This window comes from Capra hircus, chromosome 7 (genome assembly GCF_001704415.2).
Source record: "Capra hircus breed San Clemente chromosome 7, ASM170441v1, whole genome shotgun sequence".
Lineage (NCBI taxonomy): Eukaryota > Metazoa > Chordata > Mammalia > Artiodactyla > Bovidae > Capra > Capra hircus.
Window position 1 is genome coordinate 92993846 of NC_030814.1, and position 66193 is coordinate 93060038.

Here is a 66193-nt window from a genome sequence, read left to right on the forward strand (position 1 = left end):
AGTATATTAAAAAGCAGAGACATTACTTTGCCAACAAAGGTCCATCTAGTCAAAGCTATGGTTTTTCCAGTAGTCATGTATGGATGTGAGAGTTGGACCATAAAGAAAGCCGAGCACTAAAGAACTGATGCTTCTGACCTGTGGTGTAGAAGAAGACTCTTGAGAGCTCCTTGAACAGCAAGGAGATCAAAGCAGTCAATCCTAAAGTAAACCAACCCTGACTATTCATTGGAAAGACATGCTGAAGCTGAAGCTCCAATCCTTTGGCCACCTGATGTGAAGAGTCAACACATTGGAAAAGACCCTGATGCTGGGAAAGATTGAAGGCAGGAGGAGGAGGGGGTGACAGAGGATGAGATGGTTAGATGGCATCACCAACTCGATGGACATGAGTTTGAGTAAACTCCAGGAGATAGTGAAGGATAGGGAAGCTTGGTGTGCTATAGTCCATGGGGTCGCAAAGAGTCAGACATGACTGAGTGACTGAACAACAACAATAATATTCACCTCTATGGCTGTAATGTGGTTTCAGGAATCAAAGACAAGATATGGTAATAAAAGTTCCCATTGCCCTCATCACTCAAGAAGTTCCAAGGTTTTCAGAAGCTCTGTCCCAGAAATAGGATGAAGACCAAATACATATTTCTTATTTAAAAACACAATATCAGACTTCCCTGGTGATCCAGTGGTTAAGAATCCTCCTGCCAGTTCAGGGGACACGGGTTTTATCCCTGGTCTGGGAAGATTTCACGTGCCAGGGGGCAATTAACCCCAGGCACTGCAGCTACTGAGCCTGTGCTCTAGGGCCTGTGCTCTGCAATAAGAGAAGCCACCTCAATGAGAAGCCTGCACACTGCAACCAGAGAAAGCTTGTGCATAGCAACAAGGATCAAGTGCAGCCAAAAAGAGAAAAGAAATAACTTAATTAAATGATTTTTAAAAACCCACAATACTACAACAGGTTTAAAAGAAACAAAGGAGAGTGGGGCACCCTGGAAGTATAATAGCAGTGGGGGAGGTGGGGTTCTTATAACTTCTTGGCTTAAGCGAGCATCTGGATGGGGCAAGTGTAGCAAGCTGGAAAGGGCTTTAGCCTGTGACAGAAGAATCCAACCACTGTCCAGATATGCAGTCCCTGCCAGGAAGAAGGAGTTGGGAAAATAAATATCCCCATCTCTCTTTTTTAAATCCTTCTTCCCTCCTTCAAGTGGCTTTGTTGTTGTTCAGTTGCTCAGTTGTGTCTGACTCTTTGCAACCCCATGGACTGTAGCACACCAAGCTTCCTTATCCTTTACTATCTCCTGGAGTTTGCTCAAACTCATGTCCATCGAGTCGGTGATGCCATCTAACCATCTCATCCTCTGTCACCCCTCCTCCTCCTGCCTTCAATCTTTCACAGCATCAGGGTCTTTTCCAATGTGTTGACTCTTCACATCAGGTGGCCAAAGGATTGGAGCTCCAGCTTCAGCATCAGTCCTTCCAATGAATATTCAGAGTTGATTTCCTTTAGGACTGACTGGTTTGATCTTGCTGTCCCAGGGACTTCAAGAGTCTTTTCCAGCACTGCAATTAGAAAGCATCAATTCTTTGGCACCCAGCCTTCTTTACGGTCCGACTCTCATATTTGTGCACGACTACTGGAAAAAACATAGCTTTGACTATATGACCATTTGTCAGAATTTTTCAAGTGGTTACCACTGATATTTATCTTGTTCTTTCTCTTACAAACCCAACTGGAAGAGAGAGCACAAGAAGGGCCTGATTATATGATCCATACAGGGCAACTCCAAGTACAGAGAGCAGTATCTAAAAGGATGGTAGGATGGAGAGCAGATTCTTTCACAGTCATTCAAATTGAGCGGTCTCATGTTTATTAAAGCTTGAGGGGTTGGCCATACCATATTGAACTGTTCCTTAGATGGAACATTTGCTCCCTTGGTTGGTGAAGGAAAGAACTGGAATCCTGTGATGTGTGACAGGCTACTGCTTGACCAAGGAAGGATGAGATATCTGAAGGAGAGATTAAAGAAGGAGGTCATCAGCAGATTCTCCTGTCTGATGATCTCTGCTTTTGTTGTTTTTCAATTTGTTCATTGGTTTATGGGACACTGCATTGTCTGCCTGGATCTCTCTCTAGGGGGCTTTGGATTCAAACTCTCCAAGAGAGACACAACTTGGATAGATTGATCAATCAACATCCAATAGAGAGAACTGCTTTAAGATAGACTTCTCTGCTTGGGATACATCACAGGTTATTGATGCCCATGGACCAAACCATGGTCCAATTCTAAAGGATGGGAGGTGAAGTCACATGGTATGATGCCTGGCAACATGTGTGGAAAGAACTCCTTCCAGTCCGCTTTGTGAAGTGCATCAGTTAGACTTCAGTGTGCAGCAAACGGTCCCCAAATTTCATTTCCTTAAAATAACAACTGTATTATTCTGTTCGTGATTTTGTGGGTTGGCAAGTGATTTCTTCTGGTCTAGTCTACCTGGCAAAATGGCTGTCTGGGGAGGCCTTACAAATAGCTGTGAAAAGAAGAGAAGTGAAAAGCAAAGGAGGAAAGCAAAGATATAAGCATCTGAATGCAGAGTTCCAAAGAATAGCAAGAAGAGATTAAAAAAAAAAAGCCTTCTTCAGCGATCAATGCAAAGAAATAGAGGAAATCAACAGAATGGGAAAGACTAGAGATCTCTTCAAGAAAGTTAGAGATACCAAGGGAACATTTCATGCAAAGATGGGCTCGATAAAGGACAGAAATGGTATGGACCTAACACAAGCAGAAGATATTAAGAAGAAGTGGCAAGAATACATGGAAGAATGGCACAAAAAAGATCTTCATGACCCAGATAATCATGATGATGTGATCACTAATCTAGAGCCAGACATCTTGGAATGTGAAGTCAAGTGGGCCTTAGAAAGCATCACATCAACAAAGCTAGTGGAGGTGAAGAAATTCCAGTTGAGCTGTTTCAAATCCTGAAAGATGATGCTGTGAAAGTGCTACACTCAATATGCCAGCAAATTTGGAAAACTCAGCAGTGGCCACAGGATTGGAAAAGGTCAGTTTTCATTCCAATTCCAAAGAAAGGCAATGCAAAAGAATGCTCAAACTAGCGCACAATTGCACTCATCTCACATGCTAGTAAAGTAATGCTCAAAATTCTCCAAGCCAGACTTTCAGCAATACGTGAACCGTGAACTCCCTGATGTTCAAGCTGGTTTTAGAAAAGGCAGAGGAACCAGAGATCAAATTGCCAACATCCGCTGGATCATGGAAAAAGCAAGAGAGTTGCAGAAAAACATCTATTTCTGCTTTATTGACTATGCCAAAGCCTTTGACTGTGTGGATCACAATCAACTGTGGAAAATTCTGAAAGAGATGGGAATACCAGACCACCTAACCTGCCTCTTGAGAAATCTGTATGCAGGTCAGGAAGCAACAGTTAGAACTGGACATGGAACAACAGACTGGTTCCAAATAGGAAAAGGAGTCTGTCAAGGCTGTATATTGTCACCCTGCTTATTTAACTTCTATGCAGAGTCCATCATGAGAAACGCTGGACTGGAAGAAACACAAGCTGGAATCAAGATTGCCGGGAGAAATATCAATAACCTCAGATATGCAGATGACAACACCCTTATGGCAGTAAGTGAAGAGGAACTAAAAAGCCTCTTGATGAAAGTGAAAGAGGAGAGTGAAAAAGTTGGCTTAAAGCTCAACATTCAGAAAACGAAGATCATGGCATCCAGTCCCATCACTTCATGGCAAATAGATGGGGAAACAGTAGAAACAGTGTCAGACTTTATTTTGGGGGGCTCCAAAATCACTGCAGATGGTGATTGCAGCCATGAAATTAAAAGACGCTTACTCCTTGGAAGAAAAGTTATGACCAACTTAGATAGTATATTCAAAAGCAGAGACATTACTTTGCAGACTGAGGTCTGTGTAGTCAAGGCTGTGGTTTTTCCTGTGGTCATGTATGGATGTGAGAGTTGGACTGTGAAGAAGGCTGAGCGCCGAAGAATTGATGCGTTTGAACTGTGCTGTTGGAGAAGACTCTTGAGGGTCCCTTGGACTGCAAGGAGATCCAACCAGTCCATTCTTAAGGAGATCAGCCCTGGGATTTCTTTGAAAGGGATGATGCTAAAGCTGAAGCTCCAGTACTTTGGCTACCTCATGCGAAGAGTTGACTCATTGGAAAAGACTCTGATGCTGGGAGGGATTGGGGGTGGGAGGAGAAGGGGTTGAGATGGCTGGTTGGCCTCACAGACTCGATGGACGTGAGTCTGAGTGAACTCTGGGAGTTGGTGATGGACAGGGAGGCTTGGCATGCTGTGATTCATGGGGTCGCAAAGAGTCAGACACAAGTGAGCGACTGAACTGAACTGAGTCTACCTGGCTGGTCTTGGCTGGTTCTGTCGTGCATTTTTGGTCAGTTGGTGGGTCAGCTGTTTGCTGGATGATCAAACAGCCCACTGCTACATCTGGCAGGTTGGCAATCAGGGTGAGGAATTATTGACTAGACAGCCTTGGTTCTCTTCCATATGGCTTCTCATTCTCTAGCAGGTTAACTTGAGCTCATTTACATGGTGATCTTAGAGTTTCAAGTGCATCAGGAGAGGGAAAGCCCCAATATGTGAGCATTTTTCAAATCTCTGCTTGTATCCTGTTAAATTGCTATTTATTCCACTGGCCAAAGTCAGTTACATGGCCAAGTGTAGAGACTGCATGTTTGGACTACACACAAAGATGGATAATTCTTGCATCTATTCATGCAAATAATCTCTCACTTGCAAACTGAACTTTGAGCACACAGAATGCTCAGATTTTCATGGACTTCTCTTGGATTCAGGCATTTCACTTTAATATTAGGTGCTTTCCACTTCACCTCAGCTGACAAAGATAGATCTAAACCTTCTTTAAGTTGCCATGCAAAATACACTTTTTTCCAAGTTTTAATAACTGTAATTAAAAAAATTTTATTGAAGTATGGTTGATTTACAAGGCTGTATTATTTCAAAAGAAACATTTTTTGAGTATCACATGAAGCAAATATTTTGAACACTACCAGGAGGGTTGACTGCCAGCCTACCTATGCAGCCATAGCTAGGTATTATTTGAATATTTTACTGCATTGACTCTAAATGATTTATAACAAGAAACGGGAAACTGAAAGATACTCACTACAAGGATGTGAAGCTGAATAAAGCAAACCTTATTTAAGATGGAGTTGGGAAAGCCAGAAAGGGGCGCTGTCATGCCTTATCATTCACTGCCATTTGCAGACCTCAAACAGAAAGAGAGCTACTTTGCATTTTCAACACGAAGACTACTGCTTTATTAGCCAATGGGAGAAAGAAAGGTTTTCTTCTTGCTTGGTGACAGCCCAGCCAATGAGAGATTGTCACAGGTCAGCCAATGAAAAGCCATTACACTTTCAACTCCCAGATTCCTCCAATGGACACTTTGTTTACAATAACCCTTCCCAACTGCTTTTCCCCTCTAAAACAGCAGGTCCTCTCCTTTGTTTCTCTGGACTTACATAGAGTTTTTGCAATAGCATTCTTGTCCCATATTGCAATTCTCTGCTATTTCCAAATAAACTAATTTTTCTGGTAAAATAACCGGCTGTTTCATTTTTTTCTTTATTTAAGAAATTTTTTTATTGACGCATTTACAATGTGACATTAATTGGGTTGTTTTATTTTCAAGGTCAACAGGGATATGTTTCAAAACTATAATAAAACCAAGGCAAGACATCAATCACTAAATGTATATTTGAACTTGTCAAACTAGGAGATATTTGCAATGTTTGTGGTGGATCATAGCAAGACTCTTTAAATATGCATGAGAAGACAATTTCAGGACACCATATTAATGGGACCGGTCATGAATTTTACTAGTCAAGTGGCTGAACTTAATTACACTGGGTGAAGGGGCTTCCCCAGTGGCTCAACAGTAAAAGAATCCACCTGCAATGCAGGACATGCAGCAGGAGCCATAGGTTTGATTCCTGGGTCAGGAAGATGCCTTGGAGGAGAAAATGGCAACTCACCCCAGTATTCATGCCTGGGGAATCCTATGGACAGAGGAGCCAGGTGTCTACAGTCCATGGTGTCACAACCTAGTGACTAAACAACAACAATAACATGTTGGGTGACCCTATCTCTAAGACCAGAGTTATGGGTAGTCACTTTGCACAAGTGGTAAGCTGAGAAATGAAAGGATAATAGGGAACTGGGTAACATAAAGTTTATCACACTCTTCCACACTCTGGACTTCAACCGTCTCATTAAAGGCGACTTCTCAAAGTTGCACCCAGATGGAGATTGGGACCACTTGCCATTACCTGGTTTTCCCCCTTGGCCACCATCATTGTTTCTAAATTCATTTTCTGAAGTATGGTCCATCCTGGTAATGTACTATTTAAATTACTTGGATGAAAAGAGAACTAATGGACCTATTAGCCAAGTGCTCCTACTGAAATGTTGTTATGGAGCTGTGAAAAATGCTGGGATTCTTAGCCTCCGGAGGAAAGAAATTCAATCCAGGGCCAGTGACGAGGCTTGATCACTTGGAGCTTTTGTGTAATAAAGTTTTATTAAAGTATAAAAGAGATAGAGAAAGCTTCTGACATAGACATCAGAATGGGGCAGAATGAGTGCCCCCATGCTAGTCTTTAGCAGGAAGCTATATACCTACAAGCAGGCTGCTAATTAGAGAAAGGAAATGTCTCATAACTCAGAGAGGGGCACCAGACCCCTCACACACAACATGCATTTTGAGATAAAATTGGCACAAGGCGAGTCATCTCGGGTGATAAAACGATTGACATGAATCTTGAAGAAAGGCAGATTTTCAAGCAAATACATAGTCTCATTAATATAGTGTAAGAGAACATTTACATGAGTAAAACATACTGGTTTGTTGAATAAAACATACTGATTTGTGAAGTCAGTTCTGAGTCTTAGGCAGAACCAACTTGAAGAAAGACAGAGTCTAAGGTAAATACGTAGTTCATCAACATAGCTTAAGAAAAATATTTCCATAAGAAAAATGCATTGGTTAGCTCAAGGTTTGAGAAAAGTTAAGTTTAGGTGTAACCAGGTGTTGTCATGGCAACACAGAATTTTAAAAGAAACCTCCTTTCAATTTTGTATAGAGAAGGGAAAAAAATCTGATACTTGTCCTCCTGCTGCTTAGTTCAATTCAGTTCTGTCACTCAGTCGTGTCTGACTCTTTGAGACCCAATAGCCTGCAGCATGCCAGGCCTCCTTGTCCATCATCAACTCCTGGAGCTTGCTCAAACTCATGTCCATCAAGTCGGTGATGCCATCCAACTATCTTATCCTCTGTTGTCCCCTTCTCTGCCTTCAATCTTTCCCAGCATCAGGGTCTTTTCCAAGGAGTCAGTTCTTCACATCAGCTGGCCAAAGTATTGGAGTTTCAGCCTTAGCACCAGTCCTTCCAGTGAATATTCAGGACTGATTTCCTTTAGGATGGACTGGTTTGATCTCCTTGCAATCCAAGGGACTCTCAAGAATTTTGTCCAACACCACAGTTCAAAAGCATCAATTCTTTAGCACTCAGCTTACTTTATAGTCCAACTCTCACATCCATACATGACTACTGGAAAAACCATAGCTTTGGCTAGATGGACCTTTGTCAGCAAAGTAATATCTCTGCTTTTTAATATGCTGTCTAGGTCTGTCATAGATTTTCTTCCAAGGAGCAAGTGTCTTTTAATTTTGTGGCTGTAGTCACCATCTGCAGTGATTTTGGAGATCAAGAAAATAAAGTCTGTCACTGTTTCCATTGTTTCCCCATCATCATGTTGCCATGAAATGATGGGACCAGATGCCATGATCTTCATTTCTTGAATGTTAATTTTTAAACCAGCTTTTTCACTCTCCTCTTTCACTTTGATCAAGAGGCTCTCTAGTTCTTCACTTACTGCCATCAGGATAGTGTCATCTGTGTATCCGAGGTTATTGATATTTCTCCTGGCAATCTTGATTCCAGCTTGTGCTTCATCCAGTCTATTATTTTGCTTAATGTACTCTGCATATAAGTTAAATAAGCAGGGTGACAATATATAGCCTTGACATACTCCTTTCCCAATTTGGAACCAGTCTGTTGTTCCATGTCCAGTATTTCTCAAGAGGCAGGTTAGGTGGTCTGGTATTCCTATCTCTTGAAGAATTTTCCACAGTTTGTTGTGATCTACACAGTCAAAGGCTTTGAAGTAATCAATAAAGCAGAAGTAGATGTTTTTCTGGTATTCTCTTGCTTTTTTGATGATCCAATAGATGTTGGCAATTTGATCTCTGGTTCCTCTGCCTTTTCTAAATCCAGCTTGAACATCTGGAAATTCACAGTTCATGTACTGTTGAAGCCTGGCTTGAAGAATTTTGAGCATTAGTTTGCTAGTGTGTGAGATGAGCACAATTGTGTGGTAGTTGACCATTCTTTGGCATTGCCTTTCTTTGGGATTGGAGTGAAAACTGACCTTTTCCAGTCCTGTGGCTACTGCTGAGTTTTCCAGATTTGCTGGCATACTGAGTGCAGCACTTTCACAGCATCATCTTTTAGGATTTGAAATAGCTCAATTGGAATTCCATAACCTCCACTAGCTTTGTCTATAGTGATGCTTCCTAAGGTCCACTTGACTTTGCATTATAGGATGTCTGGCTCTAGGTGAGTGACCACACCATTGTGGTTATCTAGGTCATGAGGATCTTTTTTGTATTGTTCTTCTGTGTATTATTGCCACCTCCTCTTAATATCTTCTGCTTCTGTTAGGTCCATACCATTTTGGTCCTTTATTGTGCCCATCTTTGCATGAAATGTTCCCTTGATATCTCTGATTTTCTTGAAGAGATCTCTAGTCTTTTCCATTATATTATTTTCCTCTATTTCTTTTTTTTTTTCCCCCTCTATTTCTTTGCACTGATCACTGAGGAAGGTTTTCTTATCTCTCCTTGCTATTCTTTGGAACTCTGCATTTAAATGGGTATATCTTTCCTTTCTCCTTTGCCTTTAGCTTCTTTTCTTTTCTCAGCTATTTGTAAGGCCTCCTCAGACAACCATTTTGCCTTTTCGCATTTCAGCTGCTTAAGAGAAATAAAAAATGTCTGACTTTTGCAGCCTATTTCCTCCATTTGGGGAGGCTCTACCCTTCTTGCATGTTACCATCTCACTACCAACGCCTGCAGCCATCTCATCCAGCCACAAGACTCCTTGAGAAACTAAAGCTCAAGATAAGAAGAGATGTACTTCCTGTTTTGGTTGTTGTTAGCTCAGAGAAGCTGCCAGACTGGGAGACCAGCGAGGATTTTCATCTTGTGGGTAAGGAGGAACTGGTTTTGTGTTTTTCCATGGAAAATACAAAGTGCTTTTTTTTGTGATCTTGGGTCTTAAAAAAATACACTGGCTCTGGAAAGATTTTAAAGGGTAGCTCGTTATATATCCTGTTGTTTAATTTTTAAATTTAAATTTATTTTAAAATTTATTTATTTTTAATTGGAGAATAATTGCTTTACAATATTGTATTGGTTTCTGCCATGCTTTATCTCTTGAAAGATGCTCTAGAGACATTGTTTCATATTTATTTTTCCATTTCAGTTTAGTATGTATAGAACATACTAAAATATTTTCAAATAGTCAAAAGAAATCATGAATTGTGTGTTGAGGCGCTTAAGGAGAACTAAAATAAAAAAGTTTCAATGAACAGAGTCTGAAGCAAATACTCTTTGTGAAACTTGGTTCATTTTTCTATCTCTGTGAAGTAAAATGTATTTTTTATAATGGGTCTTGTTTAAAAACAAACAAAAAAAATGCTTTCTAAATCAATGTTGCTAGATATGCGAAATATATCAGACCCAAAGAACAAATACAATATGATTTCACTTAGATGTAGGAACTACGGTAGTCAAATGCTTAGAAACAGAGACTAGAATGATGTTTTCTAGGGGCTGGGGAGGGAGGAAGATGGGAGGGGAAGTTCATAGGGTATAAAGTTTTAGTTACACAAGATGAAAAACTCCAGTGATGTGTTATACAGCTTAGTGTCTATAGCTAATGATACTATGTTTTATACTTAAAATTTTCTTAGAGGGTAGATCTTATGTTAAGTGTTATTCACACACACACTCAAATCATAAAGAGGGCAGGAGGATATTTTCAGATATGATGGATATGTTAATGTCCTTGATGGTAGTGATAGTTTCATATGTATATGTTTATTTTTAAACTTATCAAGTTATATACATAAAATATGCATTTTTGCATGCTTTTTACATGATGACATCCCTCAGTAAAGTGGTTGAAAAAAAAAAGGAATCAACATCGCTAGACGTCTCAGCTTTTCTGAAAAACATTATCACCCTTTTCACACAAGATATTCACTTCAGTTAAACTGGTTTCAAAAGAGTCTTTAAAAAAAAAAAGAATAACCACTAACTAGACTGGATTTTGGATGGCATCATTGACTCGATGGATGCGAGTCTGAGTGAGCTCCAGGAGTTGGTGATAGACAGGGAGGCCTGGCGTGCTGCAATTCATGGGGTCACAAAGAGTTGGACACGACTGAGCGACTGAACTGAACTGAGACTGGATTTCTCTACGTTGAGAGTTTCTATATTATCTTACAGTAGGCTTTTGGAAGGGAAGAGAAATATAAATCAAAAAGGGAAATGAATGTTGAGAGAAGGGAAAGGATCAGGAAGTAACAAAGTATAACTCCTGGCAGATGCCAACATACAGCATGTCTTGAGGTAAAGTCCATGGTCTCCAGATCTCCAGAGTTCTAATTATTCCCTCCAGATCCCCAAGTGGCCTTATTCATTTATATTCCAAGTTTAGACCTAGGCGACAAGGGGGTTTGGGCTTCGCAAGTGGCATTAGTGGTAAAGAACCTCCCTGCTAGTTCAAGAGACTTAAGAAATGCAGGTTTGACCCCTGGGTTGGGAAGATCTTCTGAAGGAAGGCATGGCAACCCACTCCAGTGTTCTTGCTTGGAGAATCCCATGGACAGCGGAGCCTGGAGGGCTACAGTCCATAGGGTGGCAAAGAGTCAAACAGTACTGAGTGATGACTACAGCTACTACTAACCTTGCTCCTAGGAGCCATTATGCTATAATCATCCTTGCAGAACCTTGCTTATTTCCCAGAATTGGAGTTGTTGAGTCAAAAGACAGGTAGAAATGAAAGGGTTTTGATAAACATCGACCACCTACCTTCTAAATTTTGTGACCATCCAAAATAAATCCTCATGGGGCTTATTTATCCCAGGAATCCTTGTCAGATCCTGCTTGGGAGTGCTCCTAAGGTTGTCATTCCTGGAACCTCAACTGCTATGGGAAGCAGGTCCCTGTTGCTACTCTCTGGTGAGTAGAACAAAGAATTCTCCCCACCCTCCAGTACCCTGGATACCCCAGCTTTGGTTGCTTTCCCGAATTTGGCACTTTCTCCAGAAATTCCTGTGTGTGTGTCCTACTCCAAACTCTGATACCAAGTCTCTTAATTGCTCTCCTCCAAAGCAGAACTGGGACAAAAACTTGGGTTCAATTAATTTAGGCTTCCCAGATGGGGCTAGTGGTAAAGAACATGCCTGCCAATGCAGGAGACATAAGAGATGTGGGTTTGATCCCTCAGTGGGGAAGATCCCCTGGAGAAGGGCATGGCAACCCACTCCAGTATTCTTGCCTGAAGAATCTCATGGACAGAGGATCCTGGTGGGCTATGGTCCATAGGGTCCCAAAGAGTCGGACACAACTGAAGTGACTGAGCACAAACACACGTTTGGGAAGGAATCCCAGGAAGGCTTTAGGATCCTTTGGGAAGGGAAGCCAAAGAGGGAAGAGAGAAGAGTGGCGGTGAGGGGTTAGCGCTGTGGGTAACTGGCACTCCAGTCCTGCTGGGTATCCTTTCAGTATGTAATGTGCCTTAGAAGGGCAAGGAAGCGGGATTATGTGTCCTCCAGTCCTCCTCCCGTGCTTCTTGATGCCCTTCATGGGCTGCAGAAAAACATCCTTTTACAGAAGGATACAGTAAGTTATCTGCTTACTGTGCAACCCCTTCCTGGGTAGGCTTAGGGGGCATGGCAAACATCTAACATGCCGACTGACCACTATGTGGGTCCAAACTTGGAGGATCATTGCTTAGCATATTATAGTAACTGTAACCTACCCACCTGTCTGCTCTGAGATTTAGGGACTTCAAGATAATAAAAAATACCATTGGAGGAATCAAACGCAGTTTAAGGCTAAGCAGTTTGTAAGCAGTTCTTAGAGGCAAGCACATGATGGCCATTACTTTATGACAGAAGTGAACATATTTTTTCTTTCTATAAAGATCCAGGTAATCACTATTCCCAGCTTTGGGGGCCATTTTGATCTCTGTCTTAATGCCTCAACTCCTTGCTGCTTTATAAAAGCAGCCACAGAGTGGGACAGATCTTTTGGAATTTGTCTAGTGGGGTTTTCATAAAACTGCACTGGAAATCCCCCTACAAAAAAAAAGTAAATAAATAAATAAAAGCAGCCACCGACCCTTCGTGAACTGATGGGCACTGTCGTGTTCCAATAACGTGTTCCAATAAAGCTTGATTTATAGACATAGGAATGTGAATTTCAGGTAATGTTAGCATTCCATGCATGCAATATATTCTCCTTGATTAAAAAAAAATTTAAAAACAACTAAAAACTTGGCAACCCACTCCAATACTCTTGCCTGGAAAATCCCATGGATGGAGGAGCCTAGTAGGCGGCAGTCCATGGGGTCACTAGGAGTCGGACACAACTGAGCGACTTCACATTCAATTTTCACTTTCATGCATTGGAGAAGAAAATGGCAACCCACTTCAGTATTCTTGCCTGGGGAATCCCAGGGACGGGAGAGCCTGGTGGGCTGCCATCTATGGGGTCGCACAGAGTCGGACACAACTGAAGTGACTTAGCAGTAGCAGCAAAAACAATTCTTAGCTCATGGGCTGCACAAAACCAGGCAGAGGTCTGCATTTGGCCCAAGGCCATAGTTGGCTGACCCCTGCCCTATGGTCATATTTCTTCTTTATGTGTCAAAAATGCATTCACAAGGAAAATGCAGAGGCTTGAGGGGTTTTGTTTTCTGTTTTTTGGTTTTTTTCGGCTGTGCTGGATCTTCATTACTGCTTGCAGACTACTTTCTAGTATGGTGCACAGGCTTCTCATTGCAGGGGCTTCTCTTGTTGTAGAGTACTGGCTCTAGGGTGCACGGGCTTCAGTAGTTGTGGCACACTGGCTTAGTTGCCCCATGGCATGTGGGATCTTCCCGGACCAAGATCGACCCTATGTCCCGTGCATTGGCAGGTAGATTCTTGACCACTGAGCCACCTGGGATGCTCAATGAAGTATCTACAAAAGCCCCAAAATGATGGGATTCCGAGAGCTTCTGGGTTGGTGAACACATGGAGATTTGAGGAAAGTGGTGCCGAGAGGGCACGGAATCCCCACTCACTTCTTCATACCTTGCCCAGTGTATATCTTCCATTTGGCTCTTTCTGAGATATATTCTTCTATGTGTGCATGCCAAGTCATTTCAGTCGTGTCCAACTGTGACCCCATGGACCACAACCTGCCAGACACTTCTGTCCACGGGATTCTCCAGGCAAGAATACTGGAGTGGGTTTCCTTGCCCTTCCAGGAATCTTTCCACCCCAGGGAAACCCGTGTCTCTTATGTCTCCTGCATTGGCAAGCAGGTTCTTTACCACTAGTGCCACCTGGGATGCCTAATACCCTTCTACAATAAACTGGTAATCCAGTAAGCAAATGATTTCTCTGAGTTCTGCGAGCTGCTCTAGCAAATTAATCGAATCCAAAGAGGGAGTCATTGGAATATCCAATCCATAGCCAGTTGGTCAGAAGCCCAGGGGACAACTTGGAATTGTGATGGGCATCTGAAGTCTTTGGGACTGAGCCCTTAACCTGGGATACCTGGTACTCTTTCTGGGGAGTTAGTGCCAGAACTGAGTTGAGAGGGACAAATTCAGAGGTTGGGATTGACATATACACACTACTCTATATAAAATAGATAGAGGAATTCCCTATTCCAGTGGTTAGGGCTCTGCATTTCCACTGCAGGGAGCACAGGTCTGATCTTTGGGATCCCAGGTGCCATGCTGCATTACAAAAATAAAAAGTAGGTAACTAATAAGGACCTATTTTAGGCTTCCCAGGTAGCATTAGAGGTAAAGAATCCACCTGGCAATGCAGGAGACATAAGCGATGTGGGTTTGATCCCTGGGTGGGGAAAATCCTTGGAGAAGGGCATGGCAACCCACTCCAGTATTCTTGCCTGGGGAATCCCATGGACAGAGAAGCAGGGTGGGTCCATAGGGTCACAAAGAGTTGGACACAACTGAAGCAACTTAGCATAGCACAAGGACCTATTTTATAGCACAGGAAACTCTTCTCAATACTCTGTAATGATCTATATGAGGAAAAAAATCTAAAAAAGAGGTGGGGGAAAAGAAAAAGAAAGAACTGAGTTTAATTATAGGATACCCAGCTGGTTTCAGAGGATTGCTTATAGTGGGAACTCCCGTCGTCCCCCACACACACTGGACTTGGGTGTAGAGTCTCTGATAGCTGTAATCAGTACTGTATGATGCCCTTCTGTGACATTAGTGTTTATAGCCAGTCTAGAAGAATCTACAGTGAAGCTAGCACAAGTATGACTTGACAAGAGGAGACAAAGATGCCGACTCACTCAGGCTTCAGCCAAGCAGAGCCTCAGGGCATCTCCCATCTGCTTTATCTCTGCCCTCCTTCTTCTAGGTCTCAGCGTCCTCCTGGCTCCGTCAGGATTGGAAGCAAAGGAGGCTGGAGGTGAGTGCATTGCTATTGTTCAGTTGCTCAGTCATATCCTACTCTTGGCGATCCTATGGACCGCAGAGCACCAGGCTTCTTTGTCCTTCACTATCATTGCAAATGCTTCATACTTCAACGAGAAAAGAGACACCTTGATTTGTTTTTGTAGTTGCATACATGAACCTCACTTTTCTACACTATTTGCTTGTTGGTTATCCTCCTTGTGTTTCCTTTTTCCAGCCCTCAGTTGTTGTTTTTCAGTCACTAAATTATGTTTGACTCTGCAACCCCATGGACTGCAGCACACCAGGCCTCCCTGTCCTTCACCATCTCCCGGAAGTTGCTCAAACTCATGTGCATTGAGTCAGTGATGCCATACAACCATCTCATCCTCTCTCAACACCTTCTCCTCCTGCCCTCAATCTTTCCCAGCATCAAGATCATTTCTAATGACTCAACTCTTCACATCAGGTGGCCACCGGATTGGAGCTTCAGCTTCAGCATCAGCTCTTCCACTCAATATTCAGGGTGGATTTCCTTAAGGATCAACTGGTTTGATCTCCTCGAGAGAATCTCAAGAGTCTTCTCCAGCACACCAGCCCCCAATAGTGAAGTTGCTCAGTCGTGTCTGACTCTTTGTGACCCCGTGGACTGTAGCCTATCAGGCTCCTCCGACTAGCCCCCAGAACATGTAGCCAAAAACGGCTTAATTGTTGCAGTTTTTTTGTTGTTGGTGTTAACTATTCTGGTTAGCTGATTCATATCTAGAATGAGAAGCTGGTTTATTTTTAATCCACTGACTCAGTCAGTCCATCACTGTTTGAGGAAACTAGTCCTTGGGGAAGAAGACCTTGAAAACCAGCATGTGCTGTGCAAAAAGGATGCTAGTGGTCAGAGAGAGCCCTCAGTAAGGAAACACAGGTGCTGAAACATGGAAGTTCTACTGACGAGCAAAAGTGGTATTGGTGGCAGAGGTGGGGAGTGGGTGGGGCGTGCTGAGCATCTATGCTCAGCAATAGGATGGCTTCCAAAAGGAAGCCAGTAAGCTATTCCCAAGAGGAGGTTCTTGAGACTGCAGCATGTGGTACTTCATAGGTGCTCAATGAATATTTCTTGAATGAAATGAATGAGCAAGCAAATGAATGGATTCTATGTTCCTTGCAGTTTCCTGTCCTCCGTGCCCAGAAAATGCTAACTGCCTCAGTGGCACCTGTGTTTGCAAAGATGGATTTCAGTTTGTGTCTCAGAAGTGGTTCTTGAAGTCCGTTCAGAAATGTGAAGGTAAAGAAGTCCGCATTCATCTTGGCATTTGAAAGGAACAGGGGCAACCCTCTTGGTCTCAAATACTGTGTCACCTAGTGGTGCTGGTACTGCAATGGTACAATGATATTACAAAATAGAAAATATCAGCACTGCCTCAATATCCCTATAGAAGTCCCCAGACCTTGCCTTCTTTTCACGTGCATCCTAATGCTGGCTTCAGTTCAGTTCAGTTCAGTTCAGTCGCTCAGGTATGTCCGACTCTTTGCGACCCCATGAATCGCAGCATGCCAGGCCTCCTTGTTCATCACCATCTCCCAGAGTTCACTCAGACTCACGTCCATCAAGTCCATGATGCCATCCAGCCATCTCATCCTCAGTCGTCCCCTTCTCCTCCTGCCCCCAATCCCTCCCAGCATCAGGGTCTTTTCAATGAGTCAACCCTTCTCATGAGATGGCCAAAGTACTGGAGTTTCAGCTTTAGCATCATTCCTTCCAAAGAAATCCCAGGGCTGATCTCCTTCAGAATGGACTGGTTGGATCTCCTTGCAATCCAAGGGACTCTCAAGAGTCTTCTCCAACACCACAGTTCAAAAGCATCAAATCTTCGGTGCTCAGCCTTCTTCACAGTCTAACTCTCGCATCCATGCATGACCACAGGAAAAACCATAGCCTTGACTAGATGGACCTTAGTCGGCAAAGTAATGTCTCTGCTTTTGAATATACTATCTAGGTTGGTCATAACTTTTCTTCCAAGGAGTAAGCGTCCTTTAATTTCATGGCTGCAGTCACCATCTGCAGTGATTTTGGAGCCCCCAAAAATAAAGTCTGACACTGTTTCCACTGTTTCCCCATCTATTTCCCATGAAGTGATAGGACCGGACGCCATGATCTTCATTTTCTGAATGTTGAGCTTTAAGCCAACTTTTTCGCTCTCCTCTTTCGCTTTCATCAAGAGGCTTTTTAGCTCCTCTTCACTTTCTGCCATAAGGGTGGTGTCATCTGCATATCTGAGGTTATTGATATTTCTCCCGGCAATCTTGATTCCAGCTTGTGTTTCTTCCAGTCCAGCGTTTCTCATGATGGACTCTGCATAGAAGTTAAATAAGCAGGGTGACAATATACAGCCTTGACATACTCCTTTTCCTATTTGGAACCAGTCTGTTGTTCCATGTCCACTTCTAACTGTTGCTTCCTGACATGCATACAGATTTCTCAAGAGGCAGGTTAGGTGGTCTGGTATTCCCATCTCTTTCAGAATTTTCCACAGTTGAATGTGATCCACACAGTCAAAGGCTTTGGCATAGTCAATAAAGCAGAAATAGATGTTTTTCTGGAACTCTCTTGCTTTTTCCATGATCCAGTGGATGCTGGCAATTTGATCTCTGGTTCCTCTGCCTTTTCTAAAACCAGCTTGAACATCAGGGAGTTCACGGTTCATGTATTGCTGAAAGTCTGGCTTGGAGAATTTTGAGCATTACTTTACTAGCATGTGAGATGAGTGCAATTGTGCGGTAGTTCAAACCCCTTATGATTATACAGTGGAAGTGAGAAATAGATTTAAGGGCCTAGATCTGATAGATAGAGTGCCTGATGAACTATGGAATGAGGTTCGTGACATTGTACAGGAGACAGGGATCAAGACCGTCCCCATGAAAAGAAATGCAAAAAAGCAAAATGGCTGTCTGGGGAGGCCTTACAAATAGCTGTGAAAAGAAGAGAGGCAAAAAGCAAAGGAGGAAAGCAAAGATATAAGCATCTGAATGCAGAGTTCCAAAGAATAGCAAGAAGAGATAAGAAAGCCTTCTTCAGCAATCAATGCAAAGAAATAGAGGAAATCAACAGAATGGGAAAGACCAGAGATCTCTTCAAGAAAATTAGAGACACCAAGGGAACATTTCATGCAAAGATGGGCTCCATAAAGGACAGAACTGATCTGGACCTAACAGAAGCAGAACATATTAAGAAGAGGTGGCAAGAATACACAGAAGAACTGTACAAAAAAGATCTTCATGACCCAGATAATCATGATGATGTGATCACTAATCTAGAGCCAGACATCTTGGAATGTGAAGTCAGGTGGGCCTTGGAAAGCATCACTATGAACAAAGCTAGTGGAGGTGATGGGACTCCAGTTGAGCTGTTTCAGATCCTGAAAGATGATGCTGTGAAAGTGCTGCACTCAATATGCCAGCAAATTTGGAAAACTCAGCAGTGGCCACAGGATTGGAAAAGGTCAGTTTTCATTTCAATTCCAAAGAAAGGCAATGCCAAAGAATGCTCAAACTCCCACACAATTGCACTCATCTCACATGCTAGTAAAGTAATGCTCAAAATTCTCCGATGCTGGCTTAGTGAGCCCTGATATTGGCTTGGTTTTTCTTCAGAGAAAAGTGGAGTTCTCAGGTCCCTGGACTCTTAAAGTCTCAAGCACTGGTGATTTTTCTTTTTTTGGGCGGGGGGCAGTTTCTGAGGATTCCACAAGGGCAGGGAGAATTTCTTTTGTTTATAACTCAATACATAGGAAAAAGAACAATATCACATGGCAGATGCCCAACAAATAAGTGTTCCCCAAAGGAACAAATGAATAAACTCTCTCATCACTCAGCATCTTTTGTGATGTGGTTCCATCTTAGCTTTTCAGTTTCACTTTTCACTGCTCTCATCAGCTCTGGCCAAATCTCTTTTTCATTTCTACAAATTCTAAAGGTCAATCTAAATGCCAAGGGAAATACCACTCCTGAATCCTAATTGCTGGAACTGGTTAACTGTTTGATGGCACTGTCATGTCGATTCATGAGGTGAAACAGAAAATAGTAGACTATTTAAGATGTATTTATTCCTTTTTAACCTCATTTTACTGTGGCAAATGTATAAATTACAGTTTACCGTGTTGCTCAGTTGTGTCCAACTCTTTGGGACCCCATGGACTGTAGCCCACCAGGCTCTTCTGTTCATGGGATTTCCCAGGCAAGAGTATTATTGTGTGTTGCCATTTCTTCCTCCAGGGGATCCTCCTGACCCAGGGATCAAACCCACGTCTCCTGTCTCCTGCATAGGCAGGCAGATTCTTTACCACTGAGGCACTTGGGAAGCTCTACCAGCTCTACCATATCTACCATCCAACCACAGAACTTTTTCATCATCTCAAATGGAAACTTTGTACCCATTAAACGCTAAATTCCCATTCCTACTCCTCCCCCAGCCCTTGGCAACCACCATCCTACCTTCTATCTCTGTTAATTTGACTCCTTTCAGTTCAGTTCAGTTCAGTTCAGTCGCTCAGTCGTGTCCGACTCTTTGCGACCCCATGAATTGCAGCACACCAGACCTCCTTGTTCATCACCATCTCCTGGAGTTCACTCAAACTCACGTCCATCGAGTCCGTGATGCCATCCAGCCATCTCATCCTCTGTCGTCCCCTTCTCCTCCTGCCCCCAATCCCTCCCAGCATCAGAGTCTTTTCCAATGAGTCAACTCTTCTCATGAGGTGGCCAAAGTACTGGAGTTTCAGCTTTAGCATCATTCCTTCCAAAGAACACCCAGGACCAATCTCCTTTAGAATGGACTGGTTGGATCTCCTTGCAGTCCAAGGGACTCTCAGGAGTCTTCTCCAACACCACAGTTCAAAAGCATCAATTCTTCAGCGCTCAGCTTTCTTCACCCAGTCCAACTCGCACATCCATACATGACTACTGGAAAAACCATAGCCTTACTAGACCGACCTTTATTGACTCCTTTAGGGCCCTCCTATAAGTGGAATCATATGATAATGTATTTATTTATTTGTTTAAATTGTTTTTCAATTATAGTAAAATATGTATAACGCAATTTACCATTTTAATCAGTTACTGTTATTCACTGTTATTCATTGACTATTTTGTTATTGTACTTCACTGTTACTTAGTAAATTCACACTGTTGTGCAACCATTGCTGACTTTCATCTCCAGAACGTTTTTCATCTTGCAGAACTGAAACTCTTTCCCAGTTAAACATTAACTTCCCTCTTCTCTTCCCCTAGCCCCTGGTACCCACCATTCTACATTCTATCTTGGAATCATATAATATTGGATGTGTTTTTTTTAGATGTTTTATTTTGAAACAGTTTGAGACTTAAAGAAAAACTGCAAAACAGTTCAATGAATTCTGTAGAGCTTTTACTCAGTTCGCTAAGGTCAGCTAATGATATGACGACCATCATACAGTGAGCAAAATCAGAGGATGAATAATAGTACAATAATATCAACTAGACAAGAGACTTTATACAAGTTTTACCAGTTCTCCCCCTAAAATCCACCCCCTTTTTTTTCTGTTCTAAGAGCCATTTCAGGGTCTCACATTGCATTTAGTCATCTCAGTCCTGCCTCATCTAATCTGTGACAGATTCTTAATCCTTCCTTGTCTTCTGTGATCTTGATCCTTTTGATAGGACATCAGAGAAGGCCTTCTGAACTTTATTTCACTCAACAGTGCATCCTAGAAATTACTTTGGCTTTATAAAGTAACTTCAGGAGAATTGTCATCTCTATACTGAATCATCTTAACCAAGGACAGATGTTCTGGGTATATTTATAAGTGATGTTGGGTGGTAGAGATCTCATGGGCAAGGGAAAACAATATGGTTTTATGAGAATAAAAAAGTGATATTGTCTAATGATATTTTCTCTTGATTCACAGATATTGATGAGTGTGCAACAGGGCTGGCAAAGTGCAAGCAGAAAGCATATTGCAGAAATGGAATTGGAAATTACTACTGCAGCTGTGTCCCACATTATCCTCTCTTCAACTGGGTGGCTAGTATATTTACAATTAATCATGCAGAATGTTATGGTGAGAATCTCCAAGTACTCCAGTAATCAAATACTCCACCATGAAAAAGAAGACAGGAGAAGATCCCTTGAGAGTTTCACCAATTTCAGGCTAGGGTAACAGGGTAGAGATCTGTCCTGGTCCTCACCCTTCAATCCGTTGTTGTCCTTGGTAACCATTTCCTGGAAGATTTCACTCAAGCCCATGGCAACAGTCACCATCTCCAAGTAGATACCTTTGTTGTTGTTCAGTCATGTCCGACTCTTTGCGACCCCATGGACTGCAGCACACCAGACTTCCCTGTCCTTCACTATATCCCTGAGTTTGCTCAAACTTAGGTCCATTGAGTCAGTGATGCCATCCAACCATCTCCTCCTCTGTCATCCCCTTCTCCTCCCGCCTTCAATCTTTCCCGGCATAAGGGTCTTTTCCAATGAGTCAGCATTTCACATCAGGTGGTCAGTGTCCCTTAAAATACAATGCTAGGTAGACAACAACTGATTGTTATTATCTCAGTTAACACCTGTTTCTTTGGGAAGGGTTTCCCACACCCCAAACGTGGTCTTTTCCTGTATACTGCCAAAGTGTCTCATCCTATGTATTAATATGTTGGACTCATAATCACTCAATTATTTGCTTGGCAACTTTGCCATAGGCTTCAGACTCCACAAGGGAGCATATTTTGTCTCTCTTTTTAAAAAACTGAAGTATAGTTGCTTTACAATGGTGTGTTAGTATCTGCTGTACAATGAAGTGACTCAGCTCTGTCTATACACATTCCTCACACCCCCCTCCATTCCACCAATCCAGGTTATCGCGGAGCACTGAGCTGAGCTCCCTACACTGTACTGCATGTTCCCACCGGCTATCAGTTTTACACACGATAGTGTATTTAGGTCAGTCCCAGTCTCCCAGTTCATCTCAGTCCCTCTACCCCTTCAGTGTTCACATGTCTGTTCTCTATTTCTGCCCTGCAAACAGACTCATCCATAAATTTTTCTAGATTCCGCCTAAATGCGTTAATATACAGTATTTGTTTTTCTCTTTTTGACTTACCTTACTCTGTATGACAGACTCTAGGTCCACCAATGTCTCTACCAATGACCCAATTTCATTCTTTTTGTTGGTTTGTTTTGTTTCTTCTACTTATTTATTATTATTTAATATTTAAATTTTATATTTAATCTGAAAATGGATTTTATCTTAATTCTTATTTTTGTTCACTTTAAAGAAATTATTGTTTTCTAGATTCCACTGTTTCTGATGAGATGTTAGCTATCAGTCTAATTGGTTTTCACTTGAATATAATCTTTTTTTCTCTTTGTCTTTGATTTTCAGCAGATTTTTTTGAGGTTTTTAAAAAATTTATTTTGTTTTAATTGAAGGATAATTGCTTTACAGAATTGTGTTGTTTTCTGTCAAATCTCAACATAAATCAGCCATAGGTATATATATATATATCCCCTCCATTTTGAACCTCCCTCCCATCTTCCTCCCCATCCTACCCCTAACCCCTCTAGGTTGATACAAAGCCCCTGTTTGACTTTCCTGAGCCATACATTAAATTCCTGTTGGCTATCTATTTTACATATGGTAATGTAAGTTCCCATGTTACCCTTCCCATCCATCTCACCCTCTCCTCCCCGTTCCCCATGTCTGTTCTCTATGTCTGTTTCTCCATCATTGTCTTGTAAATAAATTCTTCAGTACCATTTTTCTAGATTCCATATATATGCATTAGAATACAATATTATCTTTCTCTTTCTGACTCACTTCACTCTGTATAATAGGTTCTAGGTTCATCCACCTCATCAGAACTGACTCAAAGGCATTCCTTTTTACGGCTGAGTAATATTCCATTGTGTATATGTACCACAACTTTTTTTATCCATTCATCTGTCGATGGACATCTAGGTTGCTTCTATGTTCTAGCTATTATAAATACAGCTGCAGTGAACATTGGGGTACTTGTGTCTTTTTGAATTATGGTTTTCTTAGGATCTGTGCTCAAGGGTGGGATTGCTGGGTCATATGGTAGTTCTATTTTTAGCTTTTTAAAGAACCTCCCATACTGTTCTCCATAGTGGCTATATCAATTCACGTTCCCATTAGCAGTGAAAGATCTTGGCATCTGTCTCTTTATTCACCTAAGTTTATAAGATTTAGGCTCCTTCTTTTTCTTTTAATTTAAATTCATTTATTTTAATTGGAGGCTAATTACTTTTAGTAGATGCTCCATAAACACCACTGCCTGAATTTTTTAATGAGAAACCCCACCCTAATTCCCTTTGAAAATTCTACCTTGGAAGAGATTTGGGAATTCTTAGAATGAAATTAGGATGCTATTTGAGTGCAGAAGGAAACACTCAACTTGAATGTGATTGGAAGAAAGATCTATGTTAGAGTGTGTTATTCCCCATATTTCATTTGACTGTTACTTTTCTTTCTCAGAGGATGCCAATAATGAGACACAAGTACCAGGGGACATTTGGGTAAGTAAGGTGCAGCCTAGGTTTGAAAAACAATCAGTCTTACCATACCTTTCTCCTGCTCAAATACTACCATGGCTCTCTATGACTTTAGTTATTATTCAGTTTCCAGGTCGTGTCTGACTCTTTGCAGCTCCGTGGACTGCAGCATGCCAGGCTCTCCTGTCCTTCACTAACTCCTGGAGTTCTCTCAAATTCATGTTTGTTGAGTCAGTGATGTTATCTAACCATCTCATCCTCTATTGCCTCTTCTTCTTTTGCCTTCAATCTTTCCCAGTATCAGAGTCTTTTCCATTGAGTTGGCTCTTTGCATCAGGTGGTCTTCCAATGAATATTCAGGGTTGACTTCCTTTAAGATTGACTGGTTTGATCTCCTTGCTGTCCAAAGGACTCTCAAGAATTTTCTCCAGTAACACGGTTCGAAGGTATCAACTCTTTGGTGCTATGCCTTCTTTATGGTCCAGCTTTCACATCCGTGCATGACTACTGGAAAGACCATACGTAGTCTTGACTACATGGATATTTGTCAGCAAAGTGATGTCTTTGCTTTTTAACATACTGCCTAGGTTTGTCATAGCTTTCCTGCCAAGATGCAATCGTCTTCTAATTTCATGGCTGCAGTGACCATCAGCAGTGATTGTACAGCCCAAGAAGAGGAAATCTGTTACTTGCCCTTCTGTTTACCATGAAGTGATGGGACTGGAGGACATGATCTTAGTTTGTTTTAATGATGAGTTTTAAGCCAGCTTTTTCACTCTTCTCCTTCACTCTCATCAAGAGGCTGGCTCACTCAACCACACTTTTTTTTAAAAATTTAAATTTATTTATTTTAATTGGAGGCTAATTACTTTACAATATTGTCTTGGGTTTAAGATACATTGACATGAATCTGCCACAGGTGTAAACATGTTCCCAATCCTGAACCCCCCTCCCACCTCCCTCCCCATACCATCCCTCTGGGTCATCCCAGTGCACCAGCCCCAAGCATCTTGTAGCCTGCATCCAACCTAGACTGGCAATTCATTTCTTATATGATATTATACATGTTTCAATGCCATTCTCCCAAATCATCCCACCCTCTCCCTCTCCCACAGAGTCCAAAAGACTGTTCTATACATCTGTGTCTCTTTTGCTGTCTTGTATACAGGGTTATCATTACCATCTTTCTAAATTCCATATATATGTGTTAGTATACTGTATTGGTGTTTTTCTTTCTGGCTTACTTCACTCTGTATAATCAGCTCCAGATTCATCTACCTCATTAGAACTGATTCAAATGTATTCTTTTTAATGGCTGAGTAATACTCCATTGTGTATATGTACCACAGCTTTCTTATCCATTCATCTGCTGATGGACATCTAGGTTGCTTCCATGTCCTGGCTATTATAAACAGTGCTGCGATGAACATTGGGGTACACGTGTCTCTTTCAGTTCTGGTTTCCTTGGTGTGTATGCCCAGCAGTGGGATTGCTGGGTCGTGAGAGTTGGACTGTGAAGAAGGCTGAGCACCGAAGAATTGATGCTTTTGAACTGTGGTGTTGGAGAAGACTCTTGAGAGTCCCTTGGACTGCAAGGAGATCCAACCAGTCCATTCTGAAGGAGATCAGTCCTGGGATTTCTTTGGAAGGAATGATGCTAAAGCTGAAGCTCCAGTACTTTGGCCACCTCATGCAAAGAGTTGACTCACTGGAAAAGACTCTGATGCTGGGAGGGATTGGGGGCAGGAGGAGAAGGGGACGACTGAAGATGAGATGGCTGGATGGCATCACAGACTCAATGGACGTGAGTCTGAGTGAACTCCGGGAGATGGTGATGGACAGGGAGGCCTGGCATGCTGCGATTCATGGGGTCACAAAGAGTCGGACACGACTGAGTGACTGAAATGAACTGAACTGAACTGAAGGCAGTTCTATTTCCAGTTTTTTTAAGGAATCTCCACACTGTTCTCCATAGTGGTGTACTAGTTTGCATTCCCACCAACAGTGTAAGAGAGTTCCCTTTTTGCCACAGCCTCTCCAGCATTTATTGCTTGTAGACTTTTGGATCACAGCCATTCTGACTGGCATGAAATGGTACTTCATTGTGGTTTTGATTTGCATTTTTCTGTTAATGACTGATGTTGAGCATCTTTTCATGTGTTTGTTCGCCATATGTATGTCTTCTTTGGAGAAATGTCTGTTTAGTTCTTTGGCCCATCTTTTGATTGGGTCATTTATTTTTCTGGTATTGAGCTGCAGGAGTTGCTTGTATATTTTTGAGATTAGTTGTTTGTCAGTTGCTTCATTTGCTATTATTTTCTCCCATTCTGAAGACTGTCTTTTCACCTTGCTTATAGTTTCCTTTGTTGTGCAGAAGCTTTTAATTTTAATTAGATTCCATTTGTTTATTTTTGCTTTTATTTCCAGTATTCTGGGAGGTGGGTCATAGAGGATCCTGCTGTAGTTTATGTCGGAGAGTGTTTTGCCTATGTTCTCCTCTAGGAGTTTTATAGTTTCTGGTCTTACATTTAGATCTTTAATCCATCTTGAGTTTATTTTTGTGTATGGTGTTAGAAAGTGTTCTAGTTTCATTCTTTTACAAGTGGTTGACCAGTTTTCCCAGCACCACTTGTTAAAGGGATTGTCTTTAATTTATTGTATATTCTTGCCTCATTTGTCGAAGATAAGGTGTCCATAGGTGTGTGGATTTATCTCTGGGCTTTCTATTTTGTTCCATTGATCTATATTTCTGTCTTTGTGCCAGTACCATACTGTCAACCACACTTATGTATATTCCTGCTTTTCAAAATTTCAATAACCATCTACCTAATTACTTTTATTTCTTTGAAAGGAAACTCTGAGGAACAATGGAAGCAAAAACTACATTGCAAAACAGGTGACCCAACTACTTCAACATGTAGAATTGACCATATGGAATCAGAGTTTTGTTTCTCCAGGAAAACATGAAAATCCTGTATTTGACATAGGTAAGAAACATTAAGCATTAGTTTTAAGACCAGAAAATTTTGTGAAAGTCATCTTTCATCAGACCTTGTGTTAATATGTTCACATATCATGACCAGAGTTCACTTAAGTGATTTTTCCCAAGTGCAGAAGATCGCTCCCAGGTGACTATTCCTTTGGAAAAGCTTTATTTTTTTCTTGTTAAAAATTTAAAAATTGAATTATAGTTGATTTATATTATTGTGTTAGTTTCATGTATATAGCATAGGAGAGCTTCCCAGGTGGCACTAGTGGTAAAAAACCCACCTGCCAATGCGGGCGACATAACAGATGTGGGTTCAACTCCTGAGTCGGGTAGATTCCCTCGAGGAGGGCATGGCAACCCACTCCAGTATTACTGCCTGGAGAATCCCATGAACAGAGGAGCCTGGCTTCAGTCCATGGGATTGCAAAGAGTCAGACATGACTGAATTGACAGCATGCCCACATGCATGTATAGCATAGTGATTCAGTACTTTTGCAGATTGCATTCCATTGTAGATTATAATGAGATATTGGGTATAATTTCATGTGCTATTCAGTAAATCTCTGTTGCTTATCTATTTTATATAATTGTAGTTTGTACCTGTTAATCCCATAGTCCTATTTTATCCCTCCCCACTGCCTCTCCCCTTTGGTAACCATAAATTTGTTTTCTGTGTCTGTGAATCTGTTTCTATTCTGTACATACACTCATTTGTATTATTTTTTTAGATTCCACATGTAAGTGTTTTCTATTGTATTTGTCTTTCTATGACATTTTATTAAGTATTATATTCTCTAGGTCCATTCATATTGCAGCAAATGGCAATATTTCATTCTTTTTAATGGCTGAGTAATATTTCAATATGTACCATATTTTCCTAAGTCAATCATCTGTTGATGGGCACTTAGGTTGCTACCATGTCTTGGCTATTGTGCATAGTCCTGCTGTGAACACCGGGGTGAATGAATCTTTTCAAATTAGAGTGTTTGTTTTTTCTGGATCAATGCCCAGGAGTAGAATTCCTGGATCATATGGTAGCTCTATTTCTAGTTTGTTTTTTTAAATGAAAACTCTATTTCTTGGAAAACTTTTAAATGCTTAGCTTCCCTTGCTTAAAAATATTAGTTCTCCTTTCCCCAGGCGCCCCATTACACATTGTTTAAAGAAAACTTTTCCCTTTAAATATTCTGTGGTAAAGGCTGAGCTTGCCTAGTTTAGTGCCAGCTCTGGGAAGCATGACATAGAGCTCTTCCCTTGAGTTGTGTGACCTATAGGTGTTGCCTATACTTTTGACACTTCATCTCCACCAGGCAGAAATGTTAGGGGAGGACCAAATGGTCTACCTTGCATGCAGTAAATAAAATGACTAGTAACAGATCTGTCAAAGAAGGGAGTTGTTAGCAAGTTTTTTAGGCATGAGAACTGAGCAAAGTAGGACTCACTTTCCTAATGTTTCCAGTTTATGAAACCAAGAAGTGCAATGAGACAAGTGAGAAGACTGTTCTAGAAGCTGGAAACAACACGATGAATATCGACTGCCCAAATGCTTTCAAAGGAACCACAAGAGGTACTGTGTCTAAGATGACCTATACTCTTGACCTGTAACTTCTAGGCACTGTTATCTCATTTCTAGGTGATGGAGCCAAGCTTCCAAAGCATTCAAGGTAAGAAGACTCTTCTGGCAGAATTAAAAGATCTGCCTTGATCACTAACCAGGCAATTTTGAGGACACAGTTTGTATGGACTTTGTGATACACACGGAGGTTCAAACAGGGATTCCTTGACTTAGCTCCTTAAAAGGGATGGGCTGGTGCATGCTCAGTTTCATGTGCTGATCCAAAAAGCTTACTCTTTAAAAAAAACTTTATTTTTTAAGTGAAGTCCCTGGTGGCTCAGCTGTAAAGAATCTACCTGCAATGCGGGAGACCTGGGTTCGATCCCTGGGTTGGGAAGATCCCCTGGAGAAGGGAAAGGCTATCCACTCCAGTAGTCTGGCCTGGAGAATTCCATGGACTATATAGTCCATGGGGTTGCAAAGAGTCAGACACAACTGAATGAGTTTCACTTTTGTAGTTGATTTACAATGTCATGCCAGTCTCTGCTATCTAGTGAAGTGACTCAGATAATACATTTCTCTTTCTTTTTAAAATATTCTTTTCCATTATGGTTTATCACAAGATATAGACTAGAGCTCCCTGTGTTGTAACAGTAGAGCCTTGTCGTTTGCCTGTCCTCTATATAGCAGTTTGTGTCTCCTCGCTCATCCCACACTCCCAGTCCTTCCCTCCCCCATCTGACTCCCCATGGCAAGCTCAAGTGTGTTCTCCCTGTCTGCGAGTCTGTTTCCATTTTGTAGATAGGTTAGTTTGTGCCATATTTTAGATTCCACATGTAAGTGATATCATATGGCATATCTGTCTCTCTTTCTCACTCACTTCATTTAGTACGATAATCTCTAGGTCCATCCTTGTTACTGCATATGGCATCATTTCATTCTTTTTTTGGCCGAGTAATAGTCCATTGTATATACATACCACATCTTCTTTACCTGTTCCTCTGTTGATGGACATTTTGGCTGTTTCCATGCTTTGATTATTGTGAACACTGCTGCTATGAACATAGGGGTACATGTACCTTTTTGAATTATAGCTTTAGCAAGAAATATGCCCAAGAGTGGAACTGTTGGATTGTATATTGGTTTTTTGAGGAACTGCCACACCATTTTCCATAGTGGATGCACCAATTTACATTCCCACCTAATGTAGTGTAAAAGTGTTTCCTCAGAGAAGCTCACTCTTGATGGTGGCACATGAGTTGTCTCAAACATTCTTTCCCTTGAGAAGCATTTTATACTCTCTCTATTCTGCTAGCCTACAAGTCGGCAAACTTTTTCTGTAAGAACACAAGAGGACAAATATTTCTGGTTTGGGGGCCAGATGATTTTTGTTTTATCTACTGAACTCTTGACATTGTAGTGTGAAAGCAGCCATAGGTGATATGTAAATGAAGGGACATGGCTGTGTGCCAATAAAACTTTATTTACAAAAACAGGTGGTAGGCTGGATTTGATCCCCAGGCCATAATTTGACATCCCTGCTTTATTCTATCATTTTATTTAAGTCTCTGCATCACATCCACACTAAACCCTTTCTAATTTATTTTTTTGTTTGTTGTCTATCTCTCCCATGACATCATCTCCCTGATGGCAGGGACTCTGCCCATTTTGTTCCCTGTTGTGTTGCAATGCCTGGAACACTGTCCAGTACACAGTAGATGCTCAGTAAACATGTGACAAGTGAATGAATGAATGCATGCATGAAAAGTCTTTCGAAGAGAAAGACCCAGTTACCTGGAGAGAGTGAAGTACTTGTTCCTATGATTCTTCCAGAAAATTCCTGGCTACTGGTTAATCTTCACTGTTTACTGTGAGCTACAGAAGAGAGAAGGGAGAGGGGAAAACATCTAAAAATGAGTTGTTTTTTTTTTTCAACCATTCACTCCTTTTAAAATTTTTATTTTTTATTTATTTTCGGTTGTGCTGGGTCTTGGTTACTGCTTGCGGGCTTTCTCTAGTTGCAGTGCTCAGTGTTTCTGATTGTGGTGGCTTTCTCATGCATCCAGCCTCCATGGGATGCATGGGCTTCAGTAGTCCTGATTCACAGGCTCTAGAGCACAGGCTCAGTGGTTGTGACTTAATTGCTCTGCAGCATGTAGACTCTTCCAGGACTAGGGATTAAACCCATTTCCTCTGCAATGGCAGGTGATTCTTATCCACTGGACCACCAGAGAAGTCCAGTTGATTTTTTAGATCGAGTGATATAGGTGGTAAGTGGTTTGGGGTGAAATTGGGATGGTGGCACATGAATGATCGCAGTTTAGGAAACTGTGTCATACTGTGCATTTAACTTCTATGACTTAAATTCTTCTAGCATGAAAAGGGAAAGGGAAGAGGGTGGGAGGGAGACAGAGAGAGAAAGAGAAAAAGAGAGAGAGAGGCTGAGAAAGAGAGGTAGGAGGAGGGAGTGAAGGAAGGATGAGAGAATGAATTAAATAGGATGGGCCATCCTGTCTACTTTTCCATTAAATTAGATACCCAAAAGTCAGCTTGAGATGGAAGATGGGAATTATTTGGAATATTTTTAAAATTAATTTTTGTTGGAGTATAGTTGCTTTATAATGTTGTGTTAGTTTCTACCATACAGCAGAGTGACTCTGTCATGTGTATACACATATCCCCTCTTTTTTGGATTTCCTCCCCATTTAGGTCAGCACAGAGCATTGAGCAGAGTTCCCTAGCTATACAATAGGTTCCCATTTGCCGGGGTCCAGCCCTGGTGGATCCAAGGAATTGGAAGCGGGGACGGAGTCAGCGTCCTAGGAAAGAATTTATTTAATTACAGATATAAAAAGAGATTAGAAAAGGATAGTGTAGTAGGAAGTATTAGTGGAGAAAAGAGGCTGAATAACTTGGTTTACGCAGAAAACCAATAAAACACCGAGATAAGGAGTTTGCACCACCTACGTAGGCCACTGGCGCCCGCTTAAATAGCAGAGGGTGCCCCGCCTTGGGCTCCCTCTCGCATGGGTCTTAGAAGCCAGGGCAAAATTAGTAGGCTTGATGAGCCTCCACACTCCAGATGGGAATTCAGCCAGAAAAGAAGAGAACGAGAAAAGACCACACGGGGGAAACCAGTCTTTCCGGGAACTGGTCCGTTTCTTTATTTTCCAGGTCCACTTTTATACTTTTAGTTATACATAGAGATAAATGCAAGAAACAGAGTCACACAGGGTCAGCTCCTCCGACCCTTATCTAAAGACAGTGTCCTCAGCATATCTTTGTTCTTACAAGGGTCTTACCTTTGTTCACAATATCTTCTGGTCTGGAGACCAATTAACATTTTATGGCCCCACCTTTCTTTCTATTGATAAAGGTTAATCGATCAGAAAACTTGTTTTCCCTTAAGATCTACTTAGTCTTAAGACAGTGATAAAGTTACATTTTTACATAGCAAGGACACAATGATTTATAACAAAGAAAGAGGAATACAGTGATCTATAACAAAAGAGAAAATTCATTAACTCAAAAGCCTAATATTGCTAACATCAAAACTACTATATTTCTTTTTCTACATTCCAATTACATTGATTAACATACTCCCAGGTGCCTAAGGATATGGAGGCCTGGCGGCAATCATTAGCTCCACAATGAAACCCTTCACCAACATGATTTTTATCTTTAGAAAAACCCTATGCTAACTAAGACTTTGAAAATACTCCAAACTCTCTGTGCTGTTTATGGTTGAGAGGTTGTAAACAATCATGTACGTAGTAGCAAGAGTGTGGATAATCCTGTCACACAAGCTAGTCTGCCAGCAGAGAGGTTTGACCTGAGACACTCCTTTTATATGCAGGAGACTATTATCTGGAGCTCTAAGTTAATTTTCCAGAGAAAGGTGGTTGGGGATAGCCCCTGTTAATGTCAGAAGAGTAGGTGAAAGCATAATGCAGTAAGGCAGGCAGACTCTGGTTTGGGGGCAGATGCAAGAGCAGATCCAGCGAGGCTCGCTTAAGGCCCGACTCGCCTTTGCCTGTCGGGCCCCTTAACCTCATGACCTTTGCCACGGGCGGGACTCCTCGTGCTGGCTCCTGGCACCATTAGTTATGCATTTTATAGAGAGTGTTGATGGTGTATGGGGCTTCCCAGGTGCTGCAGTGGTTAAGAATTCACCCACCAGTGCAGGAGATGCAAGAGGTGTGGTTCAGTCCCTGGGTTGGGAAAACACCCTGGAGTAGGAAATGGCAACCGCCTCCAGTGTTCTTGCTAGGAAAATTCCATGGACAGAGGAGCCTGGTGGGCTACAGTTCATAGGGCTGCAAAGAGTTGGACAAGACTGAGCAACTGAGCACACACGCAACAGCGATATATGTCAATCCCAATCTCCTGTTCATCCAGCGCCCCACTTCCCCCTTTGGTATCTATACATTTGTTGCCTAGGTCTGTGTCTCTGTCTCTGTCTCTGTCATCTGTACCATTTTTTCTGGATTCCACATATGTGTGTTAATATACAATATTTGTTTTCTCTTTCTGGCTCACTTCACTTTGTATGACAGTCTCTAGGTCCATCCATGTCCCAACTTCATTTCATTTTAAAGTTGAGTAGTATTCCACTGTACATACACACCACATCTTCTCCATCCATTCCTTTGTTGATGGACATCTAGGTTGCCTCCATCCCTTGGCCACCATCGACAGAGTACAGGAATGCATATGAGGGGGTCATTATCTATTCAGAAACATTTGATTTCTTCATCCCACATGAGTTCCAGGCTTCCCAGGTGGTGCTAGTGGTGAAGAACCTGCCTGCCAATGCAGGAGATGTAAGAGATGGGGGTTTGATCCCTGGGTCAGAAAGATCCCCTGGAGAAGAAAATGGTAACCCACTCCAGTATTCTTGCCTGGAGAATCCCATGGACAGAGGAGCCTGGCAGGTTACAGTCCATGGGGTCGCAGAGAGTTGGACGTGACTGAACACACACAGGCACATGTGTGAACACACACACACACACACGCACACCTGAGTTTCACCTTCTGGAGACAAACATCTTGCCTTATGATTCTCCTTTTGTTGTCTAATGTTCATACATAAATATTTTACAACACATCGATAGAATATTTTGCACATATATCCCTTATAATGTGTGATACATTAAACTATATATTACATATACAGAATGATAATCCTTAAGCCACATGTAATGTATTGATTGGGCAATGGAAAAGACTTCCAAGTGCAATTTTGACTTTATATAACCCTTACAACCCTCACACAGAACACTAATGTACCAATTCCCCAACCTCTAGATACCCTAGAAAACGTGACTTTTCTTCCATTTTCTCAGATAGGAGTGCAGTGGCGCTTATCACTTATCTATCTCTTGGGAGTGTTATAAATGGATCCTTTTTCAGTGATAGAAGAGGGATAAAAGAAGTCAACCTGAACTCTCAAGTGATAAGTGGCTCCATTGGTGTGAAGGAAAAAGTTGATCTATCTAAACCTGTGTTCCTGACCTTCCAACATACTCAGGTGAGCAAAATCTCGGCTTTACGTTGAACAGGTGAATTATCAGTCCAGGCAGGAAACTGAATTCAACTCTGATCACTCAGAGTTAAGAGAACTAACAAATGTTGAGGCACTCAGAAATGACAAATGTGGGACAGCTAGTATCACACTTAAGCATAAAAAGGCAATGGGGGAAAAAAGCACTGGGGGGATGAGCATTGCCCAGTGAAGGCTGCAGGTATACAGGAAGATTGCCCATTGGAGATGGAGGCAATTTGCAGCAGAAAAGCAGTACAGAAGAAATACCAGAGCTGCCTCTTCTCCCTCTCATCCATTTCTCTCATTGGTCTTATCAATGACAAACAACCTGGGGAAAACAGTGCATAACAGTCAGTCCCAGAGATAACCAGAGAAGGACAGAATAAATGAAGAGCAAACCCCACAGTGAAAGCGGGGTATGCAACATTTCCCCACAAGGGTTTCAGAATTTTTCCAATCCAGTTTCCAACCCAGTGCACCTCAATTAACCTATAAAGTTGAAATGATAAAAACCAGAAGATCCACTTTCATGCTTTTCTCTTTCCAGCCAGGTGGTGGGAGGAGAAAATATTTCTGTGTCTACTGGAAAGGATCAAAGGATGGGGGCGGCTGGTCAACGGAGGGCTGCTCTCATTTGGGCAGCAACGATTCTCACACCCAATGCAAGTGCTCCCACCTTTCCAGCTTTGCTGTCCTCATGGCTCTTGCTCCCAAGGTACAACGATTTATGGTCCCTTACAGTGAACTTGATTGTGTCCAGGAAGACTCTCGGAGTCTCAGGGAAAAAAAAAAAACAAAAACAAAACCTCTGAGATAAGGAGTCAAGCAGAAGAAGATTACTTGAGGTAATTCCAGGAAGCATCAGTAAGGGACTGGGAAATGAAATGGGAAAGAGACAGAAGCCAATCAGAGAAGCCAGATGCCAGTTACCACTATGAGTAACTGGGCTTACTTCCCTCTGGGAGATTTTTGGAGTCAGGGTAGAAGACACACCTCAGAGTCATCCTAACTGAATGGCGAGAAAGCTGGGTTATTTATGCACCACCTCCCTTCAGTCATTTGTTGAAAGCTACATCATCGACTCAATGGATATGAATTTGAGCAAATTCCAGGAGATAGCAGAGGACAGAAGAGCTTGGCGTGCTGCAGTCTATGGGGTTGCAAAGAGTCAGACAAGACTTAGTGACTGAACAACAACAACAACAACATCCAGGGTGTATTCATCCTCTTGACATGTCCATGGGCTTGGGCATGTGCAGAGTGTGCTCAAGCTAGCAGAGAAAAAGCCCTCAATCATTGAAAAGTCAGTTGTCAGCCCCTATGGTGGAAAGATCCATGGAGACTTGTTACTCTGGAGGAGTAGAGCTAACCCCCATCACCAAAGCACACCAGAACAAAGGCAACTGACCATCACCCATGTAAAAGCATAGCCCTCTAAACTTCCCAGGTCCCAACCATATCTCAGATAACTCAGATTTAAAGAAATTTACCTAACTTGTTTCCCCATTTATTTTAAACCCCCATTTATTGAGCATTGACTGGAAGATAACACCATATTTCTTATGTAAATGTATAACCTCATTTTGTTAATTTAACAAATTTATATACAAGTATCTTTGTTGTTGTTGTTGAGTCACTAAGTTGTGTCTGACTCTTTGAGACCCTATGGACTACAGCACGTCAGATTCCTCTGTCCTCCACTGTCTCCTGGAGTTTGCTCAAATTTATGTCCATTTATAATCAGTGATGCTATCTAACCAACTCAATGGGCATGAATTTGAGTAAACTACCATATGTCTGATGCCATTCCAGGCATTGTGGATATTACAGAGAACAAAACAGCCTTCATGAGATTATATTTGATTGCCGTCTTGTCCAATAGGATCACCACACGTGGTTATCGAACACGTAAAATGTGACTAGTATGACTGAAGAAACAAATTCTATTCCATTTGAATATATTTAAATTAAGAAATAGTATAAAATATTTTTCCACTAAATACAACTGTGCTTTTTGGTAGGACCACGCTTTACTTTCACTCTTTTAAATATAGCATTTGATTGAGATTCTCAGTAAGTGTTAAGTACACACTGGATTTCAAAGACTGAATACGGAAGAAAAAGAGTACCAACCAATTCATTAATAATTTTTACACTGAATGTAATTTGAACTGATTATATTTTTGTTATGTCATTATATTAATTATATGACATTCAACACATTGAAATTATAGTATTTTGAAAATGTGTACATGAGTGCTAAATTGCTTCAGTCGTATCCGATTCTTTGTGAGTGTAGCCTGTGAACTATAGTCCACCAGGCTCCTCTGACCATGGGATTCTCCAGGCAAGAATACTTGAGTGGGTTGCCATGCCTGTCTCCAGGGGATCTTCCTGACCCAGCGATTGAACCTGCCTGTTACATCTCCTGAATTGGCAGGCAGGTTCTTTACCACTAACACAACCAGGGAAGCCCAATATTTTGAACATGTACTATTAAATCAATTTGACTTGTTTCTTTTGACATTTTCAAAACTATGGGTACTAGAAAATTTTAATACATGGCTCATCTGTTTCTATTTTTCAATGCTGGGCTAGCTCTGTGTGATAAATGCTATAACTGCCCGTATTTTGAAGAGGGAATCACCAAGTCTCAGAGAGATTAGGTCATTTCTTTGGGAGCTGAACTGGAAAGCCCACCTGATGCTCCATCAGGAACATACCAGTAGAGCTGGAATAATAGACTCCTCCTTTGGTGTCTTCTAGGAGGATCCTGTGCTGACCATGATCACCTATGTGGGGCTGAGCCTCTCTCTGCTCTGCCTCCTCCTGGCGGCCCTCACCTTCCTCCTGTGTCGATCCATTCAGAACACCAGCACTACCCTCCACCTGCAGCTCTCCATCTGCCTCTTCCTGGCCCACCTCCTCTTCCTCGTGGGGATTGATCAAACGGAACCTGAGGTAGGTGAATTAACATATTATTTATTTCATGGTCATAATCCAATCTAGCCACTTAGTTTGAAGGAAAGATGGGATGAATGACAATAAACACCAATGATTGTGTAAAGTAAAAAGCAAGAGCTCCCATTTCATCTCTCTGTGTAATTTTGAACATGACTCATAATTTCTTTTTTAAATTTTTCTTTTTCTTTTTTTTTGTATCTTTTTTTTTTAATTTTAAAATCTTTAATTCTTATATGTGTTCCCAAACATGATCCCCCCTCCCACCTCCCTCCCCATAACATCTCTCTGGGTCATCCCCATGCACCAGCCCCAAGCACGCTGTATCCTGCGTCAGACATAGACTGGCGATTCAATTCTTACATGAGAGTATACATGTTAGAATGCCATTCTCCCAAATCATCCCACCCTCTGCCTCTCCCTCTGAGTCCAAAAGTCCGTTATACACATCTGTGTCTTTTTTGCTGTCTTGCATACAGGGTCGTCATTGCCATCTTTCTAAATTCCATATATATGTGTTAGTATACTGTATTGGTGTTTTTCTTTCTGGCTTACTTCACTCTGTATAATCGGCTCCAGTTTCATCCATCTCATCAGAACTGAATTGGAGGCTAATTACTTTACAATATTGTATTGGTTTTGCCATACACTGACGTGAATCTGCCATGGGTGTGCACATGTTCCCCATCCTGAACCCCTCTCCCACTTCCCTCCCTGTACCATCCCTCTGGTCATCCCAGTGCACCAGCCCTGAGCACCCTCTATCATGCATCGAACCTGGACTGGTGATCTGTTTCACATATGATATTATACATGTTTTGATGCCATTCTCCCAAATCATCCCACCCTTGCCTTCTCCCACAGAGTCCAGAAGACTGTTCTATACATCTGTGTCTCTTTTTGCTGTCTCACATACAGGGTTATCATTACCATCTTTCTAAATTCCATATATATGCGTTAGTATACTGTATTGGTGTTTTTCTTTCTGGCTTGCTTCACTCTGTATAATAGGCTCCAGCTTAATCCGCCTCATTAGAACTGATTCAAATGTATTTTTTTAATGGCTGAGTAATACTCCATTGTGTATATGTACCACAGCGTTCTTATCCATTCCTCTGCTGATGGACATCTAGGTTGCTTCCATGTCCTGGCTGTTATAAACAGTTCTGCGATGAACACTGGCATACACGTGTCTCTTTCAATTCTGGTTTCCTTGGTGTGTATGCCCAGCAGTGGGATTTCTGGGTCATAAGGCAGTTCTATTTCCAGTTTTTAAAGGAATCTCCACCCTGTTTTCCATAGTGGCTGTACTAGTTTGCATTCCCACCAACAGTGTAAGAGGGTTCCCTTTCTCCACACCCTCTCCAGCATTTATTGCTTGTAGACTTGGATAGCTCTACTGACCCACAGGAGAAAATGAACTACTCTTGTGATAAACCACTGATATTTTATAGTTTATTTGTTGCAGTAGCTATTGTAACCCTAACTAACACCATCAGTCTGACACTCAACAGCACTCGGTGCTGTGCAAATGACCATAATTTCTGAGGGGTTATTTAACAAAATGTTTGAGTGTCAGACTGATGGTGTTAGTTAGGGTTACAATAGCTACTGCAACAAATAAACTATAAAATAGCAGTGGTTTATCACAACAGTAGTTCATTTTCCCCTGTGAGCACAGTAGAGGGTGAGTGAACAGGTGTAAAGGGTATCTCTTCTCCAACTTCAGGCCATGGGAGGCTCTCTCATCTTCCATACACAGCTTCCAAGGTCATCCTGATTCTTTCCATTTTGACCAAGTGGAAAGAGAAAGAGTGTGGTGGAGTCCTAGGAGAGGGGTTTATATGGACCTCTCAAATCCCATTGGCTAGAATCCAGTCACATGGTCAAACTAACTGCAAGGAGTGCTGGGAAATGTAGTCTATGCTTGGTAAGTCACGTCCTAGTGACAAACTGAGGGTGGATGGAGGCTTCACATTTTGTTGAAAGTGACTTTGCTGGTTTCTGCCATACAGTTCATAAATAAAATTTATTGGAACCATGACCTTTGATATCTGAGAGCTAGAGAAGATGGATGTCCCAGTTCAAGCAGAGAGAGCAAGTTCTCCCTTTCTCCAACCTTCTGTTCTATTCATAACCTTGACAAATTGGATGATGCCAATCCTCATTGGTGCGGGCCATCTTTGTTACTTGGTCTATTGATTCCGATGCTAATGTCTTCTAGAAACATCCTCACAGACATGCCCAGAAATAATGTCTTATCAGTTATCTAGACATGCCTAGCCCAGTCAAGCTGAAACCTAAAATTAACCATCCCATCCCCCTGAAGGGCAAGGTCGATGGAGTATTGATTTGCTAACTCTTGTCTATTATGGATTTGAGTGCTGCTCCCACAGTGGCTCAGATTGTAAAGAATCTGCCTGCAATAGAGCAGACCCAGGTTCAGTCCTTGGGTTGGAAAGATCTCCTGGAGAAGAGCATGGCTACCAATCCAGTATTCTTGCCTGGAGAATTCCATGGACTGAGGAGCCTTGCAGGCTACAGTCAATGAGGTCACAAAGAGCTGGACATGACTGAGTGACTAACACTTTCACTTTTCACCCATGACATGACATTCATTTCTTGGCACTTCTGGCTTGCCCCATGCACAAGATAGGCAGATTTCAATGGTGGGTGAGGGTCCCTAGAAGATGTGTTGCCCCTAAGCAAAATGGCACAGGTGTAAGAATTGAAATTCCAGGCTAACATGCAGGAAATAATAAGTGTTAAGGATATAATTTGACTTCCCAGGTGGTGCTAGTGGTAAAGAACCTGCCTGCCAATGCAAGAGACATAAGAGACGCAGGTTCGATCCCTGGGTGAGGAAGACCCCCTGGAGGAGGGCATGGTAACCCACTCCAGTATTCTTGCCCAGAGAATCCCATGGACAGAGGAGCCTGGTGGGCTACAGTCCATGGGGTTGCAAAGAGTTGGACACGACTGAAGCAACTTGGCATGCACACAGACTAGGATATAATCAGGTACAGACCACATCAGCTCCATGTTCCTAACTCTACTCTCCCCTCCAGGTGCTGTGCAAGGTCGTCGCCGGTGTACTCCATTACCTCTACTTGGCCGCCTTCACCTGGATGCTCCTCGAAGGGCTGCACCTCTTCCTCACTGTCAGGAACCTCAAGGTGGCCAACTACACCACTGCAGGCAGATTCAAGAAGAGGTTCATGTACCCTGTAGGCTATGGGGTCCCAGCTCTGATTGTGGCTGTATCGGCAACAGTAGGACACAAGAATTATGGAACGTATACTCAGTAAGCATGATGAGTGCATTCATGGTGGAAGTGGTGTCCATTACCAATACAAAATCTGAAACAGTGGGGTAGAGAGGGGCTAGCAAACTTTCTATTTCTAAAAAAAGAGAGAAACAACAGATGGTAACTGTTATTGTTTTGCAAGCCATATGGTCTTTTTGGAAATTATTCAACATTGCCCCTGTAGTGTTATAGACAATTTGTAAATTAATGGATGTAATTGTGTTTAAATAAAACTTTATTTACAAAAACAAAGAGTGGACCAGATTTGGCCTTTGGGCCATAGTTGTAACCCTTGGAATAGAATCAAGTATGGGAGATTTTCTGCCTACTAAGTACTGGTAATTGCTAACTTTTACCAGTTTCATATTGCCATGTCCTCTTTCAGAATAAATTATATTGATAAATTATACTATCTTTGCAAATATAAGCTATGACAGAATACAAAGTATTGGGCATTAGAGTGCTAGGTACATGAAATATGCTTGATTATTCGTGTTGATAGTTTTTGTAGCTGAAAATTACTACTTTTACTCTCTTATTTTAGCAATAATTATTATTAGAATCTACCTTCAGTGTGGGAGACCTGGGTTCAGTCCCTGGGTTGGGAAGATCCCCTGGAGGAGGGCGTGGCAACCCACTGCAGTATTCTTACTTGGAGAATTTCATGGACAGAGGAGTCTGGTGGGCTACAGTCCATGGGGTTGCAAAGAGTCAGTCATGACTGAGCAACTAAGCACAGCACATTATTAGAATACATTTATTGGAATTCCCTGGTAGCTCAGCTTGTAAAGAATCTACCTGCAATGCAGGAGACCCTGGTTCGATTCCTGGGTCAGAAAGATTTGCTGGACAAGGGAATGGCTACCCACGCCAGTATTCTGGCCTGAAGAATTCCATGGACTCTATAGTCCATGGGGTTGCAAAGATGCAGATAAGACTTTCACTTTTCACTTTCACATGGTATTAGAACACATTATTAGCTACATTCATTGATCTTTAATTCTGTCAGGAAATTAAAGTTTTAAAATGTATGCACATTATCTCATTTAATCTTTACTATGAGATCTATATGATGAAAACCTTGATAAAAGAAATAAAATAAAATTCAAATAAATTAAGTGATAGTCCATGTTCATGGACAGGAAGACCCAATATTGTCAAGAAGTCAGTTTTTTCCAACTTGATCTATAGATTGAATGTATTCCCAACTAAAAATTATTTTGTGGATATTGACAATCCAGTCAATATAATATAATCTGTCAATATAATCTGATGTTTATAGGAAGTGGCAAATGACCCAGAATAGCTAACACAATATTGAAGGAGAAAAGCAAAGTCAGAGGACTGATAATACTATCTGACTTCAAGACTTGGTATATAGTCACAGTAATTACTTAATCTTTTCAACACTTCAGTTGGCCCCACTTTACACTTGGGAAACTGAGGTTCAAAGCATGCAGTTTGCAAGAGATGAGGACCCATGTTTAATTCCACCTAAGATTCAGATCTGAACCAAACAGGTATGGACACTGCTCAGATATTGCTACAGCAGCCCGAATTCAAGTCCTTTGCTTTCTCCTAAGAAATCAGCAGCTAATGCTTATCTTTCTCTTAACAGCTGCTGGCTCAAACTTGATAAAGGGTTCATCTGGAGCTTCATGGGACCAGTAGCACTCATTATCTTGGTAGGTGACTGACCAGTGATATTTACTGGCCAAACACAGAGTGTGTTTCTTATCTGTTAAAGTGGAAATGAGATGTGATGAGGAAATATAGCCTAATGTGATCAATGCTTCTTGCTGGAAATATTGTCTTCCGATGTCTTTCCTCAGCTTCCCCCAGCTCCCTGGTTCCTCTGATATAACATAACCCTCTGCTGGGAAGTCTTTTAAAAATCCATTATTTGTTCATTTGACACACCTTTAGAAAATATTCACTCTGCATAGAACATTTTTCTGTTTGCCAAGAAATTCCTGTATACGTCCATCATCCTGGTATAGATGTGAATAGCATTCTTTCATTTTTAAAGTGTCCTGGCTTGAATGATATATTATATAGTCATGCTAATCAACCATCAGATGTTATGGGTTCTATAGTCTGTGTTGTATAAAAGACCAGAGCCTATGTGCACATCACCACCCTTATAAAGTCTATATCTTTTGGGAACAGATTCTTAGGTCTACCTCAAGTTGGGTTGCATGACATAGCTTCAAAAGACAGTTCCAAGTCAATTCTCCATTCTGTTTCAACAGATAAACTTGGTGTTCTACTTCCAAGTTCTGTGGATTTTGAGAAGCAAACTTTCCTCCCTTAATAAAGAAGTTTCCACCATTCAGAACACCAGGTAAGAATGCACACCAGAAATAGTGGTACCCATAGATTTTTTTTCCTATAAGACCACATTTTCTGGGACCACCCATACAAAAATAGGGTATAAAACTTCCAGGTAAAAGACTTCGCAGAGGAATAATTTTCAAGAGTGAGAAAAAAGCATTATTCTCAGAGGTCATAAACATTAGGTTTTCCATTGCTGCTGTGCAGAAAGGTTCATCAGTACCATCTTCATAGATTGCATGTATGCATTAATACGAGATATTTGTTTTTCTCTTTCTGACTTACTTCACTCTGTATAAAAGGGTCTAGGTTCATGGAGATGCAGACACAGAGAACAGACTTGTGGACTCAGCAGAGGAAGGAGAGAGTGGGACGAATAGAGAAAGTAGCATTGAAACAGATACATTACCATATGTAAAATAGATAGCCAGTGGGAATTTGCTATATGATGGAAGGAGCTCAAATCTGGTGCCCTGTGACAACCTAGAGGGGTAGGATGAGGTGGGAGGTCTGAGGAAAGTTGAAGAGGGAGGGGGCATACCTATGGCTGATTCACATTGATGTATGGCAGAAACCAATACAATATTGTAAAGCAATTATCCTCCAATAAAATAAATTTTAAAAACTACATTTAATTTCAAAAGAAAAAATGAATTGGGTTCTGCCTTCTTCAAGTTGCGTGACTTCAAGGAAGACACTTCGCCACATGAGCTATTCATGAGGTTTAACTAAGGTAATACATGAGCGGGCTTCCGAGGTGGTACTAGTGGTAAAGAACCTGCTTAAAGCCTTTAGCGCCATGCACACCATGTAGTGATAAATGAGAGGTATTACTGTTTTTTCCTTTTTCAGAGTCATGACATTTAAAGCCATCTCTCAGCTGTTTATCCTGGGATGTTCTTGGGGTCTTGGTTTTTTCTTGGTTGAAGAAGTTGGGAAGACCATTGGATCGATCATTGCCTACATGTTCACAATCATCAATGTCCTGCAGGGGACTTTGCTTTTTGTGGTACACTGTCTTCTTAATCACCAGGTAAGGCAAATCATTTTGTGTCTCACCAGCTTAATCTGAAAGTCTTGTTGAATTGTTGTTCATATCCTTGCCCTTCTCTGACCTTATGAAAGTCACTTAGTCGTGACTGACTCTTCGCAACCCCATGGACGGTAGTCTATGGGATTCTCCAGGCCAGAATACTGGAGCGGGTAACCATTCCCTTCTCCAGGGGATCATCCCAACCCAGGAATCAAACTCAGGTCTCCCACATTGCAGGCGGATTCTTTACGATCTGAGCCACCAGGGAAGCCCTGGAGTGGGTAGCCGTTCCCTTCTCCAGGGGATCTTTGCTCTGACCTTGTATATTTATTATTTTGGAGTTGCCTTGATTCTAGGAAGAGGGTTTAGGTGCTTCTTGGGTAAACCATGTGCTCTGAGTCTCATCTATTCATCATTCCAATCTGGACCTGCCATATGGAAAAAAAAAGACTGTTAGTCTAGTTATTAATAACTTCTTTTTAAGTAAACTTTTTATTTTGGAATAATTTTAGAAGTATAAGAAAGTTGCATGCATTTGTCTGCTGGTGACTGCCATAAAAAATACCATAGACAGCATGATCTGATCAATAGAAATTTATCTTCTTACAACTCAGGAGACCAGATGCCTAATATCAGGATGCCAGTATGTTTGGGTTCTGAAGAGGACTCTTCTTGGTAGATGGTCATTTTCTGAAAGTGTCTTCACATGGGAGTGAGAATGAGAGTTTACAGGTCTCTTCTTATAAGGATGTTGTTAATCCTATCGAACAGGGACTCAGCGCTTATAACCTCATGCATGCTAAGTTGGTTCAGTCGTATCTGACTCTCCGTGACCTCATGGACTGTAGCCCACCAGGCTCATCTGTCCATGGGATTCTGCAGGCAAAAATATTAGAGTGGGTTGCCATGCCCCGCCCCCAGGGGATCTTCCTGACCCAGGGATTGAACCTGTGTCTCTTGGGTCTCCTGCATTGGCAGGCAGGTTCTATACTGCTAGCACCACCTGGGAGCTTATGACCGCATTTAACCTTAATCACTTCCATCAAGGTCATACCTTCAGATACAATTACATTGGGAAAGTTAGGCCTTTCATATACGAATTTTCAGGGGACACACTTTAATTCATAGCAGAACACATATCAGTCTGGATAGGGGAGATTCTGCTGTAGTAACAGTTAGCTCATCCCCCTCTGATTTCAGTGGCTTACAATGACAAAGGCTTATATCTTGCTCATGCTACATAGCTGTGGTTTGATATGTACCGTCTTCACTCTGTGATGGAGGCTGAAGGAGCAGCCCTTATTTATTAGTAGAACATTGGTGTGTTCATGCCAAAGGGAAAGGAGATTATGGCAAAGCACAGTTCAACTCTCTTTCATTGGCCAAAGCAGACCCCATGGCTGTACCTGAATTTGTCAGAGAGAGGATGAATAATCCTCCTAGTCAGGTGCACTGCATGGAAAAGTGCTGGTTTATTGGCATAATTTTATATTACCACAAACCCAGAAAGACCAGCTCTAATCCTGGTATTTCCACTAATTGGGTTGCTGTGTGACTCTGGAAGGGTTGCTTACTCTCTCCAAGCCTTGGTTTTTCTCATCTGCAAATATGGCAATACCTGCCTCGCTGGATTGAGAATTAAATGAGATAACATAAAACAAATGTCTTAGCAGTTTGTGGCACACATGTTCTCAGTGAGGGTCATTATAATTTCACTCTTTTTAGGGTAAAGACTGAAAACAACTTTCCTGGCTTTTCCCCCTTTGCTGTTGAGTAGAACTACCAGCAGTTAAGATGCTGGTGGTGAAAAGACCATCTTAACACTTTACAAATTTCTCTTTCACCTTTTAGTGCCCTAATGCTCGGTGCTCCTCACACACAGAAGTAAAATATACCTTAATGCGAGTTAATGTTCAGTACTAACAATTTAGATGTCTTTTTAAAAATATGATAATGTGGTTAAAGGAAAGCAATTCATGGAGTCACAGTGGGTGGTCTAGTGTCAGAGCTCTGAGTAAAAGTGACAAGGTTTTGCATGCGGGCTATGTGATCTTAGGCAAGTCAATTTACTTCCAAGAGTCTCAACCTCTTCACATTTAATCAGGGGTAAGAGAAGTATCTTTCTTCTCTTGTTTCTTCTGAATGTTACATTGTGTTGGTTAATGTATTAACGGATACATTGCCTATAAAGTACATTAAACGTTGCTAGTGTTCAATAAATAATGGCCTTCGTCATGGTAATCATCACATCACCATTACCTTCTTTGTCATCATCACGGTCACAACCATAATCCTTTCCATCATTATTACTATCAGATCACCACCACCTCCATATGGTCACCATCATACCAACATCATCAGCATTTTCACCATCACCCTCACCACCATTAACATCATTATTATCATTATCCTATATAGAACCCTTATGGTGGCTTTCATTTAGTAAATGCCTCTTTAACAACCAAGCAAATCCAATCTAAACTGAATGAATCAGCATGAACACGGCAATATTATACCAAGAATCAGTATAAGGGTGGCAGAGAATATGTCTCTATACCTATAATTTCCTGTTTTAGGGTCTTTTCTCCCAAACCAAGCTTTGGATGTAACACAAGCCTCTATATTCCTTAGGTGCAGATGGAATTCAAGAAATGGTTTAGTGGGGTGCGGAAAGGGGTTGAAACTGAAAGCTCTGAGGTATTTCGCTCTGCTACTCAGACCAAAATGGTAAGATGGGCTCTTCTGCAATGCCGTGTACTTGTCTGAACTCAGTATCTCCTGCTACTAAGAACTTCCTGGTTGTTTGTTCTGAAAAAAAAAAGAGAGATTACATTAGATTTCTGCATTATGCTGTGGAAGTTTCTGGATTTTGAGACCAAACCCAGAAAATCTCTTTTTTCCCCTTTTTCGTCCTCTCCCTCTTTTTTCCTTTCTTCCCTTTTCCTATCTTTCTTCCTTCTTTCCTTTCTTTCTTCCTCTTCAGTCCATTAACAAATACCCAATGATATTTAACAGAAATATTACATGTATTCAACAACATTCTTTTAACAAAAATTAACTGAGTTTCTAGTTTGTGCAGTCACTGGTTTAGATATTGGGGGGAAATCCTCACCTTCACAGACTTGATATTTCAATAGGGAACAGACAGACAGTAAATACCGAAAGTCGATTATACAGCGTGCTACGAAATGACATATGCTATAGAAAAAATATAGAGCAAAGGACTCACAGATATAGAGGACAGACTCATGGTTGGACTTGAAGAGAGGCCCTGTATAGGAGTGGGGACATGGGAAATATTAACAACTGGGTATAAGATGGGCTCAGAGATCTATTGTACAACACAGGGAATATAGCCAATATTTTGTAATAACTTCAAATGGAAATTAACCTTTAAAAATTATATTAGAAGTTTAAAAAGAAAATAAAAAGGAGAAAAATTTAGAAAGCAATCAGGAATGCACCAGGCTGAAAGAGTCTTGTTGCTCTTTAGTGGCTCAGTTGTGTCCAATTCTTTGTGACCCAGTGGACTATAGCCTGCCAAGCTCCTCCATCCGTGGAATTTTCCAGGCAAGAATCCTGGAGTGGGTTGCCGTGTCCTCCTCCAGGGGATCTTCCCGATACAGTGATTAAAACTGCATCTCCTACACTGCAGCTAGGGAAGCTCTGTGGAAGAGTTTATTTTTAAATAATGTGGCCGTAATGAACCTCCCTTCCCAAGTGGCACTGGTGGTAAAGAACCTGCCTGCCAATACAGAAGACGTAAGAGATGCAGGTTTGATCCTTGGGTCGGGAAGCTCTCCTGTAGGAGCAGGTGGCAACCCACTCCAGTATTCTTGCCTAGAGAGCCCCATGGCTGGAGGAGCCTGGTGGGTACACTTCACAGAGTCACACAAAGTCGAATACAACTGAAGTGACTTAGCACACAGCACAGTGAACCTCCCTAAGACTCTGGCACTTGAGTCCTCAGTCCTGTCCAACTATTTGTGACCCCATGGACTGTAGCCCAGCAAGATCCTCTGTCCCTGGAATTCTCCAGGCAAGAATACTGGAGTGGGTTACCATTTCCTTCTCCAGGGAATCTTCCAGACACAGGGATCAACCTAGGTCTCCCTCATTGCAGGCAGATTCTTTACTGTCTGAGCCACTAAGGAAGCAAAAACTTGATGAATACATCTGATTTTTAAAAAATGACCCCTGGGGGAATCCTCTGGTGGTCCAGTGATTAGGGCTCTCTGCTTTCATTGCTGAGGGCATGGAGTCAGTCTGTGATGAAGGAATTAAGATTCCCTAATGCTAAGACCCTAATGCTGGGAAAGGCTGAAGGCAGGAGGAGAAGGGAGCAGCAGAAGATGAGATGGTTAGATGGTATCACTGACTCAATGGATACGAGTCTGAGCAAACTCTGGGAGATAGCGAAGGACAGGGGAGCCTGGCATGCTGCAATCCATGGGATCGCGAAGAGTCAGACACAATTTAGCAACTGAACAATAGCAACAAAACAAGAAATTAAGACTCTCAAATCCAGTGAGCAATTTCCACTGGCCAGGCATTGCCCTAGGCAGAAGGAAAACAATAGTGACCAAAACAATGAAATCTATAGAGAGTAGAGATTGACCAAAATACCTTTAGGGGCAAGACAAATATCATACAATGAGACAGAGTATGCAGAGAATTAGAATATAGTGATAAGCAGTGAGGGAAAGACTATTATGGAATGAATGGTTAGGGAAGAACTGAGGAGGTGACATTGCAACTAACTATATATAAGAGTCCAGAATAATCATCATAATCCCTTATTTTTTTAACGTGGATTATTTTTAAAGTCCACATTCTTGCCCGGGAAATCCCATGGATAGAGGAGGCTGACGTGCTACAATCCATGGAGTCTCAAAGAGTCAGATGCAATTTAGCGACTAAACAACAACAACATTTTTAAAGTCTCTCCTGAATGTGTTACAATATTGTTTGTTTTATGTTTTGGTTTTTTGGCCCCGAAGTATATGGGATCTTAACTCCCCAGCCAAGGATCGAATCCACACCCTCTGCATTGAAAGGCAAAGTCTTAACCACTGGACCCCTAGGAGAGTCTCATAATCCCTATCTTTGTTACATTCTAAAAAGCACATAATCATTTGAATCAGTTCTGATGAGATGGATGAAACTGGAGCCGATTATACAGAGTGAAGTAAGCCAGAAAGAAAAACACCAATACAGTATACTAACACATATATATGGAATTCAGAAAGATGGCAATGACAACCCTGTATGCAAGACAGCAAAAAAGACACAGATGTGTATAACGGACTTTTGGACTCAGAGGGAGAGGCAGAGGGTGGGATGATTTGGGAGAATGGCATCCTAACATGTATACTATCATGTAAGAATCGAATCGCCAGTCTATGTCTGACGCAGGATACAGCATGCTTGGGGCTGGTGCATGGGGATGACCCAGAGAGATGTTATGGGGAGGGAGGTGGGAGGGGGGTTCATGTTTGGGAACGCATGTAAGAATTAAAGATTTTAAAATTAAAATAATAAAAAAATAAAAAATAAAAAGCACATAATCAGACGTTCCTGGTTGTCCAGTGGTTAGGACTCTGCACTTCCACTGCAGGGGGCATGGATTAGATACCTGGCCCGGAATTAAGATCCTGCATGCTGTGTGGTGGAGCCAACAATAAATAAATTAGTACGTAATCAACCTAACCAAGCTTGCAACCTCCACTAATCCTCTGTAGCGTTTAAGTGATCCATCACTATTGGGTTTACATAGAGCCCAAGTGTCTGGATTCAGATCCCAGATTCTACCATCTCCAGGCTGTGTGACCTTGCACAAGCCACTTGATATCTCTGAACCTCAGTTTCTTCATCTGTAAAATGGGAATGATAATAATATCTGTCACACCATGAGGATTAAATGATATCTTGTAGGTTAAGTGCTTCAAATGCTACCTGGCACACAGTGCATGTTAGTTGTTCAGTCATGTCTGACTACTTGTGACCCCATGGACTGTAGTCCACCAAGCTCCTCTGTCCATGGAATTCTTCATGCAAGAATACCTGAGTGACGGTTGCCATTCTCTTCTCCAGTGGAACTTTCTGACCAAGGGGCTAAACCCAAGTTTCCTGCATTGCAGGCAGATTCTTTACCTCTGAGCCCCAAACACTTAATGTTTGTGAAGAAATTAATTTTTTAAACCCCATCATAGATGGTGTTATGGGGTGTTGAGTCACAAAAAAAAAACAACAAAAAACACACAACCTAAAGTTGGGAATTATGTTTTATTTGTCAGACTTTCCGAGGACTTTAAGAAGAGCTCTGAGGGACTGCTCCAAAGAGGCAAGGGAGGAGTCAGGTTATATAAGAGTTTACAACAAAGATCAGGTAGTCAGAACAGCAAAAAATTACTGTTAATTAAGGGAAATTAACTTAAGGGACATCTTAAGTTAAGGAATTTAGTGCTTTCCTATGTACAGAAAAATGCGAGTCTGCGTGTGTGCTCTAAGTCCCTTCCGTCATTTCCCACTCTATGCGACTCTATGGACTGTAGCCCTCCAGGCAAGACTACTGGAGTGGGTTGCCATGACCTCCTGGATCTTCCCGACCCAGGAATAGAGGATCTTCCCGACCCAGGGATGGAACTCTAGTCTCTTAAGTCTCCTGCTTTGCAGATGGGTTCTTTCCCACTAGTACCACCTGGGAAACCCACAAAAGCCTAGGCTCTTTGAAATAATTCCTTTGATAAGCGTCTTAGCTATTTACCTCCGTATCCCATTCTTTCTCATCCTGAGTCCCCTCAGGGTGCACCTTTGTGGGTGGCTGTACCATCCTTTGTTTACTGATACATCAGGCAACATTAATGGCACCTCATTCCAGTACTCTTGGCTGGAAAATCCCATGGACGGAGGAGCCTGGTAGGCTGCAGTCCTTGGGGTCGCTAAGAGTCGGACACGACTGAGGGACTCACTTTCACTTTTCACTTTCATGCCTTGGAGAAGGAACTGGCAACCCACTCCAGTGTTCTTGCCTGGAGAATCCCAGGGACGGGGGAGCCTGGTGGGTTGCCCTCTATGGGGTCGCACAGAGTCGACACGACTGAAGCGACTTAGCAGCAGCAGCAGCAGCAACAGCAGCAGCTTTGGATTTACTGAGCTTTGAACCGTGGGGCAGTTCTAGCTTATCAGTTCCAAGCACGCTTAGAAGTTTTAGTTAATTTCTGAGGTGTTCATTTCCCTTCAGCTTTTTCTTCATATTGTTTCCCCCAAATAGGAGAAACTGGAGAAGTCATCAGAATTCTTTTGCGAAAGAGACTCTGCGTCTATCCAGCCACCGCCTGGGCCTCACCTTGTTGGTATTTCTTGGTTCAAAACAGACAACTGAGCTGCGTGTGGACTGCGCCCCCTCGTGGTCATGTATGGATGAGACCAATGCCACTGTTGACCTTTCCTGTGAAAATGAGTCCGGACTGATTTCCTCATCTTGGTTTCTCTCCCCATAGAAAGAAAGGGACACCTGGGAGAATTCTTAGATCCAGAATCCAGTATTGTGTGTCAGGTGCAATCAAGTGGTTAAGAAATCCTTTTTAATGATGAGAGAATATGTGGATTTTCCTCTGCTAGACATTACTAACTTGCCTATGACTGACTAACATCTGGATCCAGCTTACAGATTCTCCTCTGGCTTCTCCGTTGCATTTTATGCTCCCCAAGATTTTGCATCTCGGGACACCTGCATAATTCAATAATTCTCATATGAATTAGTATGAAAAGAGAGTTGCATGCTTGGCAGTGCAAAAATGGGACACCACCACCAGTCCCACTTAAGGGTGAATTGTCTTCGGGAAGAATTTTGCAGTCAGAACACCAGCACTTTTCCGTTTTCTTCGCCCAAAGACTTTTTTGAACTTACCCTATTCTCTGATTAAATATAATTTTGTTTTCTTAGTTTCATCTCTGAAGGAAAGTTACAGGGCTCAAAATAGCCTGGAGTTAAAATTCCCCTCCAGGTCCTCCCCACTATTCTATGCAAAACAAAGAACTCTCTCACCCCAAGAAAAAATGGACATTAAGGTTGATTACGCCCAGCTCCCAGCCGGTCCAGCCTCTGGCCAATCTCCAAAATTCCTCGCCCCAGCTGTTTAAGAGATAACTACTCCGAACAACCTTGGAGAAGACAGGCCCCTTTAAGAGTAGATTTCCACATACATGCTTATACATACTTACTCTTTTCTTGGATAAGTGCAACAGCTCACTAATCTGACTGCTGCCCCTTCTCACCTCGTCAAAGGTGATCTGTTCCTGTGAAGTGCTGGTCTCGTTCTTTTTCTGAGCCTCACCGTCTATAACTTCTTTACCCTACAATCTCCATGTCCTGGTATCAATGCTCCCAAACTAAAACAGTGTGGCATATCACATCAGTAATTTGGTTTGATTTGTTTTGTTCTACTGTTTCTAAATTCGTTTCCAAACATGTTGGGTTTTAGGTGTGTGTTTCAGCGTTAGAATTATTAAGTGCATGGATAACTTTGTGACCAGACAATGTTTCCAAAACAATTTTTAATTGTAATGACAGTACAATTATGATTCATTAAAGAAGAAAGTGTAGGACATACTGTAAAGTTAAGCACATCGTCGAATTCAGAGTAACCCAATACGGTAATTATTATAGGCTCCCAGGGGGGACTAGCGGTAAAGAACCCACCTGCCAGTGCAAGAAGTGAGAAACTCAGGTTCGATCCCTGGGTTGGGAAGATTCCTCGGAGAAGGAAATGGCAATGCACTCCAGTATTCTTGCCTGGGAAGTCCCATGGATGGAGGAACCTGGTGGGCTACAGTCCAGGGGTCACAGGGTCAGACTAGACTGAGCACACAGCATACACAGTACTATAATATGGTGGTGTGTTAACAACTTAGTCTGGTGTAAAGGTTAAAGCATGAGATGTTCAAAATAACCGTGCTGCTGCTGCTGCTAAGTCGCTTCAGTCGTGTCAGACTCTGAGACCCCAGAGACGGCAGCCCATCAGGCTCCTCCATTCCTGGGATTCTCCAGGCAAGAACACTGGAGTGGGTTGCCAGTTCCTTCTCCAATGCATGAAAGTGAAAAGTGAAAGTGAAGTTGCTCAGTCATGTCTGACTTTTAGCGACCCCATGGACTACAACCCACCAGGCTCCTCCGTCCATGGGATTTTCCAGGCAAGAACACTGGAGTGGGGTGCCATTGCCTTCTCCAAAAATAACTGTAGCTACCTTAATTTGTTAACAAATACAAAATATAAAAAGAGATTGTAATTGTGATATCAAAGACAAAAAAGGAGAGAAGAAGAGTGGAGCTTTCATGTGTGATTGGGGTTAGTGAAAATGAAAGTCACTCAGTCATGTCCTACCCTTTGTGACCCCATGGACTATATAGTCCATGGAATTCTCCAGGCCAGAATACTGGAATCAGCAGCCTTTCCCTTCTCCAGGGAATCTTCCCAACCCAGGGATTGAACCTATGTCTCCCCACATTGCAGGTGGATTCTTTACCAGCTGTGCCACAAGAGAAGCCCAAGAATACTGGAGTGGGTAGCCTATCCCTTCTCCAGTGGATCTTCCCAACCCAAGAATCAAACCAGGATCTTCTGCATTGCAGGCAGATTCTTTACCGACTGAGTATCAGGGAAGCCCTTGGGTTAAGTTGCTATCAACTTTAAATGGATGATTTTAGCTGTAAGATGTTTTATGGAAGCTTTGGGGTAACCACAAAAGCAAAAACATATAGTAGATTCACACCAACAAAAAAATGGAATCATTGTATGCTAACTCACTTCAGTTGTGTCCGACTCTGTGCAACCCCATAGATGGCAGCCCACCAGGCTGCCCTGTTCCTGGGATTCTCCAGGCAAGAACACTGGAGTGGGTTGCCATTTCCTTCTCCAGTGCATAAAAGTGAAAAGTGATAGTGAATTCGCTCAGTCATGTCCAACTCCTAGCGACCCCATGGACTGCAGCCTACCAGGCTCCTCTGTCCACGGGATTTGCCAGGCAAAAGTACTAGAGTGAGTTGCCATTGCCTTCTCCAGGAATCATTGTATACCACCTTGGAAAATCATCAGTTCATAAAGATAGGCAGAGAGGAAAAAGGGAACAGTGGAGCTTCAAAAAAATTGCCAGGTAATATTTAGTAAAATGACAGTAGTATGTCCTTAACTAATAAGGACCTACTGTCTAGCTCAGGGAACTCTATTCAATACTCTGTAATAGCCTACATGGGAAAAGAATCTTTAAAAAGAGCAAATATATGTATACATATAACTGATTCACTTTACTGTACAGTAGAAGCTGGGGAGCCTGGTGGGCTGCCATCTGTGGGGTGGCACAGAGGCAGACATGACTGAAGTGACTTAGCAGCAGCAGCAGCAGCAGCAGCAGAAGCTAACACAACATTGTAAATTAACTATATTCCAATTAAAAACAAAAACATTTATACAATGGAATATTACTCAGCTGTTAAAAAGAATGAAATACTGCCATTTGTAGCAACATGGATGGACCTCTGGATTGCCATACTGAGTGAAGTAAGTCAGGCAGAGACAGAGAAATATCTTTATTATGACATCTCTTATATGTGGAATCAAAAAAGAACTGATACAAATTAACTTACTTACAAAAAAGAAACAGATTTAGAGACTTCAGTTCAGTTCAGTTCAGTTGCTCAGTTGTGTCTGACTCTTTGCGACCCCATGAATCACAGCACGCCAGGCCTCCCTGTCCATCACCAACTCCCAGAGTTCACTCAGATTCACATCCATCGAGTCAGTGATGCCATCCAGCCACCTCATCCTCTATCGTTCCCTTCTCCTCCTGCCCCCAATCCCTCCTAGCATCAGAGTCTTTTCCAATGAGTCAACTCTTTGCATGAGGTGGCCAAAGTACTGGAGTTTCAGCTTTAGCATCATTCCTTCCAAAGAAATCCCAGGGTTGATCTCCTTCAGAATGGACTGGTTGGATCTCCTTGCAGTTCAAGGGACTCTCAAGAGTCTTCTCCAACACCACAGTTCAAAAGCATCAATTCTTAGGCGCTCAGCTTTCTTCACGGTCCAACTCACATCCACACATGACCACTGGAAAAACCATAGCCTTGACTAGACGGACCTTAGTCGGCAAAGTAATATCTCTGCTTTTCAATATGCTATCTAGGCTGGTCATAACTTTACTTCCAAGGAGTAAGTGTCTTTTAATTTCATGGCTGCAATCGCCATCTGCAGTGATTTTCAAGCCCCCCAAAATAAAGTCTGACACTGCTTCCACTGTTTCCCCATCTATTTGCCATGAAGTGATGGGACCAGATGCCATGATCTTCGTTTTCTGAATGTTGAGCTTTAAGCCAACTTTTTCACTCTCCTCTTTCGCTTTCATTAAGAAGCTCTTTAGTTTCTTTTCACTTTCTGCCATAAGGGTGGTGTCATCTGCATATCTGAGGTTATTGATATTTCTCCTGGTAATCTTGATTCCAGCTTGTGCTTCTTCCAACCCAGCATTTCTCATGATGTACTCTGCATAGAAGTTAAATAAGCAGGGTGACAATATACAGCCTTGACATACTCCTTTGCCTATTTGGAACCAGTCTGTTGTTCCATGTCCAGGTCTCACTGTTGCTCCCTGACTTGCATATAGGTTTCTCAAGAGGCAGGTCAGGTGGTCTGATATTCCCATCTCTTTCAGAATTTTCCACAGTTTATTGTGATCCACACAGTCAAAGGCTTTGGCATAGTCAATAAAGCAAAAATAGATGTTTTTCTGGAACTCTCTTGCTTTTTTGATGATCCAGCAGATGTTGGTAATTTGATTTCTGGTTCCTCTGCCTTTTCTAAAACCAGCTTGAACTTATGGTTGCCCATGCGTGCTAAGTCTTCTCAGTCGTGTCCAACTCTTTGCTACCCTATGAATTGTAGTCCACCAAGCTCCTCTGTCCATAGGAATTCTCCAGGCAAGAATACCAGAGTGGTTTGCCATGCCCTCCTCCAAGGGATCTTCCCCACCCAGGGATTGAACCTGTGTCTCCTGTGGTTCCTGCATTGCAGGCAGATTCTTTATTGCTGAGCCACCGGGGAAGACCATGTTTGCCCGTACATACTGCTATACTTTAAATGAATGACCAATAAGGACCTACTGTATAGCACACAGAACTCTGCTCAGTGTTATGTGTCAGCTTGGATGGGAGGGAAGTTTGGGAGAGAGTGGATACATGTACATGTATGGCTGAGTCCCTTTGCTGTTCGCCTGAAACTATTGCAATGTTGTTAATTGGTTAAACTCCTATACCAAATAAAAAGGTAAAAAAAATTAAAGCTTTACTGAGAAATACAATATAATAAAATACTTTTACATAAATACAATTTTAAAATAATTTAAAAAATAAACAAAGATTGTAATAACAGAAAATGTTAAAATAGCAGTCAAGAGTCACCATAATTCATTTGAAGAGATTTTGTGTGATTTTTCAGGTCATAGACAAAGGACTGTGTCCCTTTTCTGTTTAGGGGGCTCAAATATCTCCTCTATGTGGTAGCAATATGATCAGAGTGTACAAATCACTTCCTCTCCCAGCTTTGAAATTATGTGATTTCTCTTGAAAAGCTGGCTTCTCCTATGGCTCAGTGGATAAAGAATCTGCCTACAAAGCAGAAGACATAAGAGATGTGGGTTAGATCCCTGGGTCAGGAAGATCCCCTGGTGCCGGGGTCCAGCCTCTGTGGATCCAGGGTAATTCAAAGGGGAGAAGGAGTAGGCATCCTGGGAAAAAACTTATTTAATTACAGATAGAGAGAGATTAGAAACGGATAGTGTAGTAGGAAAATTAGTGGAGAAAAAGAGGCTGAGTAACTTGGTTTACGTGGAATACCAATCACCACCTACGTATGCCACAGGCATTTTCCGTTCTCCCGAAGGAGAGGAGGCACTGAGGCCTCCCCGGTCTGATCTTAGAAGCCCACGCAAAATTAGCAGGCTTGGTGAGTACCCACATACCAGATGGGAATTCAGCCAGAAGGGGAAAGAACGACACAGGGGAATCAGTCTTTCCAGAAACTGATATGATTTCTTTATTTTTCAGATTTGCATATATACTTTTTGTTATACATAGGGATGAATACAGAGTCACATGGGGGTCAGCAGACCTGACCCTTGTCAAAAGCAGGTGCTTTATATAAAATTATACAAAGGTCTTATGGGTTTTACATCATCTTCTGGCCATGAGGCCTGCTGACATTTTATGGCCCTTTCTGATAACGGTCAGTCAACCAGAAAACTTATTTTTTTCCAGGGGTGATTTTTTCTTAAACTAGGCGCCACCCTCCAAATAAAGCTGCATTCCTATAGCGTGAGGATGTAGTAGGTTACAATCAAGGAAGGAATTTACTTAGCCTAAAGTTTAACATGATTAATCTTAAAGGTTAATACTTATTTTTCCTATATGCTAGTTATATTCATTATAAGGGCAAAGAATATGGAGATTTAGCAGCAAATATTGGCTCAACAAATGAAAACCCTTCACCAGTATTCCCCTTAAGATCTATTTAGTCTTAAGATAGTGATAAAGTTACATTTTTACATAGCAAGGACACAGTGATTTATAACAAAGAACAGTGATCTATAACAAAAGAGAAAATTCATTAACTCAAAAAGTCTAGTATTGCTAACATCAAAAACTACTATATTTCCTTTTCTATATTCCAAATACATTGATTAATATATTCCCAGGTGCCTAAGGATATGGAGGCCTGGAGGCAATCATTGACTCAACAATGAGAAAAGCCCTATGCTAATTAAGACTTTCAAAATACTCCAAACTCTCTGTGCTGTTTATGGTTGAGAGGTAGTAAACAATCATGTGCTTGGCAGGAGTAAGGATAATCCTGTCACACAAGCTAGTTTGCCAGCAGAGAAGTTTGACCCGAGACACCCTTGTCACACCCAGGGCAGGAAATTAGCAGTGATTATTGGCACAACAAATGAAAAACCCTTCACCAATATAATTCCTAACCAACCCACTATACTATACTAATAATTTTCTAACTTTTCAAAAGAGTCTGTATATAGAAAATTTAAAGCATCTCGCGCCTCTCACGGTTGGGAGGCTGTAAACAATCACATGTGGCTGGATGAACCTGCTCAGGCAGGCTAGAGAACCTTCAGAGGAGTTTGTAAGTTAAAACACTTGTCACCCCCAGGAATTTTTATTAACTGGAGCTGCAAGTTAACTCCTTCTCCGAGAGAAATGGTGATGGGAGAGAGCCCCCCCGTAAAGTCAGAGGTGTAGATGAGAGCATAAAACAGACTCTGGTTTTGAGGGTAGATGCTTGGGAACAGAGGGTCTCCTGAGGCTCGATCTCCCCTTTGTGTAATGCCGAGCCTCCTTCCTCACGACTTTTGCCATGGGCGGAGTTCCTCATGCCGGCAAGCCACTCCAATATTGTTGCCTGGAGAATCCCACGGATAGAGGAGCCTGGTGGGCTACAGTCCACGGGGTCACAAAGAGTTGGACACAACTGAGAGACTGAACACTTTCACACTTTCTCTTCCGTGAAAAGTTAAAATTTAGGGAAATTCGCATGGTTTCAAAATGTGTACACATAGAGCGATTTTTTTATATTGTGAAATCTCAAATTTACATAGATGAAACTTGCATAAAACAAAATATTTTTCAGGAGGACAATTTGGCACTAACTCTCCAAATGTAATCATTTCATAACCCTTTCATTTAAAGACTTCCTTGATAGGAATCTATCCAGGGGATATTGCAATCAGTGTAATTTATAAATACAGGGACATAGGATATATAAATTTAGGTCAATGATGCTGAATTAAACAAAATGTCCAGCCTAAAAGTTGAGAGTCGGGCTTCCCTGGTGCCCAGTGGTTAAGAATCTGCCTGCCAGTGCAGGGGACATGGGTTTGATCCCGGATCCGGGAAGATTTCACATGCTGTAGGGCCACTAAGCTTGTGTGCCACAACTACTGAGCACGGGTGCCTAGAACCTGTGCTCTGCAGCAAAAGAAACCACTGCTTTGAGAAGCCTGTGCATGGCAACTAGAGGGTAGCCCCTGCTTGCTTCAACTAGAGAAAACTCATGAAGAACGAAGACCCAGTGCAACCAAAAATAAATACAATTTTTTTTAAAAATGAAAGTTGAGAGTTAAGTTTTGTTTGGTGGAAAATCTCAAATAACTTTGAGAGACTGCTCCAAAGAGGCAAGGGCAGGACCCAAGAAACATAGGAGTTTTTGCAATAAAAACCAGGTAGTTGGAACATCAAAACTGACTTAAAGTGAAAGTCACTCAATCGTGTCCAATATAGTCCATGGAATTCTCCAGGCCAGAATACTGGAGTGGGCAGCTTTTCTCTTCTCCAGGGGATCTTCCCAACCCAAGGATCAAACCCAGGTCTCCCACACCGCAGGCAGATTCTTTACCAGCTGAGCCACAAGGGAAACCCAAGAATATTGGAGTGAATAGCCTATCCCTTCTCCAGCGGATTTTCCCAACCCAGGGATCGAACTGGGGTCTCCTACATTGCAGGGGGATTTTTAACCAACTGAGCTATCAGAGAAGCCTTGGAAAATCAAAAGGTTACTGTTAATTAAAGAAAACCAGATATCTCAAGTTAAGAAATTTAGCACTTTTCTATGTATGGGAAGCTGCAAGAGTCTGGACTCACTGAAATCATTCCTTTGACAGGCACCTCGGCTTACTTGTGCTTTCTCATCCTGAGTCTCCTCATAGAGGTTGTCTGCAGTGGCTGAGGACTTGATGGTTGGCATCCTGGTTTTTTGTTTGTTTGTTTTACCCTGAGTTCCATCAGGGCTCACCATCTGGATGGCTACAATATCCTTTGTTTACTGATGCGGCAGGCAATATTTTTCATTCACAATGTGATTTGTTCTATCACCCTGAATTATTTGCTGCGATGTATCAGATGGAGGAAAAAGGAACACTTTGTACAGAAAATGTTGCCTTAAACTTGTACATACAGTTACAAAATCACTAAGCTACCATGCTCAAAGATAACCAAATCCCATGGATGGAGGAGCCTGGTAGGCTGCAGTCCATGGGGTCGCTAAGAGTCAGACACGACTGAGTGACTTCACTTTCACTTTTCACTTTCCTGCATTGGAAAAGGAAATGGCAACCCACTCCAGTGTTCTTGCCTGGAGAATCCCAGCGACAGGGGAGCCTGGTGGGCTGCCGTCTCTGGGGTCGCACAGAGTCGGACACGACTGAAGCGACTTAGCAGCAGCAGCAGCAGCAGCATGGCTTAACTTTTGTTGTCGTTCAGTAACTAAGTCGTGTTGTCTTGTTAGACTCTTCGGGACCGCTTGGATTGCAGCACACCAGGTTTCCCTGTACTTCACTATCTCCCAGAGTTTGCCCAAACTCGTGTCCATTGAATCAGTGATGCCATCCAACCATCTCATCCTCTGTCATCCCCTTATCCTCCTGCTTTCAACCTTTCTCAGCATCAGGGTCTTTTCCAATGAGTTGGCTCCTTGCATCAGGTAGCCAGAGGGCTGAAGCATCAGCTTCAGCATCAGTCCTTCCAATGAATATTCAGGGTTGATTTCCTTTAGGATTGCCTTTTTTGATCTTCTTGCAGTCCAAGAGACCCTCAAGAGTCTCCTTCAGCACCACAGTTCAAAAGCATTAGTTATTAAGTGCTCAGTTTTCTTTATGGTCCAACTCTCAGCTTTGCCTATACGGACCTTTGTTGGCAAAGTGATGCCTCTGCTTTTTAATACGCTGTCTAAGGTTTGTCATAGCTTTTCTTCCAAGAAGCATGCATCTTTTAATTTCACAGCCACAGTCACCATCTGCAGTGATTTTGGAGCTCAAGAAAATAAAGTCTGTCACTGTTTTGACTGTTTGCCCATTTATTTGCCATGAAGTGATGGGACCAGATGCCATGATCTTAGTTTTTTGAATGTTGAGGTTTAAGTCAGATGTTTTACTCTCCTCTTTCACCTTCATCAAGACACACATACACACATACATATATCAGATGAATGCGTATATATGGTATGTCATTAAAGTTTTGAAATGAACTTTCCCCATTATTCAAAACAATGCAGGTTTAAAAAAAAATAAATACTTATCATGGGAACTGGATGACTTACAGATTTTCTCTCATGACAAAAAAATGTAGTCCTGACCTGCCCTCATGTTCTTAGCTCAGTTTACAATCTAAATTTGTGTTCTGTTATCAAAGCCTCACAGAATTGGGGGTGGGGTGGTGTATGATTGTATGCATGCCAATGTAAACTACATCTTCTTTATCCGTTTGTCTGTTGACGGACACTTTCATTGCTTCCATGTCTTGCTATTGTTAAATGGTGCTGCTACAGACATTGGAGTATATGTATCTTTCCAAATTAGCATTTAAAATTTTTTGGATATATACCCAGGAGTGAAATTGCTGGATCAGATGGTAGTTCCCAAACTGAAGATTTTTTTTTTTTAATTTCAGAAGTTATTCAGGTGACCTGACATAATACAATATCACATATAAGCAGTTCTTTTGACCTCTCCTCTCTCCCCACACCAAGGTCAGACAAAGACACTACAGAGCGAGAGGAAGTCATGGAGGAAGTTAGAACATGAGACATTCTCAGGACTCTTGTCCACTCCCTCCCGCCCGGGTGGTGGAGCATGTGCAGAGCAATCTATATAATTTGGTAGGTACAGAAGCAGAAGGAATCTCTTTCAGAATGAACTGGCAGATACCATCCCAAACAGGGTCCCCAATAACACAGATTGGCAAAAGAACAAAAAGATGTTTCTGAAACATCCAGAGCAGTGGCAGTGATGTGACATCAGCCAGAAGCCAGAATTAGAAGAGAAAGGGAGTAGAGACCATGAATGACTTTTTCCAGCTTCATTGCAATGCAGTTGACATATAATATTGTGTAAGTTTAAGTTTACTCACATGTTGTGTAAGTAAATCATGTGGTAATTTGACACATATATACCTGCAAAATGTTTACCATCAGATTAGTTAACACATCCTTCACTTCACATAATTAACATGATTTTAAAAGAACTGTTTCAGAAGGTGTTCCTTATGGCTAATTATTAGAGAAATGCAAAGCAAAACTACAATGAGGTATTACCTCATCATTCTAATGATGGTCAGAATGGCCATCATCAAAAGTCTACAAATAACAAATGCTGGAGAGGGTGTAGAGAAAAAGGAACCTTCTTACACTATTCATAAGAATATCAATTGGTGTAGTCACTATGGAGAACAATATGGACGTTCTTTTAAAAAATTAAAAACAGACCTACCATATGATCCAACAATCCTACTCTTGGGTATATATCCAGAGAAAACTAATTTGAAAGGATTCATGCACCCTAATGTTCATAGCAGCACTATTTACAACAGTCATAATATGGAAGAAACCTAAATATCCATCCACAGGTGAATGGATATCAAAGATGTAATACATGTATACAGTGGACTATTAGCCATAAAAAAGAATGAAATAATGCCATTTGTAGCAACATGGATGGACCTATTGATTCTCATATTAAGTGAAGTAAATCTGACAAAGATAAATATCATATGACATTGTCTCTATGTGGAATCTAGAAAAAAATGATACAAGTGAATTTATTTACTGCCAGGGTCCAGCCCCAGCAGGATCCAGGGGTTCCCTCAGGATGGACGGCATTGGCGAGAGAGAGAGAGAGATACGGGGAGACCAAGCTTAGGTGGAGCAGGTCTGTAACTTTATTTTTAAAAGGAGGTTTTATACCTTGGGTTGCACATAGAGGGGAATGGAAGATGCAGCCATGCAGGGTCAGCAGTTCTGACCCTTACTGAAACCAGGCTTTCTTTCTGCATACCTTTCCATATACAAAGGTCTTATGTGATTTACATCATCTTCTGGCCTGGAGGCCTGTTAACATTTTATGACCCCCTTTTCTGATAAAGGTTAGTTAACCAGAAAACTTATTTTCTCTAAAAGTGTTTATTCTAAAGTCCGGCGCCACTCTCAGAAAGTACTAAATAAAGTTACATTCCTATGGGGCAAAGGTGCAGTGGGTTATAACAAAGGAAGAATTTATTAACTAAAAGGTCTAATGTTGCTAACACCAAGGCTACTACTTATTTTCCCTACATACCAACTATCTTAACTAATATACTCCCAGGCACACAATGGGTAAGGGATATGGAAACTTGGCAGCAAGCATTGGCTCAACAATGAAATCCTTCGCCAGCACTATTCTAGTAATTTTTGCTCCTCAAAGGGCTCTATGCCTATTAGGACTTTAAAATGTTTAAGTTCCCCTGCCTTTCATGGCTGGGAAGTTGTGAACAATCATGTGCGTTAGTTGTAAGAGTATGGATAAACCTGCCACGCAAGTAGAATGCTAATAGAGGGGTTTGAATTAAAATATTCCTTTCATGCCCAGGAGACTTATAACCTAGAGCCCCAAGTTGATTTTCTCCAGAGAAAGGTGGTCGGGGATAGCCCCCTGTTAATGCCAGAAGAGTTGGTGAAATGCATAATATAGTTAACAGTAGACAGACAGATTTTGTTATCCGGGTAAATGCTCGAGCAGGTCCAGGGAGTCTCTCGAGTCCTGATCCGGCTTGCCTGTCAGGTCTCTCCTCATGACCTTGTCATGGGTGGGATCTCGTGTGCTGGCTCCCAGCAATTTACAAAACAGAAACAGATTCACAGGCACTGAAAACAAACTTACGGCTGCCAAATGGGAAAAGGGATGGTGGAGGAATAAATTAAGTGTTTGGGATTAATAGGTACATACTATTATATATAAAATGAACATCAAGAACCTATTGTACAGCACAAGGAACTATATTCAGTATCTGGTAACAACCTATAATGGAAAAGAATCTGAAAAAGGATAGATATATACACCAGATATATAACACAACATTGTACATCAACTGTACTTCAATAAAAAAGAACCGTTTCAGATTTACAGAAATATGATGATAGGACTGATGTACCCAGCACCCATGTACCCCCACAAGTAACATTCCGTAGACACCGAGCATCTCCTTCACTTCTCTCTCCTGTGAATGTCTTAGAAACAAGGATAAGATTCGTATTCCCAAGGCGAATTAACAGATTAGTTGGAGATCAATAAATATTTGAGAAAGGAAGGAACAGAGAGCCAAAGGAGAAAAGAAAGAACCACTTAATTCGGATTCATGAAATCTCAATCTTTAGTCTCCTGCTAAACCACAACCAAATCCTGACCTTTTTCTTGAAAAAAAAAAAAATCTGTTTTTTTTAAAGAAAAAATTAAAACCAAAGAATTACTATGTATTATATCAAACATTTATATACCCATCACCTATAAAGGACAATTTTTAACATTTTATTGTATTTCCCTGGTGGCTTAGTGGTAAGGAATCCACCTGCCAATGCAGGAGACCCAAGTTCAATCCCTGGGTTGAGAAGATCCCCTGGAGGAGGAAATGGCAACCCACTCCAGTATTCTTGCCTGGAGAATCCTATGGACAGAGGAGCCTGGCGGGCTACAGTTAATGGGGTTGAAAAAAGAGTCAAACACTTTTAGCAACTAAGCAGCAACAACAGCAGCATTTTATTGTATTCAATTTGGGTCTTAATTAGCAACATTTTATTATGTTCATTTTGGGTCTTTTTAAACAAAGAAAATGACTTTTGACAGATCCAATGGCTTCCTCTGACTCTCCAACCCTAGGTTCTGTTTTTCTTTCCATTCCTCCAAGGTGGTAAATAGTATACCCTTCCTTTCTGATTTTCACACATATGTGTATTATATGCATCCAAACACATATGCATCTCAACATATACTCATACATAAAACACCCATATCAGTGAACAATATCTAGCATTGCTTTGTGCATTTCCATTTTTATCTATGTTTGCCTAAATACATAATAAAGATACTTACAGTTCATCTTATATTTTTAAGTTCAACTGGTCTATAAAGATGATGTCTGTGAAACTGGAATGTCATACTGCATAATATATTAGCAACCAAACACATTCATCATTTGTTTGCACCCTGAGTTCTGCTCGTTACCACAGGAAGAAAATAGGGGAAGTGGGTTTTTGCAGCAACATGCATCAGGATGCCGCCCTTACAGGGCTAAATAATCTAGTCTGAGAAAAAATACCCATCAGTATCTAGGAAGCAAGTATAGCAACCAGACAGCACATAATTAAAGCACCCCATTTCTCAGTGCATGTTATTTTAAAAATATGGGGAAGACACTAAATGCTGGTATAAAAACTTTGGAAAATTATTTGGCCATATCTACTGTATCTCTGTCATCTTTATCCCTATCTATAGTTATCTGTATAGGCTTTTTGCTCTGTGTGTGTGTGTGTGTGTGTGTGTGTGTGTGTGTGTGTGTGTGTGTAATTTCACTCCTAGGCATATTCCCAAAAGAAATGAGTACCCATATACATCAATAGATATGTATGGATAAATAGATTGGGACATATTCATGGAATGGAATCCCATATACCAATGAAAAAGGACAAAGCACAGCTACATGTCCCAACGTGGATGAATCTAATAGACAATAATCAACAAAAGAAGAGCAATTGAAGAGACAACAGATGGTATGAGTCTATTTATATGAAGTTCAAGAACAGACAGAAATAATCTGTGGTGGTGGAGATGGGCTAATTCCAGGGTTGGGAGGATGGTACTGACCAGAAGGGGACATTGGAGAATATTCTGAGGGACTGAAAAGATTTCCATGTCTTGATTACCCTCCCTCTGAAGAGAGGAGAATACTTCCTGAGACACTAGCTTGCTGTACTCCCTCTTTGCCTGACAAAGAATAAATCTGCTGTTTCTCCTTTGAAACTCTGTCTCCATATCTCATATCAGCGTTGTGTACAGAGAACCAATATTTTGGCATCAGTAATGGTCTTCTGAGTGTGTACTAATCTACAAACTCATCAAGTTGTATATACTCATTATGCACAGCTTTTTTTGTATGTAAAAAATTACTTAATTAAAAGAAAAGAAAATAGAAATAGCCTTCTATGAATGAAAGGTATTGATTTGGTCTTTGATGGGAGGAAGTAAGATTCAGGTGGAGAATATAGCATGGTCAAGTTGTTGTTGGGCATATGTTGGGGCTGAGAGGTGAACGCAGAGAGAAAGGCCATAGTGGGACATTCATCATCTCACAAACTTGGGCCTCCATCTGGAAGAGATCAGCTCAGGGATTTGATAACTTCATCTTTGTAGGACTTGATCACAAAGCAGCTTGTAAGTAATAGCTAATGTGAAGACATCTATAGCCAAGATATTTCTTTAAAAAGCAGAAGAAAAGAGACTTCCTTCTTCTGATCCCTTCCCCTGCTCCCCCTAAATTTGCAAGTTTATTTTGGTCAGAAATAGCAAATCAGAATGGAAACTAACACCATGGTACTCTTGGCCCTGTTCGGACTTTGCACTTCCAACCTGGCTGGGTTGTTGGTCCCTGAACTAAATTCTGAATATTGGCCCTGATACCCACTTACTCTGGAACTCATCATTCTCCTTTATGTGTCAAGGCTTATTTAATCTCTCCAGCATCATCTGAAATCACATATCCTTCAAGAAACCACTTATTGTGGATTATAAAAAAAACACTAATTTGAAAAGATACATGCTTCCTAAAGTTCATAGCAGCATTATTGACAATTGCTAACATATGGAAGCAACCTGAGTGTCCATCAACAGATGAATGGAAAAAAGATGTGGTATACACACACACTGGAATACTTTTAAGCCATAAAAAGGAATGAAAATTTGCCATTTGCAGCAACATATATGAACCTGGAGGGCATTATGCTACGTGAAGTAAGTCAGGCAGAGAAAGATAAAAACTGTATGATATCACTTAGAGGTGGGATTTGAAAAACACAAGAAACTGGTGAATGTCTATAATAAAAAAGAAGCAGACTCACAGATGTAGAGAATAAGTTAGTGGTTACCAGTGGGGAGGAGGGGCAACGTGAGGATAGGGGAGTGGGAGGTACAACAGTGTTTTCATTGTCACATTTGGGGGG

General features: G+C 41.6%; 1 protein-coding gene across 1 annotated transcript; it reads left to right on the plus strand.

The window, feature by feature from the left end:
• LOC102178816 (adhesion G protein-coupled receptor E4) lies at positions 11336-51060 on the plus strand. The gene is made up of 16 exons (XM_018050973.1): positions 11336-11392; positions 14824-14874; positions 16021-16137; positions 20795-20947; positions 23378-23418; positions 26246-26381; positions 27843-27950; positions 33284-33468; positions 34031-34198; positions 36250-36444; positions 39513-39748; positions 41370-41436; positions 42004-42095; positions 42938-43118; positions 45750-45845; positions 50392-51060. The coding sequence occupies exons 1-16, from the start codon at positions 11362-11364 to the stop codon at positions 50500-50502; spliced, it is 1968 nt and encodes a 655-aa protein (XP_017906462.1). The 5' UTR covers positions 11336-11361; the 3' UTR covers positions 50503-51060.

Excerpts from the sequence above, each read along its gene's own strand:
- LOC102178816 (XM_018050973.1), top strand. The coding sequence starts at position 11,362 with ATGGGAAGCAGGTCCCTGTTGCTACTCTCTG. Across the intron at positions 20,948-23,377 it reads TAATCATGCAGAATGTTATG|AGGATGCCAATAATGAGACA; the intron begins GTGAGAATCTCC and ends TTTCTTTCTCAG. Across the intron at positions 23,419-26,245 it reads AAGTACCAGGGGACATTTGG|GAAACTCTGAGGAACAATGG; the intron begins GTAAGTAAGGTG and ends TTTCTTTGAAAG.